Source organism: Phyllostomus discolor, chromosome 1 (genome assembly GCF_004126475.2).
Source record: "Phyllostomus discolor isolate MPI-MPIP mPhyDis1 chromosome 1, mPhyDis1.pri.v3, whole genome shotgun sequence".
In the NCBI taxonomy this organism is placed as follows: Eukaryota; Metazoa; Chordata; class Mammalia; order Chiroptera; family Phyllostomidae; genus Phyllostomus; species Phyllostomus discolor.
In genome coordinates this window covers 158,336,272-158,408,360 of record NC_040903.2, presented here as the reverse complement: position 1 = coordinate 158,408,360, position 72,089 = coordinate 158,336,272, and the positions used below count along the sequence as shown (strand labels likewise).

Below are 72,089 nucleotides of genomic sequence, written 5' to 3'. Positions count from 1 at the left end.
CCCCCCTCCCGAAGCACCAGACATGAGAGTAAAGGAGCCATCTTAAAGATGGGTCCTCCCAGCCCCCAGCCACCCAGGTGATACTCAGCCGAGTCCTTCCCAAAATTCTGACCCACAAAATTCTGAGCAAAATAAAACGGTTCTTTTAAGTCACTAAGTTTTGGGGTGATTTGCTATATGTCAATAGATAATTCAAATAGAAATGCAAGTTCTTTGTAAAATATATAACTTTATTGGAGCCTCACACCAACTCTTTACAGGTGAGTAGAATCACACTGAACACATTTTTTAGTCATATGCCAAAAGTCAACCTCCCAAAAGTCAGTGGACAAACACCATGTCTGACACTGACTTAGGACTCCTCAATAACTCCTAAATTCTGGGTAGGGTGTTATAAACACCATAGGTCCAGTTCCTTGAGGTATTTTATTCATTCATTCAAAAGATGCGCTGAGCACTATGTGTCCGACACTGTTCCAGGTGTTGCAGATACAGTCTTGAACCTGCCTCTGCTTTCATGCAATAGGTGCAGAGACTTCTCTGTGCTGGTTACTCTTCATCCCACCCACCGGATCCACTACCCTCCCTTCTCTGTACTCTTGAGGCTGACTCCTGGTCTGCATCACCAGGGCTCCTCACCCTCTGGCTTCCTCATTTAATCAGTTACTCTGATTAAAGAGAGAAAAGACAGAGTCCCACCTTGCCTTTGACCCCTACCTCAAACATCTTAGCAAATCTCTGAGACCTGGAGGCCACAGTTTGAACACTAACAGGAAACCTCCTCTTAGGCCCCTTGGGTCTCTACATAATTGCAGCAGCATAATATTTTGATGTTTTAACCAATTCTTTTTACCTCCATATTCCCAGTCACCCTGTGAGCCAGCCCCATTCATACATCCAGACATGAGGTATCTGCTGCCTCAAAGAGGCACTACAGAACCAAGGGGCCAGATACTTTGCTTTTTCTTTCAAAAGGCAAGGTCCAGGTTGAATTATCCTGCCTAACTAATGTTAGGTTATCCTACAGCAAAAATCAAACCGGAAATACTGGACTTGGCATGAGATAACTTATTTGGGTTGGGCCTTTCTCCTCCATCTTTTAGCAACATCATCTGGAGCACATGGCCTGGAAGGTCGGTGCCGCAGAGGAAGAGGGGGAATGGACAGCTCACAGTCAGCTTTAAATTCCTCAGCCTGTGTGTACGTCTTCTCAGGCCACCATCACAAAACACCACAGACAGCATGGCCCAGACAACAGAAATGTATTGCCACGGCTTCAGAATCGAGATGGCAGCAGGTCTGGTTTCTCCTGGGGCCTCTCCTTGGCTTGCACGTAGTTGCCTTCTACGTCCTCCCATGGCCTTTCCTCTGTGCACACATCCCTGGTGTCTCTTCCTCTTCTTATAAGGACGCCAATTATATGAGATTAGGTACCCACACTTTTAACAGCATTAAACTTAATTACCTCCTTAAAGGCCCTTTCTCCAAATACACAGCGGGGGTTAGGGCTACAACATGTGAATTTGGAGGGGCCACAACTGCCTAGAATCAATAAGTGCTGCTTCCATTCACATTTTATTGGCCAGAACAAATCACATGGCCCCACCTACCTGCAAGAGGGGCTGGAAAGTTTTATCATCTTAGGCATGTGCCCAGGAAGGAAAGAACCAGATATGAAGAACATAGAAATCTCTACCTGACAAGAGTAAAACAAAAAGATTTAGAAGATATGTGACTGGACATAGTCTGTCCCACCCCTGGAATAAGTGACTGGTGGGGCGGGGGGGGGGGGGGGGGCGGGGGAGAAGGGGAAAGAAAAGGAAGTGATAAGGGGATTGGAGAGACCACATGGACAGAAGCACAGGCAACATCCAAAGACATACCCTGTACTCTGCCTGCATTCAAGCAACAGTCCCCAGCAACAGGGAGAAAACGGAAGCTGAGTTCCTGCTCACAGATGGCCCAGACCCCAATCCATTCAGGTGGGCACTCTGCACCCCCAGAGCAGAGCAGCCTTGCTAATCATCCTTTCTCTGCCACCTGGGGAGAATCTGTTAGCAAGCACACTGCCCACTGCCGGGGACTTAGAATCTGCTGCTTCATCCTCTGATTGCTCCAGTGGACACTCACACACACACAACCTTGAGGTTCTCAAAGGTCCACATGCAGAGGATGCGGACAGTGATGGGGGCCGGGGTGGCCCTCAGGAGAGTGGGGAGAACCTTCATCCTCCATTCTCCTCACCTGTAGGACTGAATAAAACAGCTCAAGATGCCCCTCCAGCCAGGGCAAACGTGAATCAGCTTCTTACATTAAGCAGCACCAGACTAAGGTGTGTCGAATCAAGGAAGGCCGTAGAGCCATCTACTGGTCACGAGGACAAAGAAAAGTCATCTGAAAACAATAAACAGGAAAAATAATCAAATTCAACTTTAATAATTTCATTATAGAAATGTGACGGGAAGTGTCATCTCATTCCCTTCAATGCAAAAAAATATGTAAGAGACACCTGAAATCAGACATGCCTTCAGTAAATGTATTCAGGGAATTAGAATTGTAATATACTAGAAGGATTCTAGCACACTATTCTAAGATGCTTTTCAATTCTCTCAGTTCTACATGTTCAAACTCTGTAAAAAATAAGACACAGATTCATTTTATGAAACCTAAAACCTCCAAGTTTAATAGAAGAAATTGTGATCCTGCAGCTCAGCAGACAAATAACACACTCAGCACCCTGCTCCTAGCTGCAGAATCACAGAGCCCCCATAAAGTCGTGAGACTGGTTTTCCTGAATGGTCATGAAGATGTTTAACAAAAAGGAGTTCCAAAGACTGGGGTACAGGGTGGGGCAATAAAGGCTTCATTCATATAGGTGCCCAGTTTAAAATGCAACGCTGGGTTTAGAAACTGAGCTATGTCAGCTAAAACACCAAGCAGGTGCTGCTTACAAGGAAGCTGATGAGCTGTGTTCAGCCCAACTCCCCCACCCTCACACTGTTAGAATGTGACTCTAATGTAGCCTCTGCTTCCAAGTACAAAACCCCAAAAAAGACTCCCCAGGCAACGAAGAAATACCTTAGGGTCATCTTCACAGCCTATAGGCATAATTCCAAAGCCCAGCCTGCGACATGATCCAGCCTATGGTGAACTGTCCATTTAAGCACGGAATGGTTGACCTTCCGTTTAGGGTCAGAAATTGGCTAATCTGTTTCCCAGACTTGCTCGACAGAGGCTGAGCAGATAGATCAAGTTTAACTAAAAACATGCCAGACGCCATCTCTTCAAACGCAAATCTTGGACCACCGAGCACCGAGTACACAGCGCCATCTACAGCACCATTGGTGCGATTCATCCTAGCCTTCCTCAAAGGCAGCACTGAAATAGCAGAAACAGTCTGGCAGAGGGCCTCTGGTACCTGCACAGGGCAGGAGGTATCTAACCTAAATTTTAAACTTAGCTGATACTTGTTTATGTGGGTATGGGAAAAACAGAAAAGTTTTATAACAGGAAGGAGGTTGGGATGATTGGTTATAGGCTTATCCACTTGCTTTCTCGCCTGCTTTAAGCTGAGAGCATTAAATTCTGACACAGTGATTTTTTTTCTAAGATCTGTTGCAAGAATTCTCCAGAGAGCAAAATCGATGAGAAATAACCGTCAAGAGCAGTTGACATTGAAATCTGATGTGAAGCCGTCCATCAGTCATCTGCCATCTCTGAAATTTATAAAGTAAAAACCCGAGCAGCAGGGCCTTGAGAGTGCCCAAGCTTGCAGACGCTGGAACCGACTGTGATCACGGCTGAAGGCGACAGAAAGGGCTGCTACAAGCATCTTCCCACTAACTCCTAGAAATCCACCATATTCCCCCTCCAGAGTCCGTCTTCACTGGGTACTTTCATTTGCATTTTAATTCCAACTGATCAAGCATCTACTACGTGGTACAGAGAGACAGAAGACAGAAGAGGAGAAAACAGATATAAAGATGAGATTAGTTCTTAACCTCAAAAACTCCTGCTATTTATACTGCCTAGAATAATTTAATGTGGAATCACTTTAATATAATGTGCTCTGATATACGGATCCATGTCTTCCACTGAGTGTTGTTCGTTCAGAGAAGGAAAGGATCACTGGGTCCAGGGCAAGCAAGGAAGACTTCATGAAGAGCGGGCAAATCTTACTTCTTCAAAATCAAACTCAAATTTCTGTGGAATTCCTGCCGAGAATGCACAGCCTGAGTCTGGTCATGGGAACACATAAGACAGACCCAGGTTGAAGGTCAGCCGTCAAGTCTTTCTAGTCATAGGAGACAGGGAAGTACTGAGAATTACAACTGTTACGGACTGAAGGGGACTGAAGACATATGACAACTACACACAGCGTGATCCTGGGCTGGATCCTAGACCAGAAAGGAAAATGGCATTGTGGGGACAGTTAAACAGAGTCTATGGATTGGATGGAAATGTATCGATGTTGATTTTTTTTTTAATTTGGAAGAATCTTTGCTGGCTCTTTAGGGAAGTGCCCTTTCAGGGGAAAGGCCCATTGGAGTATTATTTAGACATGTAGGGGAATCACCAGCTTGCTGTTCAATAGTTCGGGGGGGGGGGGGGGGAAGAGCAAGAATAATGACTATATGTAATAACAACGTTTTTATTTTTAATTAACATAAGGTGGTACATATAAAGCCACCTGACATCTGGTCCAGCTTCTTTACAAGTTCATTGTCTCCCCCCAAAACAAAGAGAGAAAATGTTTGAAGGCTGTCTCTACACGCTCTGTCCAAAATAAAGACTGGCATCACGTAAATTCTCTCTCGGGCACACTGGAGCGAGGTCCACACGATGACAGCAGTGACAATAAAAATCAGAGCATTCGGCAACATGCTGAAAGGTATAGACCTTTCTGGATTACAAAGCATTTTTGACTTCATTATCTCATTTTATCCTCACAGTACCCCAGGGGACCAGGCAATTATCATTATTGTGGCTGGTTTTTTAATATTATTATTACAGTTATTATTATGAAGAAATGGCTGTTCAGAGACCTGAGAGTATGGCTAAGTTAATAATTAAAATGACATTTTACCTTTTCAGGGGAGAAGCAAGATTGTGCTCATAACTTACACACACACACAACCACAAACCTAATCTTCGCTGACCCTGGAGGCATCTCTCAAGGTCCGAAGGAAAATGCTCTGATTATGTACTCGGCCTCAGTGTGGGGCGGGTCCAGCCTGACCTTAATGTTCCTGAGGACAGGAGCCATGGCCCTTGATACACAGTGCCACCTCTCCCTGGCTCCCACCTCTGCACCTTCGCACGTGCTCTCTCTCCGTGGAGGGCTCTTCTCCCACACAACTCCCTGGCTCAAGGCCTTGGGTCCCTGAGTGGAGGCTGGAAGGATGCATGCACAGTGACCATAAGGGGCACAAATAAAAGAACCAAGACAAGTCAGATACTACATGATCTCATTTGTGGAATCTAAAACAAGCTGAATTTGTAGAAACAGCATGTAGAGTGGTGATTCCCAGAGCCCAGGGATTGGGGAAATGGGGAGAGGTTGGTCCAAGAGGGCAACCTTCCTGTGAGAAGATGAGTAAGTTCTGGGGACCTAGTGCACAGTGTTGTGATTATAGCTAATAATACTATCCTGCATACTTGAAAGTTGCTAAGCGAGTAGATCTAAATGTTCTTACAAAAAAAAAATGGGAGATGGTAATTATATGACATGATGGAGGTGTTAGTGCTATGGTAGTAATCATGTTACAATATATAAGTATAACAAATCAACATGTTCACCTTCACCTTATACAATGCTATATGTCAATTATATCTCAGTGAACATTAAAAAATGTGTCAATGTTACAAAAGACAAAGAAAGACTATGGACATGTTTCTGGGTTTTGTTCAGTTGCTTGCCACCCTGGCAACCCCCCATCCCTTAAGCTTTCACATTGCCCCTGTTCCTAGACATCTTTGTCCCACTGAACATGCCCTCCCAGACCCACACTCCTATTCATCTGGCCTCTGGCCTCCTCCATGGAAACATCAGCATCCAGAGCTGATTCCAGTTGAGGGGTAAAAGGCTCCACAAGCCATGCCAACCTTCTGTCACCTCCTGGAAGATGTCACGTATGGTAGGCCCAGAGGACTCTGCACCCATGTCCCCATTGTCATAGCTCCTTCACTAAAAACGAGGCCTCTGCTCTGAAAAGCTGTTACGCAGGATCTCACATCCATCAGCAGGCACTCTGTGAACCCTGGGATGATACTAGCAGACACACAGGAAAGGCAAATAGGTATCTGGTGGGATTGATTCCAAAAAGGATGTCTCCTTATAGGGTGAAAAAGGCCAGACGAAATCAACTTGCCAGCAAATATACAGGGGAACTCCTCGAGAAGTGGTACCATATCAAGGGCTCATTCTTGGTCTCTGCTGCCAAGCCTTTGGGTATGCAGCAGTGACAGTAACTGGACCAGCATTGGACAGAGGGAGCCTCTGTCCCTGCTACTGTAGCTCCTCCAATCATGGGCCTGTTATGTGAGCACCGAGGGCAGAGGCTGACAGCCATCTACCAGATGAGTCGTGTAAGGTAAACAGAGTCAGTCTGGCTTCCTCACCCAGATGTCTGGGCAACTAAGGGAAGCAGTTTCCCATAAGCTTGAGAATGGGCCTGATAAGCTGTGTTCTCATAGCCTTGAGACTGGGTCCGATGAATGGTTCCCATAACATTGAGTGGGCTCGCATGCACAGAATCTTGCTGTATTATACAGTGTAGCCTGGCACCCTGCCAGTTATGTCTGTATTTAGTATATAAGGGGGTTAGGGACTTCCCACTGGGGGATAGGTGACATGCAGGGGGACACACAACTTGCAACATGCGCAGGTCACCCACCCATGAATAAAGGCATGTCAAGCATCCCCAAGGCTCCGTGCATTTTCTTCCATCTGCCTGAATTCTGTGAACCTGCCCAGTCTTGAATGGTCGCAACACAAATCATCATGTCTACATTGCGCTGAGTGACCTCCCCTGCTGGGTACTGATGGTCAGCGCAAAGACCTGCATACTTTGTGCCCACTCCCAAAAGTTCAGTCATAGGTCTCTTCCCCAGACTCCTGGTCTCGAATCCTCCAATCATGCTCCTTCCAGACTCCCCAGATTATTCGCCACTGCCCAGTAAACTGCCTCAGGCCACCTCTCCCTCCTTACAAACGAACAAACAAGAGCACAACTCACAGCCCTGCCCACTGAGAAGACTTCTCATACCGCAGTCTGTAAGGCCACTGCTAAGTGGAGCCGTAGTGTGGCAGCAGCCTACTTTCAACCCCTGACAACACCCCCACCAAAGCTCTTCTCCCAGTGTCATAGGGATCCCCCCACCCCACCCCACGAAGCCATAATATAAGCCGGGGGAGGCATCAGTGCAGCAGAGGTACATGCCATGGGGATGGGCCACCTATGCATGGAACACAGATTGCCAGGCTTAGGCCCAAACTGACCTAGACAGAATCCTCAGACAAAAGCTTTGCTTGTCCCACCAGGTTTGGGAACCACAGATTACAGTGGAATACTACACAACCATAAAACAAAAGGAAATGTTACCTTTTGCAACCACGTGGATGGACCTGGAGACCATTATGCTAAGTGAAGTAAGCCAGTCAGAGAAATACAAATACCATATGATCTTACTTATATGTGGAATCTAATGAACAAAAAAAATACTGGCAAACAAAATAGAAACAGAGGCATAGACACATGGAACAGACTGACAGCTCTCAGGGGGGAGGAGGGATCAGATGCAAGCAGGTGAAGGGATTAGCCAAAGAACACACATGCCTGACCCACAGGCTCAGAACAACAGTGTGGCGATGGCCGCAACCGGAGAGGGGGGTGAGGCAGGACTGGGGAGGGGGATGGGGCAGGGGGTGGGGACCAGCGGGGTCTAGGTGGAGGCAAACAAAGGAGGAGGAAATGGGGACATTTGTAATGGTGCCAATAAAAAATAAAATAAAATAAAATAAAATAAATTGTAAAGACCCACACAGATACATAGTAAAGCTTTAGTGCACAAAGTAGACAGAAACTTGGCCCTCCAGAAGCCTAAAATCTGGTGGGAAGATCAGTGAATATAAGCTTCCTTAATGAAGGTTTTTAAACTATCACTCTAAATCAATTGATAATTAGACAGAGTGGTTACTTACAACCAGAAATGGCCTAGTGAAACGGGGCACCCAGAAGTGGCCTATTGTGATACCCGTATCCCCCTCTGTACGGAATAAGTAGAATTTAGACAGGCAGAACCCTCAACCAGACCAACTATTGGGAACAAGGGGAAACAGGGAGAGAAAAGTAGAGAAAGAGAAGACTGGTACCTTTAGATTATCTTAGGCAGAGGAAAGCAGCTGCTTTAAACCTTAGTGCTAAGTGTTACCAGGCAAGAGAGAACCCAGGACAACCTGAGAGGAAGCTCTAAGGTAAGTGTGCAAGCTTGCATGCACATGCACACCACGTGGCTTACCAGCCATAAATCACGAAGGCCTCTTGCAGTTTTAAAGTTTCGGCCCCTACGGTATTGATGACCAACATCCCAGATTGTACAAGACTCCTAAATTCAAAACCTCTGCTTCGCGTCAGACCAGATGTAGTGTCATTTCCAATGCAGATATGTGCTCATCCTACCTACAAGCCTATATTCCCAATGCTGTCCATCTCCTCAAATACACACACACACACACACACACACACACACACACACGGTGTTTATGAGGGTTTTTACATTTGTGATAATACAATGTGGTTCTTATCCCAGGAAAAGCGGGACCCATAGGGCAATATAGAAAAAGGAAGGAGCGCCCTCTTGTGGCTCTGGCCTGACCTTGTCACTAGCCGGGCAAGTTACTTCTAAGTCTCAGCCCCCTCAAGGAAAACGAATACAGGACTATTGGGTGCAGACAACCGAGTGGGGATTAACTGTGCGGGCGGGGGCGGGGGCTGTGCTGGCAGGAGTGAGCAAACGGGGGAAAGGGTGGGTCAGCTGTAACCGAACAACAATAAAAGCAAGATAAAATAAAATTTAAATGTAAAAAAAGGTAAAATGCTCTCCCATATGGTGATCCTGGAGATTAAATAAGAAACTGGATACAAAGCGCCTAGCAGGGTGTTTGCCTCAAAGTACTCAAAATTGTAGCAATGAATATAATTTCGATTGTGATTACGGCTGAGCTGACTCACCTGAGCAGAAAATGGTACGGTAAGGGCGCGCGGCGCTGCCAGGGTGCGGTGCGGGACCGGCAGGAAGGTGGCGGGAGAGACAGGCACAGGCTTCCCTGACGCGGGGTGTGCACGCCTTTACCCCGCGGGGTTAGCGCGGACCGTGCTGTTGAGTAATACGGCGCAAGGGATACTATACACAGCTTAACCTTACTTCAAATCAAGCGGCTCCTAGGCCGGGTTTGTAAAACAAGGTCAGGAAGAACCCAGCAGGACCGGCGGTTCCCGCGGCACACAGGCGCGCAGGTTTTCCAAAGCGGGCCCCCAACTCCCTGGCCTCCAGCCACCCCCGCCCCCCACAGCTGGCCACCCCTGCTACATAAGTGTTTGTCGAACGAATGAATAAGATTAACTTTGATAATGGAGAAGAAGACAAGATGTGTCCACCTTCTTATCCCTGTAGTTTTCAGATTCTTGACCCCAGCTTCTCATTGGAGAATGACCACCACTACCTTCTCAGTCCATGTGGCCCGCACAGGCCCGACCCAGTCCTCTCCCACGAGACTGACCACATGATTGATTCAAGAAAAGTCACAAATCCAGCTTGGACCATCACATCTCTTCCCCAATTTTTACAATTTTAACAATCAGAAAAGAAGGACTGGGGGCTCTAGGGCCCAGGTAAGTCTGACCCCCACCCCGGGGCCACTTTGTCAATATGTGAAGTGGCATAGCTGAGGGGAAAACTGACAAAAAGAAAGGCAGAGCAAGAGCAAGAGAGAAAGACATTGAGCCTCTGGATCCAGCCATACCTAATCTCCTTCCCAGACTTCTAGATATATAAGCCTATGAATTGCTTTGGAAAATGAGAGAATTTAAACTAATGCATTTCTTCTTTTTCTTTTACTTCTGAGCAGAAACACAACAGCCCTGAACTATGAGAGGTGCTGTAGTGATCCTGATATCAACTATTTTTCCAAGACACTGTTCCAAATCCTAGTTCTGCTTTTCATGGGCCACATGATCTTGCAAATCCTTAGTCATGACAAGGAACACATAGCTCCTAGTCACAAATGACAACCCTTTTCTAGATTTATGCATTGGACTCTAGAAAACTTTCATCTTAACTACAGTCATTCAAATTACTACGTTGTTTTTCTGCAACCCTCCTTCCCGAATGGCACTGTCTCAATTCAAGCCCTCATCCTCTCTTACTGAAGCTAGTGGGTCCTGGCCTTTGTTTTCAACAGTTACTGATGTTTAAGCACCTACAGTACTGTATTTACACATAAAAACCATTAGAGGGCATTCCTCATTCAGAAGACAACCACTAATTAGTCAGATATAAAGTGGATTAGTAGGATCTAAGGATGGATTTACAAGCTGGACTATTATGTATTTGGAGAAAGTAAGGTAATAAAATCAGCTTTGCAGGAGTGAAAAAGCGCACAGTTGAGGCCCTTGATTCTCATTGACTCCATTCCTCAGATAAGAAAGAAGTAGGGTAATGAAGAGCTTTCTGCCGCTATCTTGTTCAGCTTCAGAGCATGCCCCCCCCCGCCGTCACCCCGGTCAACAGTAGGGCACCTACTGTGGGAGGAAGGGCCCCACAGACCACAGGGATGGTGAACAAAGTCGGGGAGAGGCCCAGGGCTGGTCAGTGCTATCAGTGCTGTATCACAGTTGTATCAGTGCTTTCCCCCACATATTCCCACTGCCCTCATTGGGGATTAGGTGGCCTCTCACCTTTTTAATGCAGCCCACCCCCAAGTCCACCCCTTTCTCTCCTCCCCACCGCTGCCTCTCACCACCTCTCCCTCCAGTCTGTTCTTCTCACTTCAATGCCTGGCTTCAGGCCTGTTTGCCATTCACAGGACACGGGCCAGCAGGCCCTGTGGGCCGAAGAGACTGCCAGTGTTTTCCAGTTCCTGCCAAGGTCTACCAAAAGGAAGAGTTACAACTGCTTTGGCCTGAAAGCTGGACATTCCTCATCTGTGGAAAGATCAGTTAATCCCAGACTTGGAATACCAATTTTTATATCAAAATGCCTATGGTTTTACTCCCTGAATATCATTGAAGTGAAGGAGTCAAGAAAACCTTATTTGGGTGATGGCTGTGACTCCACAGAGGGCAGGGATTTGGAGATCCAACCTGCTGACAGCTCCTCTCTTCTGGTCCAGAATCTTCACTTCCATTCCTCTCCCTCTCCATGGGTGGCACTGCCATCCACCACAGTCACCCAAGCCTGGGAGCTGTCCCAGCCTCCATATCCCTCATGCCTGACTAGTCAACCCAACGCCCTGGGCTTATGTATCCTTGTCTCTTCTACACTCGCCTCTGCATCTAGAAGAAAAGCTGGGGAAAGACAAGCAGTAGCATTTATAGTCTGCAGAGGTCCAGGGAGGCACTTGCACCAAAGAGAAGCCCTCTCCCCTTTGGCGACAGTGGGCACATGTGTCTGTGGACCTGAGGCTTGCAGGTGGCTGGTCGCCTGCTTTGATATGGCAGACAGCTGAGATCCCAGGGGCCAGTATTTCCTGCACTGTGTGCAGCCTCCCAACCCCTGAAAACTGCAGTAGTTTTCCATGATGTTTGTTCCCCAGCCATAGATAGAGTTCTGTACGTGCCTATTTCCCAGTATTTCAGGAATCAGAATACTTTTTTCTGTAAAGGGCCAGACAGCAAATATTTTAGGCTTTGAGGGCCACATGCAGTCTCTGTCTCATAGCTCAACTCTGCTATTGCAGCCCTAAACAATACATACAGAAACGGAGGAGCTGTGTCCCAATAAAACTTTATCTGTAAAGGCAGACAGTGGGCTGAATTTGGCTCACAGATCATAGTTTGCAGACCTCCTCAATATTTAATTCCTTTCTACCTGAACTATTTATAGTGGTTTCTGTCATCCTGACTGATACAATAACTTAAATATCCATGTTTTTTTCTCCTCCCCTCCATCCTTAGTGGCACACTCTCAATTCAAGCCCTCATCATCTCCTACTGAAGCTAGTGGGCCCAGGCCTCGGTCATTCCCTCTGGAGTCTTCTCCTCAATCCACACCTCACTCACACTGCCACACCTCCCGTCGTTCCGGTGTAAACCCCTTCAATGGCTCTGCATCCCTTCTAGGTCACCTTGTGCCAGTCACCTCCGGATCCTGTAAGGTGAGCTCATTTACAAAGGCGGCCCGGGTGAGGGGAACTGCAGGCACAGCGTGGTCACCTGGGCTCCGTAGCTGAGCTGTTTGCCCCCTCGGGCCCATCAGGATGGGTGTGGGGAGCAGCCATTAGATCCCAAAAAGAGAGAGTTGTGCAGAGCAGGGCTTCTCGAACCATCCATACTGAAGGACCAGGTTTGGGGGTTTTGTTTTTCTTTTGTTTGAAATTGTTTAATCTAATTTTTTCAACTAGTACTTCTGTAAAATAGAATTCAAAATTAACTATTAGAAAAAAATGAAATGGGAAGACATAAAAGACAAAGCCAATTTTTTTTAGTATTAAAGTCAACAGATAAAATATCTCCCTGTCGAATTGTGATAAAATTTCTAAACTCTTACTCTCAATTTCTGTTCTCACCTCACCATGGGGCCAACAGAGGCTGCAGGGAGGGAATCAGAAGCATTAACCCCCAACCTTACTGTCTTCCCTCTCTTCTACCTCTGCCAACAAACCCCACCCGAAACCAGGCAGCAGGAGAGGCCATTCCCGTGGCCCCTGCAGTCAGCCTCCCAGGGCAGAGAACAGGATGAGAAAGTGGAGGAACAAAAAGCAGCACAAGAGATCCCCACCTGGGATCTTCCACAAGCCCCTTTCCTGCTCTGTCTCCATGTGGTCCCATATTTTATCCACCACCTCCATTCCTTTACACATATTGTGCCCTGTGCCCGGGAAGCATCCACTCTCTGCTGCTGGTTGAATCTTTCTCCTGTTTCAGGACCACAGAAACCATAATGGTTTGGGGGTGCTCAGCACATTTTTCTACCAACATCCTTTTGATAGCAAACCCTACTTCCCTAGTTATGGAGTGGGCACATGGCCGAAATTTAGCTGATGGGTTCAGTTATTTCACAAATATTTATTGAGAACTTTCTGTGTGCTGTTCTAGATCATACTGTTGTTCTAGGCACAACTAATATAGCACTGAACAAAAGACAAATCCCTGCACTCACTCCAACAGGGAAAACACATGTATTTATTAGGTGATCATCATAATGCTCCCCAGAGCTGATCTGTGGACATTTAGAAAGCAAAGTTCCTTTTTTCTTCCAGGGAGCCCGAGCCAGGAGGTCATGCATGCAGCCCTCTTCCCTGGCCACACTGAGAAAGTCTGTCTGCCATAGAAGACTGACTCGGAGGGAAAAAGACTTGAGAAGCTGGAATGAAAAGAGAGCACTTGCTTGTATTACTTGACTCCTACATCTAGCCAAGCGGATGTCAGCCCTGAATTTCCCTGTAACGTGAGCCAAGAAATTCCTCTTTTTTGTTTAGGCTTATTTGGGTTGGATTTCTGTCACCTGGAACCAAAGGACTCTTGACTTATACAGGGACTTGGCTCAAAATTTATCTTCTTCTGGATATTTTTCAAATGCCTGGTATAAGTAAATGGCATATTCTGCAGGCTCTGAGCACATGCAGACAGGACATCCATGTTGGCACTGCACATAAGTAATCAAAAGGAGCCACTGAGGATAAGCACTCTCGTCTCCTAACCCCCAGGGCCTTGTGTAGATTAGATGCCCCAAAATGTCTGAGAAGTAATCGCTAATTCTTGGAGTCGCTGAACCCCTCTAACCAATAGGGGTAGTGCATCCAATAATATATGTCTATCATATGTATTTATATATCCTGGAGAGAGGGATTGTTTGAGATCAAGAGAGATTGAAGAAAAAGGGTTTATAGCATCTAAACTAACTGAATTCACCCAAAAAGCCCCTCCAGGAAAGGAGCCCAGCTGTTTCTCCAGGATACCTCATGACAAGTCACAAGGAAGCAGCCATTTGACTTGGAAGTAGAACTTTGACTGACTGACTTCTGGCAATTAATAGCAGCTTATACCCAACAGTGCCCATGATATGGTAAGCACATAAGAATCCCCACTGTAACCCAGGAAGGTAAATGCTGTTGTGTTCCCCATTTTTTAGATAAGCGGGCTGGAACCAGGAGAGCTGTAGTGACTTCCCCTAGGTCACACAGCCAGTGAGACGCAAATCTGGGACTCAGACCCAGGCAGGCTGGATCCAGATCTATGCTCTCAGCCACGACCCACGCTGATTAATCCGTAACACTGGGAATTTCCCAGCTTCGAAAGTCTGTTGAAATGAGGCAGGAAAAGGTGGTGACGTCAGTAACAGGACCCACACGCCTTCCAGTTATTACAAGCACGTCGTTTCTTGGCACTTTGACTACTGGAGTTAACGACAATAGTAGCTTAAGGGCTTAAAATTTATACCTCAGTTTGTTTGATACTTAACATTGACTCTGTGAAGTCAGTACTATTATTCATTTACAGGTGAGGAAGCGGTGATTATAATGCTGGAGCTGAAAGTCAGCAGGGAGCCAGGACCAAAGCCAGGTCTGCGGCTCCAAACCCTGTGTCCCACTGGCCTGTCCCTCAAGAAGATCCGAACCCGGCTTGTGCCATTACAGCAGCGCATCCCCCTGTGGGCCTGGGAGTGGCCCTGAATTGTACCTGCAGGTGCAAGCACAGAGTTTCACTGCCTGCAAATATGGAAAGTTAGGACTGACTTCAGGGTGGTCCACAGCACGCTCTACTCTACCCTGGGAACTTGCTTTTTAAAAATCAGTAGGGGGAGAAAAACGTCCAGTATTTCAGCATCCATCTTTCCCAACTGTCTCCTGTGACCTTTCCACCTATCTGTTGCAAAGTATTAACCTTGACTTTTTCCAGCATTTAGACAAGTGATCTCCTTAGCTCCTTGGCAGTTAACCTAACCAAAAACCTGGTTTTCATTAATCTGTTCAGAAAGCCTCATCTTACCCAAAGCATTTCTCTTGTCCCTTCTCTCCCTGGAATGATCACAATGAGCCCACTCTGAATGAAGCTCCATCTATGGTCTTAGGGCACAAATCAGGTACTTTGTTTTAAAATCAGACTGGAGTTATCCAGTGCACGAAAACAATCAGCACTAAAACAATCTTCATCGTTGGATTACTAAAGCCACCTTCCTCAAAAAGAATAATATTCCATTCCTTTCATAATTCTATTCACTAGATTATTGTAGACTTTTGTGAGAAAATTATCTAGTGCTGATCACATATCATTACCCTGCCAGGCACAGGACATGCATGTGTTACATTCATTAATTAGTGATTTTTTCAGCCAGCTCAAATGATCTGTGCTCCTTGAGTAATTACTCACCAATCCCCTCCTCCTCCCTCTGCAGCCAACCACCAGGTCTTTGATGCACATTAAGTATAAAACACGAAACAGTACTTACAGTGTGATCCTATCTGTGTTCAGGACATTTAAATGAAACATTAGGTCGATAGATAAAAAGATACCAAGAAGTGATTAGTTGTTTCAATAAATGGGTGATGGATTTGGAGTAATTTTTATTCCTTTTATCTCTGTTCTCTAAATTTTCCACAAAAGTTAGATGTAAAAAAAAAATTAAAATGTTTTTAGTACCAGAAAAAGTCTACTAGCCCTGAAACCCTGTGCTCCCCTGCTGACTTAAGCCTTGTTTCCCTCCCTCTATCCTGGTGGTCTCCAAGCTGCCACCCCTGCTGTGATTCTATGACACCCGCAGTTCACTCAGGGCTGATGCCAAGGCAGGAATTTTAATACCTGGGAAGAAGCTCTAGGGACAAAGAGCAGGAGTGAGAAGGAAATTCCGGAGTCAGCAGCCCTAGCAGGTGTCATTTCTGGACTCTGAGGGCATCAGCCACCGAGTTAGAGCCCTCACTCCACCCTGAGCCACCGCCTCCAGAGAGTCCGCCCATCCTTGTCCCTATCCTGATCTCACTCCTTCCTGCTGAGGGACCCTGACGACCAGAGGTGGTGCCGAGGGAAGACCTCTCCCTTGGCCAATCCCACATTCCCGGTCAAAGGGATGAGGTTTTGAAAACCAAGCCTTTTCTGACATTCAGCATGTACAATTATGATCTTTCCCAGCTCAGAGGAAAGAAAGCTGGAGGTCAACTACAGGCCAATAATGGCCACTGCTCCCTCCAGCCTTGGCAATACATTCTGCCCAGCCTAAGGTGAACCCGGAAGCAATTCCCAGGTTTATTCAGAACACATGATCATAAACAGACCCAGGAGGCTCCAGTTCACTCTGCAAGGGATTTCAAGTGACTCCACCCAGAGTCTCAGCCATTCCAGGAATCATATTCCCTGAAAATGCGGAAACTGGCCTTGCCAGAACTTTTGTTCACATCCAGGAAGAGAGTGCTGGCTGGTTATTCCTGGGACCCATCAGAGGCAGATCACTGGAGGTGAGCAGCCCCTGGCATTCCCTGCCTCACATGCCTGCTGGGTGGGCAGCCCGCCAGGAGCCAGGCTGCAGGTCTCAGGCAGGAGCTCAGGAAAGGCACGGGGTTTCTTTGCCAGGATTCAGAGAACTGGGCAGAGTGATCACAGCAAAGAAAACAAGCAACAAGCACCTCATTCATAGCACTGCTCTCCCACTCGGGGCCGGGTGTGGGGTGGGAGGGTGAGTGTGATCACGAGTGGCCAGATAACCCATGGTCCAAATGGGGCATTTTGGAGAATGAAAGGAGGTGCTATTAACAGCTATGCTGGTGTAACAGATGTTAAACAGGAAAATCTCAGACAAAGCAGGATGTGTGGTGACCCCAGAAAACACATTCCACTCCCGAAGCCAGGCTAGGGGTCTGCTATGAGGCTGGTGCCCTGTTCTCTTCCAGAACATGTGCCACCAAGGAAAGTCTACTTTCCAAATCAAGCCAAGGCCTCATTCAGAAGCTCCCTGGCATCCCAGGAAAAGAAGAGAAAACTATCACAGGAACCACAAAGATGTGGCCATAGCCTTTACATGCCTAGTTCACCTCTGCATCTCGTGGCAAGAATAGTGCTTGGCAGGTACTGGGTGCTCAGTAAATATTTGAATGAATGAATGAATGAATGAATGAATGCCTGAGCCAAGTTGCTAAAGTCACAGGAACTCCAAGACAACAGAGAGACTTGGCAATCCTAGGTAACACATAATAAGGTTTGAACTCTAAACTGGTGTAAAAATCCAAGGCATTGCAGAGACGGCTATGCATTTCCCTTTGGTGGAGCTTCAGACGCCCTGTGAACTGCCACTGAAAACTTCTACAAACAAACTCATTGGGAACAAATGGTTCTGAAGTCACTGCTGAACTACACTGGAGCTACTTCTTACAATATTTCCAGTATGAACTCATTCACAATTTTTATGGCCACAACTGGGACCAAATGAAGTAAATGCTTTCCCCACACATCAGCTTTCCTCTAACCCCACCTTCACTGTGGGTAAGATCTCCGAGAAGCAGGTGCCATGACTGAGTTAGATCTGCAAGAGATTTCACGGGAAGCAATGTCTCTGAAGGCTACAGAAGGCAGGGAGGGTCTCAGACCATGACACAGGTGGAGCACTTGGGGAAAGAAGAGGGAGAAGGAGCATCTCAGACCTAATACAGTTAGTTCTAAGAAAGTTTCAGCCACGTTGATGGGGAATCCTGGAGCCAAAGGTGCCCAGTAGAGGAGTCCCACATCCGACAGCAATGGGCCAGCTCTAGTGCCCCACCGCATCCGCCATTGCCTGGGTCAAGGCCTGGCCTCAGCACAAACACAGTGGTGGAGCAGAGAGGGGGGCAGTGGCTGCACACTTGGCCCCCTGTGCTACTGCAGGAAGAGTTCTAAGCAACATGTGCTCAGGGCTATCACACACACTGTTTAAAATAATATTCTCCCTGAAATGACTCTTGTTTTCTGTGAATCCAAACAGACTCTGGTGCCAACTATCAGTTGAATACTCAGAGCAGATAACAGGCCAGCTATTCCTCCACCCCCATCGTTTCCTCCCGAGTGCTATGACTTTTCATTCCACTAGCCCAGATAAAATGTTTTCATAGAATCTCAACGACACACTTTTGGATAAAAATAGAAGTCTATTCTTTAATTTGCATGTTTCCAAAGAATCAAGCTCATCCTGGGCAGCCTGCATGGTGGCTGTCCAGAGGCACTTGAAAGGGAGGCATTTAGTCCCATCGTCCATCATCCAGCAGTAAACTCTTTATGGGGTTAGGGTTGGAGTTCTTCATGCTGCTCTTGGTCAATCATTGACTGTGATTTTGGTCCAGAAGCCGTCCAAAGAGTGCAAGCACTGAGCCATCCTTAACGCATACCAAGGTGAAGCAACTTCCGCAGAAAGGCTGGTCCTCCCCAATAACCCCTGTAATGAAATGATGTAGAGAAGATACTTACATCAGAAAAGACAGGGGTGACCTCAGCCAGCAGGATGTTGGAAGGAAAGCCAGACTGCTCACAGGCCATGCTTATCAGCACAAAAAGCAAGATTTGTGTAAAGAGGTAGAACGATCCTGTGACTAGCAGGGAACAGCCTGCTTCAAGTTCTGGTTTTGGCGTTGACTTGCTGTGGGAGCCTGGACATGCTGATTCAGTTCAGCAAACCTGTGTGAAACCTCTACTATATGCAAACTACAATCCTCTCTACTTTCATTTGCTTGTAAATAAATTATAGTTCCAGGCTTCTCAACCTTGGCCCTACTGACATTTGGACCAGGTAGTTCTTTGCTGTGGGGACTGTCCTGTGTGTTGCAGGATGTTTAGCAGCACCCCGGCCTCTGATCACTAGATGCCAGTAGCATCCCGTCCAGTTGTGACAACTAACTATGTCTCCAGATACTGCCAAATGTCCCCTGCAGGACAAAATCATCCTGGTTGAACACCACTAGTACAGATATCCTGACTTACCTATCTCCTAATGGTTTGGACAAGTCAAATGAGATTATCGTTGTTTGAAACAAAGAAAAGAAATTAATTTTTGTTACTTTATTTATGGAACGCCTACTATGTAGCTGTCTTTTAATGCGTTATCTCATTAATCCCCACCCTCTGAGGTAGGCAATGTTACTTTCATTTGCAGATAAGAAACTGAAACACAGAGAGTTTAAGCAACTGACCCAAAGACACACAGCTAGTAAGTGACAGACATATGACTCAAACACAAGTCTGACTCCAAAGCTTATGCTATTAATCACTGTTTTATTTTTCTTGTAAAACAATAAAACTAAAGTAAGGTAGCAGATGAAAAAGTACTTAATATGTGAAAGTGATTTACCATGAGTATTATTATTATTAGTATTATTATTTATCCAGCAGCAAGAAGAAGCCAGAACATGGAAGACAGAGACTCGGTCACTGCCAAGAATGCCGGGAAGAGGCTGCCTCCCCTGTGGGTGCTGAGTGTGCTGCAGCTCCCTTCCCTCCCCCAGGGCAGCCTCTCTCCCACCAAGTGTGGCTGAGGCTTCCCTTCACAGGCTGCCATCACTAAACCATGAGAAATGGCCCAGCAAGGTGGGTCCCATTTGCCAGACCTGCTCTGGGTCGATTTCTTCTACAGCTGGGAGGCCTTGAAACAGCCACCCTGCACAAGTGTGTGCAATATCCTAGAAGATGCGCCTCTACCCCAGCGACGCACTTACCTCAGCATCACATTCCAGTACAGGAGGGGCATCATTTCGGCCTTCATGAGGTACATGGAGAGTCTCTCTTTGCTCTGATCAAAGGGGAAGGTCTCCAGCGGCTGCGCGTTGTAGTCAAACTCCGCAAGAATCACACGGCTGTAGCCAGTCACCAGTGGACACGACGTGTAGCCATCATACTAAATTGTACATGAGACTGAGTCGGAAAGTGGCTTTTTTCGTGGTGTGTTATAGATCCTTAGATTCTAGAATTTATTCTTTACTCTGAGCAGTTGCAATTTTTTTTGTATATTCTAATTTTTGTACAGTTAAAAAATGAAAATTATATAACAAAAAGCAGTACTAAGGGCAAAAATTGAAATGCCCATATTGGAGAAACTAATTAAGAAAGTGGCAAATTTGTAGGGAAATATTATTTTCATGCAGAATGGAAGGTGATAATTAAGACAGTGACTCTTACAAGGCACACCAACCTTCTTTACTGGGGTTTCATTCTTCATAACCAGAGAAATTGTTCTGTCAAGTATTCCTGACTGGGCAGCTATAAGAGAAATGGAAAAGTCAGAAAAATATAAGCATCTAGGTTTCCCATGAAAAAGGACTTGCCCTGGCTGGCGTAGCTCAGTGGATTGAGTGTGGGCTGGGAACCAAAGTGTCCCAGGTTCGATTCCCAGCCAGGGTACATTCCTGGGTTGCAGGCCATAACCCCCAGCAACCGCAAATTGATGTTTCTCTCTCTCTCTCTCTCTCTCTTTCTCTCTCTCTCTCTCTCTCTCTCTCTCTCTCCCTTTCCTCTCTAAAATAAATAAATAAATAAATCTTTAAAAAAAGAAAAGAAAAAGGACTTGCAAATAACTTTAATGTGAGCCAGTTTAGAAGACTCCATTCCTCATCCTTCTGAATTATAACTAGAACACGACTCTCACTATTTGAAGTTTCCAGGTACCACAAGGAGCTCTTCAGCTCATCAAAGGCCTACACAGGTGCCTCCATAAGTTTAGAGCCGACGAGCCAGCTCTCTCGAAGAGGAGGACTGGCAAGTTCAAACAGAAGAACTGTCAGGGTGGCCATACCCAACCCCACTCCCCCTCTTCCTAGGGTTCAAGGGCTGTCAGCTTGGTCTGTGTGCCCAGTATCCCCAGCCACTGGGGATGTCCCTGTGACTCTGTGTCCCCAGGATGTCCACGTCCCAGCCTAGATTAATAGCTCTAGTTGTATCAAAACAGTGAGCTTTCCTCTGTACTGGACGGCCCTCTCTGAGGTTGACCAGATATAGACAGACAGACAGACAGACAAACAGAGAGATTTGGGGGGTTCTGGGGACAAGAATGGGAGACCCCCTTTTATATTACAAAAATTTCCCAACCCTGTCACCCTTGTTTCACCTGTCCCATCACACATGCCGCCACTTTTCCTCCTGGAGTATTTCTAGAGCAAACCTCTCAACAATTCTCCCATAATCATTTCTGTGTACATCTGATAGTTGAGGAACTTTTTAAACACAAACACAATAACATCTTTACACCCAAAATATTAGCAATAACTCCTTAATGTCATCCAATCCCAGTTTGCATTCAATTTTGAATAATTAAGACTGCCCTTTCAAATTGGTGGTCACCAGATGGGAGGGGGGAGGGGAAGCGGATAAAAAGGCTGAGGGATCGAGGTGTACAGAATGCCAGCACGAAGACAGTCACAGGGATGTGAAGCACAGCATCGGGCACACAGTCGGTAACACTGTGATGACTGTGTGTGGTGCCGGACAGGCACGAGTTACCGGGGCGACCACTTCGCAAGGCACGTAAACGTATAATCACCACGTCGTACACCTGAAACTAAGATAACATTGTATGTCGACTGTAATTTTAAAAAATACATTTAAAAAGAGACTGCCCTTTTAAAAATACAAGCAGTTTATGTCTCTAGAGGTATGAGACTGCATTTACTTTTGAGGAGAGATGGGTTACCTACATATTGTATGTAAAATGCTCTTATTACAGTAATTATTTTGCAATCACCAAAATCAGGAATCAGCAAACTTTTTCTTTAAAGAAAAATTTTAGACCTTGTGGGGCAAGAGGCAAAACTAAAGACATATAGCAAGAAAGAAAACAAAGATTTTTATTAACAAAATGAAAAATATAAAAGTATAATAATTTTTAGATTATTAGTCCATTAATGAAAAGAATGGAATTCTTTTTTTTAAGGATGAGGAAAAAAGTTAGCATTCCCTACCATCAGATCGATTATCAATGTCCGTGTGTAGCACTCATCTCAGCCGGCCGTACAAAAACAGGCAGCAAGCGAGGCTCTGCTGATGCCCAAAAGAGCAATGAGTTTTTTACTAGAATGAGGGGATTCAGAAAAAAATGAATAAATAACTGTGCTTTAAAAATATTAACCAACTATCTTTGTGGTGGGCAAGGTAACATCGCTAAAGATCATATTTCCCTTTTGGAAACTTCTGCTTCTCTTTGCGGGGCAGAAACCATTCAGAATCTGTAGTGAGAAAACCCAAACAGGCCCCTACAGCGAGGCATTGAGGCCAACAGAAGGCGGGAAGGGGGGGGCGGTGTGGCGGAGGATGCCACCTGCAGAGAGACAGGCCCTTAGATCTAGGAAGCAGCCACACTGTTCAGGTTTAAAGTGTGTGTGTGTGTGTGTGTGTGTGTGTGTGTGCATAGGCGTATGGTTGCTGAGGGTTTTTTTCCCCTGTATTATAATCCCCTTCTGTTATGCCCAAGCCTCCAGTTAACTTTTGTTAATTGCCATGCTGAGGTAACTCAGGAAGAATCCGGGGGCAGAGAAAAGCAGTGGAAGAGGCATGAGCCCCAGGAAAGCCAGACTCAGTGAGGTGAGACAGGCTCTTGCTCTCTATGGCCCAACGGTCTCCACTGAGGTGAGACGCCTGGCTGGTGGCAGGTAGAGCCAGGGGCAGGTCTGTGGAACAAGTATAAACTTTGCTAGGGACACTCATAAGACCTGGGGAGGGGATGAAATGCAGACCCACCCAGGGCAAGTTAAGACTATTGCTGTGCAGACACTAAAGAGAAGAACAAGTAGACACAGAAAGAAAAGCACTCACTGCAGCACAGCTTGAAATAAACATGGGCTGGAAACCATGCAAATACAAGTGTGGACTTGTTAAATAAATTCTGAAGTAATCATACAATAGAAGACAGACTGTTGAAAAAAAAGTAAAAACAACAGGGACATTCTCTACGTGTTCAGGAGGAATGTGGGAGATCGGGAGACGGGAGGTAGGGCTGGGCACAAGATTCTGCACTCAGAACTTTTTATTTAATCATATTTAATAATATCTATTTGGAACACTGAATCAGATGTGTGTTTGTTGGAAGAAGGCCAAAAGTTGGGTCATCTGGACCTCACATACAGCACAAGTATTTTCAACACATAAACTCAGCAGGCTTACAGTAAGAGAAGTGCAAATTCAAAGTATCACCCACAGTCTACCTATAAATCACAAAGACAAAAGATACTTTGACAATGAAGAGAACCCAGAGACAAAACCTAGCCTCACCAAGGAGGGGGCCAAATTAACACAATCGGCTCCAGGGGCAACACAGCAAGAGCACATAGTCTTGCTTGTGGAGGCAACTTGAAATTATGACATTCTACAAGACAACCAGCCTGAAATCTTCAAAAATGCCAATGTCATAAAAGTAAAAAAAAAAAAGTTGTTAGAATGTCTGGTCTAGATTCAAAGGAACCAGAGACATGACGACCTGACAACCAATGTGGTGTGTGGTCCTTGACTGGCTTGTGCATTTAAGGGAGGGCTGGGCCCTACAGAACATTTGTGGGAACACTGGAGAAATTCAAACTGGATTGTATATGAGTTGGTTTTATGATACAATGTTCGATTTCTTGGACATGATAATGATCTTGTAGACATAGAAGAGAAAGTCCTTTTTCTTAGGAGATGCAGGTTGAAGTATTTCAGGGTAAAGTATAGTGATGTCAAAACTTACTGTCAAATAACTTAGCAAAGCAATGCCCATAGAGTGAGAAAGCATACATCACAAAATATTAATAATTGGTCAGTGCCTGAAGAATATAAGGGTATTCACTGTACTTTCAAATTTTTCACAGGTTTGAGATTTTCTTTTAAAAATAAAAAGTTGCAGGGAAATTACTATTAACAGTGGGAAAGGCATTCAGTGGGTTTCCTAGAAAGTCTTCGTTAGGCTGAGGAAGTAACGCCACATGAGCTGCAGGTGTATAATTCACACGAAACACTGCCGTCGCCATCGGCAGGGAGGCCTGTGTTTTACCGCATCTAGAGAAGACAGTTCCTGTCTGCAGAGGACAGAATCTACAAGGCAATTCTCCCCATCACTGCTAGTGCAGAACACTGAGGTGAAGAATTTAGTTTTCCAGGCTGAGGTCTTAATGGTGTACCAGTCAGGGCACGCTCCACAGTATTTGTCTTAACAGAACAATTTTCTGGTCTGTAGGCATTCATTGACTTGCCTGTGTTTTCTGGGAAACAAATGCTTCCCTAGCTCTACAGTATTCCGGGCAGAAGAAAAATCACCAACCTGCCTGGCGTCACAGGTGAAGGAGTATAGGAATGAGCCCATGGCAGTATGAGAAGTAACAGAATTCCAGGGCACTGGAAAAGTGGTACCCCGTCTCTAATGCGCCCTCCCCTAAAAACAACCCTCTGACCTAGAAAAGGCCGATGAGGTCATCTATCCTGGTGCAAAGCCCTCAACACATTCTTTCTTCTTTACCCAAATACTAAGCTCATCAACAACTTGATTCTGTGTCAGGAAAGTCAAAGTCATTGTTAGCCCTCCAACAATTCTTCATTATTAATGGAATGCAATTTGTGCCAAATTTTTGTTTCTGTTATGATGGTGCCTTGGGGTGACATCATGTTAAGAAGGGAAGGAGCTGGCACTTCATCTTACCTACTGCAGCAGCAGTCTTGGATGTGGGAAGGCTGGTGCAGTCCCCAATCCCAAACACGTTTGGGTATCTCTTGTGCTGCAGAGTTTCCTTATCCACATCCACCCAGCCGGCAGCATCGGCCACAGGACTTGTCTTGAGGACATCTGGTGAGCTCATTGGTGGTGTAACATGAAGCATTTCATACTACAAAAAAGAAGGGCATCCAAATTTGTGGGTTTTCCAATATTTCTACAGCCCTACAAGCTCTCCCCCATCTACCTCACTGCTGTGGCTGCACATTGCACCATACAATCAGTGCTTATACTAATCTACCCCTTCTCCAAGATTGTACAGGCTCCCTGGGGGTCTGGTGATAGAATAACCAGCCATTCTCTTGGTGAGCCTGGGCTCCACACAGAGTCCACGTGATCCCTTTGGCAGCAGGCACGGGGGGCTCCAAGATACTGGAGTGAACCCCACTAACGTTCTGAAAGAATCCACTGATGTTTCTCCTATTACTGAAACTAAAACAAAGGGGGTGGCATATTTCCGTTGCTTTCTCCCTGGCCCTCTCTGCTAACTTGAAAGTCTCAAACTGCAAAGAGGTTCTCAGAGGCCTTGAAACTTGTAAAAGGCTATGTGAGAAGCTGGCAAGTGAGCACCACTCCCAAATATGGGTCAACCCCCAAAAAGAAGCAGTCAAAACACCAATTCAAAATGAAATAAAGGGTGGTAAGAATATTGGCTAGCACTTTGGAAGGAAGAGGGGTCTGATTCAGTACTGGGTTTACAGACAGTATAGAAGGCATTAGATTTTCCCCCCCAAACACCTCATTCTGGTGCACCCTCCCCTAGAAACAGCCCCTCTGACCTAGAAAAGGCAGATGAGGCCATGGCAATAGTGCCCTGACCCATCCGGATTAAGCTTGATGGCTACTTTTTTTTGTTTATGTCTCTTCTACTTTCTGTAGCTCAGCCTTTTTAACTAGACTTAATAAATTTCATCTAGAAATATCAAATTGATTTAGATGTTCACAAAACATTTCATCAAGGTGAAAACTTTAGCATCTTAGACAATTCCAACCTTGTGAGAGTCACGAGCCCCTAGTTTCCATAAGGAGGCTCAGGCGTTCATCATGGCTTGTCAGTCACTGATGGCGCTAGGATGCCTGGCATTTATTCCCACTTTCAAACAATCATAAGCTTAACCAACCTTAAGGAAGAAGGAGTGCCGCAAACCCTCAGTGCTCCTCGGCGGGGTAACCTTGGGTGGCTCCTTAGGGGCAGGGGTGCCTGAGGCTGGGCCTGTTGGTGAGCGTGGAGACTGAACACACGTCTGTGGGATGATGATGGAATGGCCGACAGCCGGCGTCCACCAGCTTATTAAGGCCATGTCTGCATCGCTTCAGTTAACTACAAGCACTTTTTTTTAACTGTGGTCAAAATCTTATGAATTCTAGATATCTTTAAGTTAAACATTTTTCATAAAAATCATAAAGGCATGATGTTTTACTTGAGCTAATATCCTATACAAATGGCATACTGGGCAAAATAATGAAACCACACCACCTTCTTACACCATACTCAAGAATAAACTCAAAATGGATTAAAGACTTAAATATAAGATTCAAAACCATAAAGATACTAAAAGAAAACATAGGCAGTAAAATCTCAGACATTTCTCATAGCAATATTTTTTCTGATATATCTCCTCAAGCAAGGGAAACAAACCAGAACAATGGGACTACATCAAACTAAGAAGTTTTTGCACAACCAAGGAAACCGTCAACAAAATGAAAAGACGACCCACTGAATAGGAGAACATATTCTCCAGTGATACATCTGATAAGGAGTTAATATCAAAAATTTACAAAGAAGTTATACAATTCAACATCAAAGAACAAATAATCCAGGAAAAAAATGGGCAAATGACCTGAATAGACACTTCTCTAAAGAGGACATACAAATGGCCAGTAGACACATGAAAAGATTCTCAACATCTCGAATCATCAGAGAACTAAAACTTACAACCACAATGAGATATCACCTCACACTTGTCAGAATAGCTATCATCAATAAATCCACAAACAGTGCTGACAAAGATGTGGAGAAAGGGAACCCTAGAGCACTGCTGGTGGGAATGCAGACTGGTGCAGCCACTGTGGAAAGCAGTAGGAGTTTTCTCAAAAAATTAAAAATGAAACTGCCTTATGATCCAGCAACTCCATTTCTGGAAATACATACAAAGAAACCTGAAACCCTAACTTCAAAGAATATATGCACCCCTATGTTCATTGCAGTGTTATTTACAATAGCCAAGATTTGGAAGCAGCCTAAGTGCCCACTGATAGATGAGAGGATAAAGAAGATGCAGTACATATATACAATGGAACATTACTCAGCCAGAAAGAAGTGAAATCTTGTCATTTGCAACAACTTGGATGGACCTAGAGGGTATTGTGCTATGTGAAATAAACCAAGGAAAGACAAATGTCATATGATTTCACATATATGTGGAATCTAAAAATTAAAATAAGTGAACAAACAAAAGAGAAACTCATAGGTACAGAGAACTTATGGTTGCCAGATGGGAGGGAGTGGAGAACGGGTGAAAAGATGAAGGGATTAAGAAGTACAAACTTTCAGTTATTAAAAAAAAGCCATGTAGATATAAATTACAGCATAGGGAATATAATCAGTAATATTTTAATAACCATGTATGGTGTCAGGTGGTTATTAGGCTTACCAGTGTGATCACTTTGCAAGTTATGTAAATGTCTAATCACTGTGTCGCATACCTGAAACTAATACAACACTGTTTTTCAACTGTGATTGAAAGAATAAATAAAATAACTAAATAATTTTTTAAAAAAACAAAGAGTGGAATTGAGTCTGGGAAGAAAATCTGACCTGAAATCGATAATTCAAAAGAAATACAGATATCTTCTTTGTCTATAATTCCTATAGCACAATAACCATTTATTTATCCAAGTTCCAATCTGTAAACTCAACTATGCAGAACTCAGCTGAGAAATAAAGCAACAAAGTTCAGGCACTCAAGCTCATCATACACTTTGCCCAAAACGTATGCTTTGGGCCCTCGCTCACAGCCCATTCGCTTTTACTTTGCATAAAATTTAAAGTCTGGCCATCTCATTTTCCATCCAGTAAAATATTGGGAGTGGCAACTAAAAAGAGCTAAAGAGGGTGAGACCTCCAAAGTCACTTACAACTTTTTGACAGCTAGGAAAGAAGAAACTAGGACACACAACCTCAAAGAACACAGCAGTTCACTGACACTAAACCACCCAGTAGGCCCCTAGGAGCGTATCTGCGTAAGAGCTATTCATAATTATGATGCTGAGCCATGGCTCCAGAAAGTAAGACAGTGCTCACAAATATGAAGGGGACACGTCACAAGGAAATAGAAACCACCTAAAAGGGCTCCTCAAATCTGCAACAGTTTGAGTACCAAATAATAAATTATAAATCACTGGCAATCAATGGGAATTTATTAGTTCATACCAATAATTGAATTAAGAGAAGGGAGAGCTTTTGCAGGCAGAATGTCAAGAGCCTATTAGTAAACAGAAAAAAGAGCTGGAAAATCATCATTTTGCAACCACCACAGTACAGATCGGATTAGGCAAAAAAAAAAAAAAAATCGCCAATGGATGCTAAATCCAGGGGAAACGTTAAGGAGGAGTAAGGTGTTTGCATGGTCTTTTAAGCGTCTCCCTGCAGACTTAGCAGCAGCGAAGGAGAAAAAGAACAATGACACGGGGAGAAACTAGGCCAAGTCTGGACTGGTCTAAATGAGCAGCGTCAGGGGTGGGGGCAGGGGGTGGGTGACCACAGTGTGCTTTCGCACGTGTCACCCCAGAAGGACACACATCGCTCATGCAGCATTTCAGTCTGAAAGGCAGAGCCTGAAACTAATCACAAGACACAGACGAACCCAAAATAAAGATTCTATTAGACAATTAAAGTGGTGGAGGGGGGCTGTATTATTTCAAAATGCCAGTGTTGTAGGAAACATTCCAGACTAAAGAGGCCAGCTGAAGGGGCATAATTCAATGAAACACCTGCCTATAGACTGGGTTCTTTCCTGGAGGAGAATAAGGACTATAAATGCTATTGACAACAAAACTGGAATATAAGTGACTGGATGAAGGAAGGTGAAGGGATAGGCCAAAAAAACACATCTAGCTAACACACAGACATGGACAACACTGTGGTGATGGCCAGAGGGAAGGGGGTAGGAGTGGGTGGAGGTGGGCAAAGGTGGGGAAACGGGGATGAAAGAGACTTTGCTTGGGGCAACGGGTGCACAGTGCCGATGATGTTTTACTGACTTGTGCACTTGAAAGTTGTACCCCAATAAATTCAACTTAAAAAAATGGTAGCCCTGGCTGGACGGCTCAGTTGGTTGGAGCATCATCCTGTGTACCTAAAGGTTGTAGGTTCAATCCCCAGTCAGGGAACATGCTTATGTTACAGGTTTGATTGCCGGTTCGGGGCACAGACAGGAGGCAACTGATCGATGTTTCTCTCTAACATCAATGTTTCTTCTCCATTTCTCCCTTCATCTCTAATACCAACTTTTTTAAAAAAATATTCTTCAGTGAGAATTTAAAAATGGCAGATTAAAACATTGTATCTACACTAAATAAATTGAGTTGAGAGCAGTACTATGTTTATGCACGAGAACATTCCTATGTCTTAGGAAATTTACAGTAAAGTATTTAGAGGTAAAGGGCTATGATGTGTGAAACTTATCTTTAAGTGCTTTGGGGAGAGGGAGTGGGAGGAGAAGAGATGAAATGATAATGGAAATGGAATAAAACTTTGTATTATATATATTATATAGTAATAGGTAATAGTAGATCTAGGTAAAGGCCATATACAGTTTTCTATATATTTTATACATTTAGTTTTTTATTTCTTCAACTTTCTCTAAGTTGAGATTATTTTCAAAAAGAAGTTTTATAAATTATGACCTAGAGTCATCAGTGACATTTTAAATGATAGTCCATATACTCCATGTAAAAAAAGATGTGTGTAATATATTCAGAAAGAGCTTGAGCTAGAAAAGCTTATAATGTGATGTTTTGATGCTTAGGAGACCCATCTTTGCTGTACTTCAGAATTCATTTTTATGGAGCCTATCATTCCTCTAAAAATGCTGAATTAATAAAACACGGCTGCATGCTGTTTTCTCATCGCTAACAGCTCTTGCCAGGATGATATAAACAAATGGTTCTTCCACACATGCTTCTCCAAGTGACTTTCCATCCTGTTTTTACTCCTCGCACACTCCTCTTCCCACTCACAGAAGAAACTGAGACACAGAGCAGCCAAGGCCTCATGCAGAGGCTGGCTCTTTCCCAGCAGCGGGCAGCAACGCCAGATCTTTCAGGGAGTTTGAAGTGCACAGGTGACAGATGTCTAAAGACAGCCTCTTCAGAGGCGAAGGACTCCGTCATCTTGAACTACCCACGAGGGTGGGGGGCTGCTTCTCCCATTCCATAAACTCCATCAATCACCAGATCCTGCCTTGAAGGAAGCCCTTCCTGAACTCTAGGCAGTAACTGGAGTTGTGAAATATTTGACTGCTTCACGTGACTCAGCACCAAGAAAAGTTAAGAGATATAAAACAATATAAATACCTCCTTGGGACAGCAGATAAGCCCTCCTCACTTCCCATGGACACAGTCTCCTCCCTCCTTCTCTTCTCCACCCACGTTGGTTCCCCTTCCCCCATCACTGTAAGATGCGCATTGTAACCAGCCTCCCCCAGCACACAGTGACGATGAACAGGGAAGCAGGAGCCACAATGTCACCTGCACATATGACAGTGTTCACCTGGCAACTTAACCTCACCACTCACTGAAATCACTTGGGTCTCTCCGGGTTTGTCCAGGTTCTCAAAAACAGCCTCTTGTTTCTCGGCTCGGACTTCAACGAGGTTTTGCTTGTAGTTAACGGTGAGGTTCCTCTCCTGGATGATGTCTAGCAGGGCATCTGCATACTTCTTAACCCCAAAAATTGCTCCAAGAGAAGTGTTGAAAATGATATTGGCCTTGGATCGCTTGCCTGTCTGAGAAAGAGGAAAGAACAGAAATAACAACCACCAAAGCATTATACTCCTGTCATCTTTTTTTTTTCCAACTGAGACAAGAATTAAAATCTTTAGAGGAGACCTCGCCAGCTTTCTCCATCACACACGCTGGTGGGGTGAGGTGTGGACCAATCCACTGTCTCCGCCTTATCTTCTGTCAGCAATACAGCAACTGAGTGCACATTTGAATCAGGGGGTTAAGGTGGGCACTGGTCAACTGAAGGTCACAGGTGAGATTTATTCCAGGTAGAGATAGAGCTGGGTTGTTTATTCATATATTCACTTGTTCATTCACTCAATGAATATTTAATGAGGTCATAGAGCTGTCCAAGCACTGGTCTAGGTGCTGAGGGGACAGCAGTGACAAGACAAAGTTCCTGTGTCCCCTTGGCTCGTACACTACAGTATTATTCATGTTTCAGAGAGGCTAGTATTCTCCCAAACATCTAAGATTTTATGACGACTGAGAGAGAAAGTTATCTCACAACCACCCAATTGTTGGGAGAAAGAGTTAAGCAAAGAGAATTTCCAGCAGGAAAGAAACAGTGAGTCTCTTGGTCTTTGCCTTTGTTCAGCTCCTTTTAGGACTTGCTCACCTGGGTCTCATTATTTGAAAAAAGTTAGATATGAACCTCAAAGGGCTGTGCCAACCCAGAAAGTTCTTTCTTAGAAGCAGAAATGATGACGGGAACCATTCCTTAATTTCGCACCCCACGGGGCTGGTGCTGGTTCCATGACGGGTGAAGGCCTTCTCGGTGCTGGCTCGCAACCACACATTCGACATCTCTTCAGTCCCACCATCCCCTCCCTTCTCCCCCTGTCCCTTTACAGAACCCCAGGCTGCTCTGAACCCTGCCCCTGCCTGGAGTGGACCACACTTTGGTGCACCTAATGTGACACCCCACAGACGGGCAGGAGGGCAAGAGCAGCTTCCCCGCGGCTCCAAACGGCGTGTTCTCGAGCTGCAAACAACGCAGAGGGTGTTTGAGGGACGCTGCGAATGCGTCCCCGCCAAAATCTCTCTTTCCACTAAGGTTGGAAATTCTATGTGAACATATTTTTTGCCTTTAGAACTAGCATTTTGCCTATTAGACTCCAAAATATATATCAAGAGCCAGAAAATATTCATAACCTTGAACTTGAGTGGGGGCATCTGAGGATATTATTATGTATAAAAATGTACAATGTGCAACTAATTGTCTAACTATAGGGAAATATTTCAGCAGTCTCCAAAAGATCTCCCCAGCAGACTTTTACACACATTAAAAAGTATGTCACAGCCCTGGCCATGTGGCTCAGCGGGTTGGAGCATCGTCCCGTACACCAGAAAGGGTGCGGGTTAGTTCCCTGGTTGGGGAGTATACAGGAGGCAGCCAATAGATGTCGGTTTGTCTCTGTCTCTCTCTCTCCCCGCCCTTCCTCTCTCTCTAAAAATCAATAAAAACATTATCCTCAGGTGAGGATTTTTTTTAAGTATGTTACAAAGACTTTAAAAACCTGTAATCCAGCTGAGTGTGTATGTACAGTATGAGCGTAATCATGTTTTAAAAAACATGCGCAGGGAAAAAATGGAAGGCTGTGTCAAACTGATGACCGCAGCTGTATTAAAGCAACTGGACCATGACTGACTTCTCCCTTTTTTCTATTTTATAAACTTCCGATTGTAAAACTGTGTACCTATGTAACAAAAATTTAGAAATAAAAAAAGTACTCTGACATGGATAAAATGAAATTCTGGCAATCATCAAATTAGCACCGCCTACTCCCCAACCCCCTCCCTTGTCTCCATCCCAGAAAGGATGCATACCTTCCTGAAGTAGGCCTCTGATAGATACATGATCTTCTGTGGGGCTCCAGCACACTTTATCGGAGTATTTGGGAAGGTAAAGATGGCGTTGCCCTCCTTGAAGTCCTGCAGAGCTTTCCATGTCTTCTCTACCGTCCTAACTGAATAGTTGGACCCTATTTTGGGATGGGCAAAACCTTCAGGTAGCCCTTTAATCTGCAACAAAGGACACGAAGAAAAAAAATTTACCACATGATTTCACTTATGTGTGGAACCTAAAGAACAAAAGAAACAAACAACAGTTGAAACAGAGTCACAGACACAGAGAGCCGCTGGCGGCTGCCAGAGAGGAGAGGGCTGGGGGCCTGGGGGAAATACGTGAAGGGATTCAGCAGTACAACTTGGTGGTTACAACAGTCATGGGGACGTAAAATACAGCATAGGGAGTATAGTCAGTAACATTGTGGCAATTATGTGTGGTGCCAGGTGGGTACTGGAAATGTTGAGGGAAACACTATGTAAAGTATATGATTGTCTAACCACTATGCTGTACACCTGAAACCAATACAAAATAAAATTGAAAGTAAACTGTAAAAATAAATGTTTAACAGAACTTTTTAACAGAAGTGCAAAAGGCTTTTTTCTTTGTAATTTGTACAACCTTGCAAATTTCAGTTCAATTATTGGCCCCCAGTCCTCACACACAACACAGCAGGCAGGTGTGAAGGCTCTGCGAAGACCAGAGCTGTAGTACCTGGAGTCACCTGTCAAGGTACAGAGTAGATTCAGCCCAGGGGACCCCTCCACCTCCCTGTCCTTGAGACCATGATTTGTACACATCTCTTCCCACCATGAGAGTGAGGACAAGAATCCAGGCATACTTCCTTGTTGGAGAAGCAGTTGCCTTACTGGGAAGCAGAGGGATAGGCAGAACCAACAGCCACAATGTCGATGATAGCAAACTTAAATTACCCTGCATCAGGTTGTACCAGACCAAACTCTTGGTAAAGGCAGGTAATTAAAAACATTGATTTGGGCACCCCACATGAAAGGGAAACTCAAGAGTTAAAGATTTTAGCTTCAGTCCTAGTCGACAGGCTTAAGTGATTAATGCACATGGAATGCTGTTATTCCAGGAACTGGAATGCACGGTCCGAGCCACTGAGTTCCTGAGAGGGAACGTGGTGACAGCAATTAAAGAACTGTCAAGCGGCAGATAAAGAAGTCCTGGGAAAACCAGTGTCGGACTGCAACTCTTATCTAATTAACCTTTTTTCCAGACCCTTTGCTGACCCTTTCTTCTCCTTACAAAAAGGTCAGCTTGAGCTGACCTTGAAATGTTAAGATGGTTTTCAGGGTACATAACCTGCCGTCTTCTCAGATCTCCGGCATCTGAATAAAGCACCTGTAAGGACTCAGTCCTTGTCTCTACTTACTGGTTCTGGTAGTGACAGGCAGCATGGATGCCAACTTGTCCAGTTCAACACAGACCTGGCCTCGGTCCTAGCTTTTCCATTTATGAGTGTTTTAACCCTTGGTAAACTTACTAACATCTCTAAGCCAGTGGGTCTCAAAGTGTGATCTCCAGACCAGCAGCACAAGCACCACCTGGGAACTTGCTGAAAATGCACATTCTCAGGCCCCACCCCAGACCTACTGAATTCGGAACTTGGGGGCAAGCCCAGAAACCTGTTTTAAAAGGAGATTCAATGGGCACTGAGGCTTGAAAAGCTTATGTTCATCATCTGTAAGAGGACAAAAGTAACAATGCCAGAGGGTTCTTGGCAGGAGTAGAGGAGACCACATGTGCAAGTGCTCAGAAAAATGACACGCACAGGCTAGTCCTCCATAAGTGCTCACATACTCCGGTAGGTAACATAACTGGAGGCTTATCTTAAATGTTAGAAGGTTTACACCTACCACACACGCTTCTTGGCAATGCTTTAAAATTTTTGTACTAGTATTTCTCCAGTATCTTTCATTTGAACACACTTGCAGAGTAACCTCCTCTCTGTTTCATGGTATGGTACGTGTTTGACAGTATGGGTATACCAAAACTGATTCAACAGTCTTTAGTAAGTGACCTTCATTTGCAGTTTTAACTTTTTTTAACTATTAAAATTCTGTGGTGACCAAAAAAAAGCAGGTTCACCAGTTGCAATGAAAATGGCACAAATTGAGATAAGAGACTCAAGCATCAGTTCTTCCAGTAAGGGTTGGAAACACTCAAAAACACGTCATCAAGATGGGCTGGTCCTCCAGAACCTCCCCAGGCTGTTCTCCAGAATGTAGGGCCACCACCTCCAGAGTCACTGACACCTATCAGGTCTCACGAAAGAGTCCTGGGATCTCCTCCATCACACTCAATGTCAAGAGCAACTATTCCTGATTACTGATCATATCTCCTGCTACAGTTTAAGTAGCTGTAATGTTAGCAGTTTCAACAATAATCATTTATTGTCATAACATCACCTTGCATTTTAATGTTGCTGCAGTTTCACATCTACGTTAACATTGGATGTTCACTCTGCTCCTCTGAGGGAGGGAGGGAAACATTATTGGCAGATGAAGAAACTGGAGTAGAGCCAGGTTGAGAGACCCACGTGGAATCTTACAGAACTAGACACCAAGGCCCCTGACCACCGCCTGGGGCCCTGCCCACAAGACTTCCATATGTCCTCGTTCCCAAAGCAAAGTTAGTCAAGAGCTAAACAGCTGCTCTCCTACTGCCTTCATTGTTTTTCTCTAACTGAAGAAGCTGCTGTTAAGGGAAAAGGTGCCATTAGGTAGGAGCCCTGGTCATAAAGGGCAGTTTATTGCCCCCCTCATCCAATCTAAGTGCTTCTCTGGGAACTCTGAAGCAGAGGGAGGCAGGGGGAAGCATGAGGTCTGACCCCTGCTTTGGCTGCACAGGAATGGGCTGCACGCTGGGAGCCGTGGACTACCTTATCCCACGCACCAGGCCAGTGAGCAGGAGAAAGGGACGGAGACTGTGGGCAGCGAGAGGCTGCCTGGGGCCCAACAGACCCCAGATCAGAGACCCAGCCCTCTGAAGACCCAGCTACATTTCTGCCCTAGGGATCCAGACACCTTGGTATCCTCATCAAATAAATCCCCCTTCTGTTTACAATAACCTAAGCCGTTTTCTATTGTCTGCAATCAAAGAGTACCAGGTAAGACAATAGCCTTAGTTTCCTCATCACTTAAGTGGAGATAAAAATACCTGTCTCTCAAGAAGCAGTAAGGAATCAATATTAGATTCCTAGCAGGTATTTGGTACATACTAGAGACTACATTTAAATATGTTGTTTCTTGGTTTGCTGCAAAAGACTGCTAAAGACTCTCAGCACTGGTCCCTTCAAACAGTCCTCCTCAGAAGGCACCGGAACTCTCAGGGAGGCAGTGCCCGGGGGATGCACCGTGTCTGCAAAGTCAGCACGTCTGGGTGTAACGGGCACCTTTCTCCATACAGCCTACTCCACGGCTTGTCGTTATGTGAGGCTGACGGCCGTGCCACCATGACCCAAACTCATCACAGCCTTCACACCAACTCGTGGCTTCTCTGAACGTTCACAGAACACATCCCGGGACGCTGTCACCACCCTCACCCTGGACACGTCATGATTCCAGTTTTGATGCAGAAACACACTCCAAAGGCCCTTACTGAGCAAGCCTGGATGAGGCCTTTCCCTGTGTCACATTCCTGGAGCGTGTGACCTAGCTATCACCGTGCTTTTTGTGCTCCAGCTCCCCAGAGTCCCCAGCAAACTTCTGGAAATGATAATAATTACTGATTTATTCCACGATGCTTTCGAAAACTAAACTTGAATTCCCCAATTGCCAGGCAGCCTCTGGCTCCCTAGCTCATGGAAAAGGAAGACCGAAGGAACTTCCAGGGTAGTAGTCACACTGTCGGCCACTTTGCTCCAAGAAACCCAGCCTCTGCACCACAAAACCCAAAGCTCCCTGAAGCTCCTGATAAACTAACTGCTGGGGTTCTACCCTTAAAGTCTGCTTAAGAATTCATTGTCTAAGTCATACCTTCAAGAGAAATTTTAACCTGTAATACAGCCAACTCAGTCCCACATAGAAAGGTAGTTTTCTTGTACGTGTAGAAAAAGTTGCTCTTTTGTATGAATTCCCATTAGGGCATGGACATGTTGAATTATGATTAAAGCTTAGAGCTAGATCACATTATTGACAGACTCTTAGAGGAGGCTTTTTTTAAAACCATAAAAAGACTTCTGAGAAATAAAATGAGAGGAGGATATCTTAGGACTTTTTCTTGTCGGAATGAATATAAAGCCACTAAAGCCCGTGTTTGATGTCAGCATAAGTAGGGCAGGGAACACAGAAGTAGTTTGAAACGTACCTTCTCATAGTCCAGCTGGATTCCAAGAGCAATAATAAGATATCTGTAGGAGATCTGCAACACAGAACGATGCCATTTTAGACCAGGACCCCAAAGTGGCCGCGCGAGGGCTGACTCGGACCCCAGCCTGGGGGGGCCAACAAGTGTTTCCACTTTTCTTCGTGGATGACTTGGGGCTGCGGGTGGTGGGCAGGGCATGGGGGGGTGCACACCCCAGTCTGTCACCACACCCACCATTCTCACACCTCACTGCTTCACAAATATTGTGCAACCCACTGGCTTTTGAGAACTTGAGACAACAGAGAAGGATGGCAAAGAGGCCACAACGTTTTGTGCAATGCTTGTGTTAACAGTCCTTTGTGTTGAGGAGGGGGAGAATGACTTTCTAATCTTAAAAACTATCAACTTTTTAAAAAATCTATGAGGTAATGTGTGAATCCCAGTCAAATCTGACCTATCACGTGGGTGGATCGATATCATAACTGAGAAACTGCTCTTTTGAGGGTTATTGAAAAGGATGTGATACAATGTATCCAATATGGTTTAATGATCTGTTTGGAATTTGAAAGGCCCCTCTTTAAATATGGGGAATGTGATTATACATGCTGAGGGCAAACATCTCCATACTTATCGTGATGGAAATGTGGGTGGAGGATCAGGAGGAAGACAAGTTGAAACAAGAAAAAGTCAGCAGGGAGGATGTAAAGTAAAAGGACGTGCTGATGAAGGAACTGAAGATGAAGAATGGTTGCAATGAAAGCCGGGAGCCCAGAAAGGACATCAGGTGGGCACCTGCCGCATTCTTGTACTGAACAGAGAAGCGCAGGACGTGAGCTGTGCAGATACAGTTAAAAACGCGGGATTCCAAGACGCAAGAGTGCTTGGCTCATGCTGGAGAGCAAGAGCAGGAAGTCACTGCAGAGGTCCAGCCCGGCACCCAGAAGACCCAGCTCCACGGTCACCTCCACAGCGAGGCCTTCCCATGACTCCGTCTTCTCTCCGCGGGCCCCTCCCAGCAGCTCCCTCAGCACAGTGCATGTGATGCTTTACAGCACGTGTAGAGTTACACAGCAGTAACATCCTTTCCCACCACATCAAACACTCCCAGAGGGTAAATAAAGGTTGTGTCTTATTCCTTATACTCCTAGAATCTAGCATAGTCACCAAATTAAAGTGAGGAACTTGGTAATGTTTGTTGAATGAATGGAAGGATAGATGGTTGATTCCAACTGCTTATGAAAGTATAATTTACCAAAGTGGATAGATAATACATACATTATCATCTATATGATTTGCCTATCCATAGGCAGCAGATACCCTGAAATTCCTTGTTCTGTGGGAAAGTGTACCAGGCACATTAAAAGGCTGACTGAACTGTGTTGAGTCTGCAAGGTATGTGAGGTCAGAGGTGACGTGGGGCCCGGGGGTGATGGTCTACAGGTAAAACAGAGGAACACTGCCAACAAGAAAAGCCTTTGTTTTGTGGATGCCTCGATGATTCTACTGGAGCATAATATTGATTATTTTCTTAGGACTAGTAATAACAAATAATCCGAAAATTATGAGAAATCAGCAAGGGAGAAAAAACCCGAAGGTAGCAAAGAATAAAAAAAAAAGGCCTCAAGCCTTTGAATGAGTTTGAGTCTCCAGGCCAAATGATTTAAACCCTAAGAAACAGCAAAAACTTGTAGACAAGACTCTTGAGCAACTGCAGAGAACAGTGCAGGCCTCCCCAGATGGCTAAATATGGGCAAATATTCTAATTTTGTACAGGAGGTCGGGAAGGTAACTAACAACTTAGTAAACAGGGTGCTCATCCATTTCAAAATTCCAGGCTCATCTACTGAATGGATGATTCTTGGTGATTTGGAAAAAGAAGAGCATCAACACGGATTCAGACTGCAGACTTGCTTTTAGTCAGTCAACAGGTAAGAATTATGTTGGCACATAGTGGATACTCAATATATATATATATATATATATTATTTCCTTTTTTCCTTTATTTTCATTTATTCTTTTAAAAATAATAACAGTAACATTTCTTGAACATACTTCATGCAACTGACAAGATGCTATCTCCCATGAGACGTTATATGCGAATTTCAGATAAGACCACGGGACACTTCTGCTTTAAAGCTCATGGAAGAAAGCCCCACCAGCTGGCACCAACTTCTCCCCTGGCCCTAAAGCAAAACCCTCCAGCTGTCCTCAGGGTCCAAGCCCGAGAAGTCTAAGCAGGGCTCTGAAGTGAGAACACCTACCAGTGCCCCTCATTCTCGAGAGATGAGACAAGTTTAAACAAGCACAAACCCAACCCCAAAGGGCTCTGAGCTGCTCCTGTAACATAAAGGGGTCTGATCAAAGGGGCAGGCACTGCTGTACCAAAGGGATGTCGTGGGTTATAAGACACAAGTCTCCCAGCTCCATTAGCTGGCAGCAGACTGTCCAGGGAAATGAGTTCCAAAGTTCAGTCCCAAGAATTGAGAACAATCTTGTGTTTCATTCAGTCTGCTCTTCTGGAGATGCTGGGTAAAATCAGTTCATCAACAGAAGAAAATAATATATAAAATTTTTAATTTAAAATAAATAAATGTGCATTTTATTAAATAATATGTTAAATATTATTTGTTCTAGGATTGTAACAGGGTGCAGGGCATGTCCCCACAATCCTTGATTGGGGGAGGGGAGAGTGGACAATAGGGTGTTTAAGATACGTAACAACAGCAAGTTAACAACCATGCCCTTCTGAAGGGAAGGGGGATGCCACAACAAACTGTGTACCTGACTGAGAACGTTCAGACACTTGCGACACAGCCGGAATACAGCACCTGTGAGAGAGGCAGGAGGTGGATGCCCACCCTCCATGTCCGTGTGTCATTGGGAACTTTTGGCCTGACTGAAGATGGCAGCCAAAAGGTGGTGGAAAATATTGGGGAATTGGCAAAATTGGCAGACACTAACACATCATAGGAGGGGCTGGACATGAGATCACACAGGAAGTTCTGGGCCCAGCATTTTAAATGGGGGTGGGCTGAGAGAGAAGTGGTCTGCCACAAGGTCTGGCGTGTGAGGGGAAAAGCCACGAGGTCTGGAGTGAAAAAGGAGAGCCACGTGGTCTGGAATATGAGAGAGGAGGTCTGAAAGCCAGAAGTTCAGAGTTGCCAGAGCTGGTGGTGCAGCAGGGACCTGCCCAGCCACCTGGATTTATGAGAGATGTTTGGAGCTGAACCATGACCGGGAATGCTGGGCTGGAGACTTCTGCTTTTCTGAAAGACGCCACCTCTGACTGTTGTATTCTGAAACTGGCCTGGTCTGGCAAAGGGAGGCAGGACTGAGTACTTTTGGGTGTTTTTAAAGGGAGCAAGACTTTATGGAAGAAATCTACTATCATTCTAAATCTATATACCCTTCAAATAAAAAACCCCTTTCCTTTTTCACCAAACTCTTGCACTGGGAGTCACGTTTCTCAGTGGCAGGCAATCAAACCCCACAGCTGTTCCAGAACAGCACTGCTGGGGTTATGTAACAGGATGAGGGAAGCCTGACTTGGCAGTGGATCATGGGAAAAAAAAACATCCAGAGGCTTGAACTGACCACAAGCCCAGCATGAATCAGCATTGTGATAACTGTTGCTAAAAAGGCAAATGCTAACGGTGCCAGGCTATTCTGGGCTGTGCTGTGGAGTTGCTTACTCTTCCAGGCACCTCTTTCATGGAGGCACTAACCAGTACAATGATGTCTAAAGCAGGATAAAGAACATAGTGAGGGAAAAGAAGACCAATGAAATATGAGGAAAAGTTGAGAAAAGTGGGGGTGAGGGGACAAGTCTGCCTGAAGAGAAAGACTGACACAGACTATAATAAGAACCATCTTCAAATAGTGGAAGGGGTTCTCCATGCACACAAGACATTTTCTCCCACACTACAGGAAGCATAAGAAATAAGAAAGATATTAAGTCCAATAACCCACTGCAGGCCCAGGAAAGAATGGGAAAAAGTTACAGGAAGGTGGATTCTGACCCATTAAAGACAAAACTTTCATATAACTTGTCTGTCTAAAAAAATGAAGAGGGCTAACATCAGAAAAGTCCCTGACCCTGGGACATGTAAGCACCAACCCACATTCAATTCAACCCTCTCCCCCCATGCCAGTTACTTGGCTCTATTATTTTTCATTAATGTTCATCACCTTCCAACACCCTATATAATTTACTTCATATGTCTATTGTTGTATGTCAATTACACTAGAATATAAAATCCAGGACAGTAAGGAGTTTTATCTGTTTTTGTTCACTTATATATTCCCTAGAATTTACCTAGCTTATAGTAGATGCTTAATAAATATTGGAAGGAGGGAAAGGAAAGGGAAGGGAAGGGAAGGGAAGGGAAGGGAAGGGAAGGGAAGGGAAGGGAAGGGAAGGGAAGGGAAGGGAAGGGAAGGGAAGGGAGAAGGCAGGCATGTAATCCTGACCTGGGTTCAGGGAAAAGCTACATAGAACCTCTGAACTCCATGAAATTAAGTGCAGAATTTGTTACATAAGTGAATTTCTCTAGAGCAGGCTTTTATCGGGTGCTCAAAAGATCCATGACCCAAGGAAAGGTTAAGAATGCCTGCAGCCAGTGAGTTCCTGCCAAGGGCGTGGACTTGAAAACCTCTCAGTTCCCACCCACTCTCAAATTCTACAGTTCTGTTTAAATGCCAGAGTGCCCAATTTGGACAACGAGCAGAAAGGGTATTAAGGCCAATAACACCCTGGGGCCCCAAGAACCATGGGGGGCTGGAACGGGCAGGGTGCAGCATGACAGCTGCCTGCTGCTGTCCTGGGCTCGGCAGCAGATGAGGGGACCTGACACTGCAGATGGCTTATGAGCCTGTGGGCTCACCATGCTGTTCTCATGCCCCCGGTCAAACGCAGGGGCAGCAGTTTCTGAAGAGCTTTGCTCCCTGGGTGGTGGGGTAGCAGGAGGCTTCCAAATGGTGCTGATCCATCACGAGCCTCAAGCTCCAGCAACCACAATTCTCCTTAGCCCTGGCACAAACCTCAGACGCACTGTTCCCTTATGACTCTGGCAGAGTGCCCCCCAGTGTGACTGGAATGGATATATTCGAACATCCCCCTCCTCTGGGAAGCCAGCTGTCAGGCAGAGAAGCTGGTGGCTTCAAAGGAAAAAGGAGGAAGGTGTCTTTTATTTTAACACGTAGCAGTGTTATTTGTTGAGTAAACATTCCAATGCAAGATACTGTACCACCAATAGGGCAAACAGTGGGTATTCACAAATACTTGTCTTAGTTGTTCATTTGTTAAATTCAACGTCACTCAGTCCTTCCGTCTATCCCATCTTCCATTCACCACACACTCTCCTGTCTTGTGCAGTATTTAACTCTCTCTCACACACACACACACGCACACACGTATAAATACCACCCTCCCACCATGAAGCTGTTCAGTTTGATAATAGCTGTGCATTTCACACAAGCCCTCAGATTAACAAAGCCAAAGGATCCAGTGGTTACCTCCTTGCCATTGTCTGTGCGGATGCAGTTCTTGTCGGGGTTCAGCTCAGCCACTCGAGCTTTGATCCACTCCACACCAGAGGGAATCACACTCGCTGTGGGACGGCCAGATGAGGACAACTGCTTGGCACCAGCACCCACCAGCGTCCAGATTGGCTGGTAGAAATGTCTCTGAAAAGCAAAGTATTTGGAGATTCATTTCAACTTGAGGCTGACAAAGTGTCATAGCTAAAGATGCATGTGCTAGACTCTCCATTACTCCCTCCTGACCCTTGGAGTATCACACCGAAAGTCCCCAGGTGAGTCTTCCCCACCCTATCTGCCATTAGTGTCTCCTAGTATGTTAAACTCTGAAGGGCAGCCACCTACAATAATTCTACCAAGGTCATAAAAAAAATCTATAAACTATCACTAGTGATCATGGTATTATTAATTGCTGACAGTTGATTTGGGGTTTAACATGTACATGTTATCTATCCATGTATATATACCCACACTATGGATACATTTATGTGCACAGATATAAAGAAAAAGTAAGCCCGGTAGCCTAAATATGGCTCTTCAGAAGTTCATGGGGACTCTGGCAAGTCTGAAAAGTTTACAGCCACTCTGGGAATCCTCAAAACTTCATGAACTTCCAACTGTGTGTGCCAAGCCCATGGAAGGCACAGACAGTCCCCATCAGCCCTATTAGCCCTCTTCTCCTTTCCCAGAGGGTTTACACCCAAAGCCTGGAGGGACCAGATGCTACCCCATAATTCAACACATGCCCAAACTCCAACGTTTTCTGAAGTCCCCTTGCTTCAGATGATCCACTCAGGATCTCAGGTAGTTGTGAAGGCTCCGGATGCAGGGGCTAAGGGCAGCTAGTTTAACGGCACTGAGAATCCCAGTTCACGGATGGAGTGCCCTGGGGACCCAGAGTTCTCAGCACTGCCCAAGCCCTCAGCCTGGCTGGGCAGCATTGCCAGCGGAGGAGTGAACTGAGAACAGCTCTGCAATCTCCCCACTGCTACTAATGGATGTGATCCCAGAGGACAAGGCAGAGGTCTCCAGAAGGGAGAGCCAAACGATTTCAAGTCCACCTTGGACAGAAAAAGGAATAAAAACACAAGCTTGGATTTTTTTTTTTTGCACTACAAATGAGCTCCAGCAATCGCTGAACCAGACGCAGGAGGGAAAGTGCCAACCACGTGAGCCACGGGCAGCTCCTTGGAGACAAGGGGCAAACCAGATGGGCTCTGGCATCCGGAACTGAGTCCAGGCCTCTGTCTCACTGCAGAGAGTAGCCTCTGCCCATGGGTTAGCTACAACAGGCCACCGGACAGAGCTCTCAGACCACTATCATTTAAAATGTTGTCCCTGAATTAGTCACTTTAAGAAGGAAAATAACAGAGAGCACCCTCTGGTCTCCTCTCAGACGGCAGCACACCAGCCAGGGCCCATGCAAAGCCGGGCAGCCCCGGGACTGGAGAGAGTTCTGGAAAGCAGCGTGCCTTTCTGGCCCTGCCCTCCCCACCAAGCAGGCACCAGATCCATTTTACTCCTCCCCACACACACACACACACCAAAAGGAAACAGTTCCCATCTGGTGTATGCCTGGTTCCTTAGGAAACATAGACCAACCACCAAAAATCTTGAATATTTATCTGTTGCTTTTGGACAATTTTTAAATGTTTTTCATGAAATAGTGCCTTCCATACAAACACTTCCCAACTTCCCTCCTGGTGTTCGCTGCCTTTTTCTGCCTTATAACATATTTATAATTCCTTGTACTTAAATTCCTAAAAACCACTGATACCTTCCCAGGGGCCTCCCTGTCCCTGCACTCAACACCCTTTCTCCAGACTGGACCAGAGGCAGCAAAGTGCAAGGACCATCGGTTCTCCTCTGGACATGATGTTGAAGGTGGAGGGCCTTGTGGGTTGAGTTATACTGAAGTCCTAAACCCAGTACCTACGAATGTGACCTTGTTTGGAAATAGGGTCTTTACAGATGTAATCATATTAAGACAACTGTGAGAGAATAAGTATCTGTTGTTTTAAGACACTCAGTTTGTGGTAATCTGTTATGCTGGCCTAAGAAACTCACACAGAGAACATAAAAAGCCAAGAGATCTGTCCTCTTTCCCTCCCTCTGCCTTCTCCAATCCTTGTGAACTGATTTTTGTGCCCAGAAGCACTAACCCGGGGACTTGACAGCCCGGTGCCTGACAGCCACCCCACCCCACCCCACCCCACCCCTAGAACACACACGCCTGTGCACACACACGCGCTCAGAGGCTGGAGACGTACCTCACTGGGCTCCACAACGGCCACATTCTCTGCACCCACTCTCCTCTTCATACGGGAGGCCATGGTGATCCCACCGCTGCCCCCTCCCAGCACGAGCACCTCATAGTGGTTCTTGGCTGCGAGGCCGGCCCCCGTGTGCAGCTGAAGCTGGCCGGCCTGCTGAGCACCCAGCCTGAGAAAGCAGGTGAAGAGCCGGGCTTGGGAGCCGGACACCATGGTGACCAGCGGGGTCATCTTTACACTGGATCCAGCTAGAAAGGAACAGACGAGGCTATGAGTGAGGAAGGGACCACTATGTGAACAAAGCACTTTTCTCCAGAGGAAGCAGGCTGGCACCTGGCCCCACAATCTCTCCTCAAGACCTCCTCCCCAGCTGGCTGTGGTCCCAAAGTCTCCCGGCAGCACAGATTGGTAACGAACCATGGGCTAAGCTTCCATTTCTCCCTTTCTTCCTTCTTTTAGGGCACCTAGGACTTTGTCTGAACCCGGTAAGCTGCACCTTTTAGGTTCTAATAGTTTGTATATACTCATCCTTGTCCATCCAAAAGTTCTAGGGCATCCTGTGGTTGCCTCCAGCTGTCACCCATTCTCCTCTTGAGCACACACCTCAACTCTCTCTTTGTCTTTTCAGTCCACCAAAGACGTAGGAGTCCACAGACTGACACTTGTACAAGTCCTCGGCATGGGCCCCTGAGACCTTGCTGAAACCCACCCTCTGCAGCTCAGAGTTCACACCAAGGAAGTCAGGGCCCTGGCCCCACTCAGAGCCTCCTGGCTCTGCTTGCCTGGGGACACGCCATTTCATCACATCATGGGCGACAGACACACAGGCAAAGGCCCTTCACACCGTTGGCAATTTCAACCAGATGATAAAAAAAGCCATAAAAAGAGTCCTGCCTGGTATCATAAAGTTATATTTTATGTAAAGAATCTACACATGCTGCTGACCAGTCTTTTATTATATACAACCAGTAAACAATTTCCCCTTAATAGTTTCTCAGGGACCCACACTTAACCTTTAGAAAAAGGCGTATCTGCTCTGAATATGAAGGCAGTGAGGAAATGAAGGCTCCTCAGACACGGGCCTTGGCTTCCTCCCACCCACAGAACTGGCCTGATGTCTTGGATACCACCTACATGAGGAACTGGAAGGGCCCAGAACCAAAGTGTCTCCCTCCCTGGGCATTACCATGCCCCAAATTCCAACATCAGGTTCACTCCTTCCGGTTCAACAAACTGTCCCAGGAACCCTCTATCAAATGCAAGGACACAGCTGTGGTTAACATTTCTAGCTGCTCGGATCACTAGCTTCTTTTTTTCTTATAATATTATTTATTATTGTATTTTTGTATTACAACTATAAACCTACTTATGCCCACCCATGTATATTTGTTTATTTTTTAATATATTGTATTGATTATGCTATTACAGTTGTCCCATTTCCCCCTTCTCTCCCCTCCACCCTGTATACCCTCTCCCACCCACGTTCCCCCCCTTTAGTTCATGTCCATGTGTCATACTTATGAGTTCTTTAGCTTCTACATTTCCCGTACTATTCTTGCCCTCCCCCTATCTATTTTCAACCTACATTCTATGCTACTTATTCTCTGTACCTTTTCCCCCTCTCTCCCTCTCCCACCCCCCTGCTGCTAATCTTCCATGTGCCCTCCATTTCTATGGTTCTGTTCCCTTCTAGTTGTTTACTTAGTTTCTTTTGGTTTTGCTTTAGGTGTGGATCACTAGCTTCTTAATGGGATCGGTTTAGTTACATCATTTCCCCTCAAAACTGGAGAAGAGGAAGGCCGCATGAGGGGATTAGAGGATGCTGAGAGGGGAAAGGGGCTCTGACAGGAAGAAGGAAAGGCCCTGGAGGAGGGAGAAATGAGAGGAAGTGAGAAGGAGGAGCCGGAGAGCTGACTTTAATTATTAGGATGCGCTTGATGCCAGTGCTCCGGCACCCTGACAGCTTCCTCAGTGTTTCAGGTCTGAGAAGTGAGCCAGCGGTTTGGGGGCCCACAGAAGTGAGGCAGGTTCATACATTGTTGCTGCAAGCTTCAAATCTGTAAGACCCTTTTAGAAACCACACTTATCATCCTTTGACCCTGTATTTCCTTTTCTGGGACTCTGGTCTAAGGAAATAACCTCTAATACTGAAGAAGACAAACCTTTACACAGATGTATCTCACATATTCATTCATAATGCAGGGTCAACCCTCGGTGAACTGGTTTGTAGACTGGATCCAGGTCACAGAAAAAACTCCACACTGGCCAGGGAAAGCTCAGGTCCCAGACTATTTCAACCAAGGTTAATTTATGATTATTTCAATTTAATATGGGGTGCGGGGGGAGGGCAGGGATAGCAGTCTGAATGTCAAAACTTTGAGGAAGGGTTAAGTAAAGTATATTTACACAAGATGATTATAGAAGCATATTATAGAAGACTATATAGGTCCTTCCAAATTATATCTACAAAGAGCATACAAAGTGCTCATGTTGTGATCAGCATGCAAATTGGAATACAATATGAGTAACTGAGCTCAACCATGTAAGAGAAAATGCTCTAAAAAAGACAGCGAAATGTTAATCCCGGGTGAGTGGTTTTCTCTAGGCTTAGAATACTGGATGATTTCGATTCTTCTGCTTTTCTGTATTGTATAAAATTTCTACCATACACATATATTAATGTTGCAATGATAATTTTTTCCTTTCTTTATTAAATTTATTGGAGTGACACTGGTTAATAAGATTATGTAGGTTTCAAGTGTATAATTCTATGGTACATGGTCTGTATATTGCATTGTGTGCCCCCCACACAAAGTCAAACCACCTCCTGTCACCACATATGTGGCCCTCCTTACCCTTCACTAACCCCTCCCCCCAGCCCTCTGGTGACAACCGTACCGTTGCTTGTGTCTATGAGTGTCACTTTTACATCCCACATGTGAGTGAAATGATCTCAACAACAACAAGACAATGATAATGTGACAAGGTTATATCTTTTTAAAGATATATTTTCCATACTTCTCAGAAAAGAGGAAAACCATTTTTCATGGTACTGATACCTGAATATTAGCAATGTGCTAATATAACTGTAATTCATATCTTCTTAGTGCTTTTCTCAAGTTTTCTTTGATGAACTGTATTGTTTTAAATTTTTTAAATCACTCAGTTTGATTTTTATTTTTTTATGGTTGAGGAGGGGAGGAAATCACCAGTTAGGGTGTTGCTGTTTGGCAGGAAAGGAAAAAGATATTTTATGGTGAATAGAAAGTCATCACATCTGCTTTTCTAAAATATCCATAGAATGCCAGAATCACGGCAAAACTCCTGACTTTCCAGAAAAGGGCAACCATTTTTTCACGGTCCTAACACTATATATTAAAACAGTGATCTAGAAGGAGGCCTGGCTAAGTTTCTAATTTCCACCCACTCCACCTGAGATTACTCAACTTCAATTTCCCTTGCAGCCTAACACCCGTGGCTCCTCTCTTGAAAGGGGAAGGATTTACGTAAATATTTCCCGCATTCAGCCAAGCAAGTAACTTCCATTTCAGCAGTTACCCACACTCATCTCTGGAATCGGTATTTATAAACACCAAGTCCTCCTGAACCAGTTTCATCCTCATTAATAACAGCTGTCAAGCAGAATGCCTGGCCTTTGTAGTCAAATTTCATTTGCAAAATAGAAACAATTTCAAAAACACACCAAAAAATGTGTGAGGGAAAATGTTCCCAGTTTCAAAACTCCTGAAAATCTCAGTAACACTCTCATTCTAATGATATAAAGCCACTTAACTTCCAGATCAGAAAAACCAGAGTACTCCTCTAATGTTGTCTGCGGAAAAGGTGGGGCGCAGTACTGTGCCAAAGACTACAAACAACCCAGGGCAGTAATGTATAAGTGGAATTACTTAATATCCCACTTTGGAACTGTGACTATGTATATATGTATATACATGTATACGTGTGTGTGTGTGTGTGTGTGTGTGTGTGTGTCAATGGCTCCAGGCCCTGCAGTCTAACTGGAGAAGTGTAATCCCTGCTGATTGGAAGAGGAGGCAACCTGCTGGGCACCTCCTACTGACATCACTGGCCAATGGCTCCAGGCCCTGGTCTAAACAAAAATCAGAGTATCAGAGTGGACACTGCCTTCGCTCTTTAGTCACTGAAATATTAAGATCTGGGCATATTTCAAGTAATAGCAGGATAACAGAAATACAAGTAAAAGCATCAAAATTATAATGACATCCCTCCAAGTGCATAGCTCTATACTTCTACAACGCACAGAGCCCACATTAGAGGTATGAACACCACTCTACAAGTGGGGAAACTGAGGCTGGAAGAAGAAAGGTGATCTTCCGAAGGTTACACAATGAGTGAGCAGTCTGAATGCCCTTTGGAGCAACAACACAGGCATCAGCAGTAGCTAACGATTCAGAAGCAAAGAAGCTCCCAGTCTGGACCTCCTCCCAGCTCCCTCTGGCCTCTTTGCTGGGCAGGCAGGACCGAAGTGCTACACCAAGTGGCCCCACCCACCATCTCCCAGAGGGGCAGGCCTCCAGGCAGGGGCAGATCCAGGTTTAATGGGCATTGAAGCCTATATGATATAGGGAATCAAAATTATAAATATGAAATTAGATATAATAGTTAATATTAATTTTGAATGGGAAATCACAACAAATGTCTGAATCCTTGGAGAGTTGGGATTCTTTATTCTGAGATCTCTTTTAGGCAATTTACCAGAAATACACACAAGCATAAAAATGCTGGGCTAACCCTCCTCTCCTGGATCACTTCAGAACTCCCTGTCCCCACCAGGGCCTGTGCATGAGGGAGGCCCTGAAGGAAACTCGATTTGCTTCTGAGTAAATCCACCTCTAGTGCCTACAACTCTCCTCTAGGGCACTCTGGCCTCCCCTCTGGGACAAGCTGAACTAGCAGTACCCTCCTTCTACTGGTCCCAAGTTTTGCCAGTCCCCAACCCCTGCCCAAGAAAACATGGCTACTTCGGACAGTCTGAAGCTAGGTTCTGAGTACTACTGTGAAACTGGCTCATCACAGCCCTACAGCAGCTTCCTATGTGCCAGACCCCATGCTAGGTGCTTGAGGCCAGAGTATCATCCCCATTTTACAACTGAAAAAAAAAAAGCTTCAGGAGACTGGCTACATTCTCAAGGCCACACAGCCAATAAAGAACAAAACCAGGATTCAGCTGGAGGGGATGGAAGAGAGGGAGTGAGGGAACCAAAGCAAACATCATCACTTTCCCTGTTACAAGGAGGACACTCCCAGGAACTGACTCACACTATTACAGAGGCTGACAAGTCTCAAGCCAGCAGTCAGCAAGGTGGAGACCCAAGGAGAGCCAACGGTGTAGTTTCAGTCCAAAGGTCAGCAGACTCAAGTCCCAGGAAGACATTGCAGTTCAGGTGAGAAGACAGGAGAAAACCCAGTCAGGCAGAAAGGATTCATGGGAGGGTCAGCCTTTTTGTTTCATTCAGACCTCCAGCTGATTGGAAGAAGCTACCCACAGTGGGCGGCAGGCCGGGGTGGGCAGGATGGCTCAATCTGGGTCATGCAGGCTGCCAACTCCTCCAGCAACACCCTCACAGACACTCCCAGAATACTGAGTGACCAAATGACTGGACACAAAGAATGAACCACCATACCCTCTGACTTCAACTATAAAAGGACAGGCCCAAATCTGGGAAAAGCTCAGGAAAGAAACTGTTTCTGTGATCAATCCATACCACTTTCGGTGACAAGAAAATGCCAAACATTGTGCCACAAATGCAATGGTTCCTGAACATGATCTCATTTGAGTCTGAAGTACATGCAAGCAAAGTAAGCCGTCATGTTTGTGGCACTGGGTTAGACAATAGTTTTTTAGTTTTTTAATTTTCTATATTTTGTGACTGACATTCTGGGGCTTTGTTAGTCCTAACAAAACTGCCCCTCTCATGCAAAGCAAAACTGCAATGAGATACCACCTCACACCTGTTACAACGGCTGTTACCAACAGGACAAGTAATAACAAGTCTTGGAGAGGTCGTAGAGAAAGAGGAACGCTCCTTCACTGCTGGTGCGAATGTTACCTGGCACAGCCACTACGGAAAACAGTATGGTGTTCCTCAAAAAATTAAGAACAGAGTTACCATGTGCTCATAACATGAATAAATTTGCAGCAACCCCTCTTCTGGGTAGCTACCTGAAAAAACTGAAAGCATTTATTCACAAAGATATATGCATCCCTATGCTCACTGCAGGATTGTTCACCATGGTCAAGACATGGAACCAACCCGAGTGTCCTTCCACAGAGGACCGGATAAAGAAGACGTGCTGCATACATGCCATGGGACACCACTCAGCCTTAAGAAAAGATGAAACACTGCCATCTGGGACAACATGGATGCATCTTGAGAATATCAATCTAAGCAAAATAAGTCAGAAAAAGTCAAAAACCATATGATTTCACTCATATGTGGATATAAAACTAAAAGGAACAGATGAACAAGCAAAAACAAAGGAAAATCATAGACACAGATGCCAGCAGGGTGGGTACCAGAGGGAAGCGGGGTTAGAAAGGGTAAAGAGAGTCAAATGTATGGTGATGGAAGATTTGACTGCGGTTGATGAACACACAATGCAGTGTACAGATGATGTATTAATAGAGTTGCACACTTGAAATCTATATAATTTTACTAACCAATGTCACCCCAATAAATTTAATTTAAAAAATGAATTTTTTTAAGTTAGAAAAAAATGCCCCTCCCAGGACTAGCTAGCTCCTAAAGACAGTAAACCACTTGTCTAGGAGCACGTCTCTGAAGACCAACCCAGAGGCCATATGAGACCCACCTGGTCCCCCTGGCCATTCCACTCCAGAAGGGGCTCTCCTCTGCCCTCATCAACCCAGGGCCAGACACCAGACTGTGAGGGCAGCCCCTACACCCCAGAGCACATGAAAGTCCTTCAGACTGGCTCATCCCAAACCTGGTCAGCCTGTTCACCCTGCCTCACAAAAACCGTATCTAGGTTTTTGTCCATGCTTTCCCCTCAAATTCCCTGCCTCCTGACCAACCTGAGTGTTTCCCCATGCAGCCCTATGTGGTGTACCATGCCTCCTGTGCCTAGGTAACTGTCAGGAAAACGACTTCCTTCATGGAGGTCATCTCCCCATGTGTTGGCCTCACCACACCTAATTAAAACAAAGCTCAGGTATATTTTAATAGCCTACCTTAACACACATTGACTGACTGTCCAGATGGAAGATTTTACATGCTTAACACAGTTCTGCCCTGCTCTTCTCCTTACATATCCAGTGATCTGTGAGGTAGCATTTTAAAAGCAACTTAATTACGTATTATTGTAGAATGTTAAAATTATGTGGGTAAGTGGGCTAAATTCTAGTAGCTAAATAACATAGCTACAGTATGATTTTCTAATGAAATAACTACTCTGAAAGAACACAGCACCTGGTCTGCCTTTGCCCCACTCTATCACCTGCTGTCCTGGAACTTCAGGTAGCTTCCCCTCTGAGGAAAGTTTTCACGTCTTTACCCTTTACCTTTGATAAAGGGCAAGTGTCACCAGCCCAAAGCACTCAGAAAGGTGTTTAAGAAGATAATCTTCTACAGGATATAAATATACATGCAAATTCAGGTTTATACCTACACTATACTTGTCTCAATCATAGAGTAGCTAAATTTGCAGAACCAAGAATCAAGAAACATAATCTAAGCTATATTTTTATTTACAGAGTTATTCCCTACATGAATTAAATTACATTTAGGTATGCTAGATGTATACATATATCATTACAGAAAGAACAGAGTTACATGAAACCTGCATGGTTACAATTCTGCTGTATCTAAGAATGTTTCCACAAGTATTCATTGAGTACATACTGCATACAAGGACCCATGCTGATGGACAGAAATTTACCTAGCCCAGTCCTAGTGCCATGCCCAGCCTGTTAGCTTTAGGCGCTAAGGGAAGAATAGCAGAGCTTCTCAGCTATGGATCATGTAGGTCAAGAAGAAGGTGAGCCACCTTGGCTGGTGTGGCTCTGTGGATTGAGCACTGGCCTGCCAACTTAAAGGATGCTGGTTCAATTCCTAGTCAGGGCACATGCCTGGGTTGTAGGCCAGCTCCCCACCTGGAGACATGAAAGAGGCAACCAGTCGGTGTTTCTCTTGCACATCAATGTTTCCCTCCCTCTCTTTCTCCCTTCCTTCCCCTCTCTCTAAAATAAATAAAAATAAATTTAGAAAAAAGAATAAGGTGAGTCAAATTTCAAGAAAAAGTTTTTTTTTTAATGTTAGAAGTTCTAATTTAAATATTAGAATGTTAAAATTCAAAATGGATTAAAGATTTAAATATTAGGCCTGAAACCACAGAAGAAAACACAGGCAGCAAACTCGCAGGCATTATTTGTAGCAATATTTTATCAAATATATCTCCCCAGGCAAGGGAAACAAGAGAAAAAACAAACAAACAAACAAACAAATGGGACTACATCAAACTGAAAAGCTTTTGCACAGCAAAGGAAAACATCAACAAAATAAAAAGACAACCCACAGAAAGGGAGAACATATTCGCCAATATATCCGATAAGGGGTTAATATCCAAAATCTGTAAAGAACTTATAAAACTCAACACCAAAAAATCAAATAGCCCAATTAAAAAATGGGCAAAGGATCTGAATAGACACTTCTCCAAAGAGGACATGCAGGTGGTCCATAAACATAGGAGAAGATCCTCAATGTCACTAATTTGCATCAGAGAAATGCAAATTAAAACCACAATGAGATATCATCTCACACCTGTCAGAGTGGCTATCATCAATAAATCAATAAACAAATGCTGGCGAGGATGTGGAGAAAGAGGAACACTTTTGCACTGTTGGTGCGAATGCAGGCTGGTGCAGCCACTGTGGAAAGCAGTATGGAGATACCTCAAAAAATGAAAAATGGATCTGCTTTTTGACCCAGAGATCCCACTTCTGGGAATATATCTGAAGAAACCCAAAACTCTAATTCAGAAGAACATAAGTACACCTATCCCTATGTTCATTGCAGCATCATTTACAATAGCCAAGATACAGAAGCAGTCCAAGTGGATAAAACAACTATGGAACATTTACACAAGGGAATTCTACTCAGCCATAAAAAAAAGAAGAAAATTTTACCTTTTGTGACAGTATGGGTGGACCTAGAGGATATTATGCTAGTAAAATAAGCCAGTGAGAGAAAGACAAATACCATATGATTTCACTCATATGTGAATCTAATGAAGAAACTGAACTAAGTAACACAGAGACAGACTCACAGATAGAGGGAAGGATGGCAGCTAAGGAGTGGGGATGGGGATCAAGCAGAAAGAAAAAAGGACTCATGACAAGTGTGATGATTGCTGGGGTGGGAGGGGGTATAAGGGGACTAAACGGTAATGAAAATGATACAATAAAAAAGATGATATTGCAGAACAATGCTTTAAAAATTTAACTCAGTAAATACTGGAATGTTACGCATTGTCAGAGGCGTGCATATCTCTTTCTAGCCCGAGTGAAGATGTGTCCTAATGCTCTGTTTTCCTCCACACCCAATACAGTTTTTGAATAAATTAAGTTTTACCTCCATTCATATGTACACATCTGACATGTAAAGGTACTGAATAAACCCATCAATCCATTAGTTCATTCCATGGTCTGAAAGTCTGTGTCTCCCTGAAACTCATATATTGCAATCCTGACCACCAAAGGTGATGGTATTAGTAGGTGGAACTGTTGGGGGTGATTAGGTCATGAGGCTGGAGCCCTTATGAGTAAATGAGTGCCATGTAAAGAGGGTCCAGAGAGACCCTGAGCCCCTCCTACTATGTGAGGACACAGGGGAAAGGCATCAGCTATCAGCTGGGAAGAAGGCTCTCACCAACCATACTGGCACCTTGATCTTGGACTTCCAGCCCCCAGAACTGTGAGAAGTAAAAGTCTGTTTTTATAAGCCACCAAGTCTGTTGTATTTGTTACAGCAGCTGCAACGAACTAAAACTCTTACTGAGATGCTTCATTGGGTCATGTGCTGTGCTAGGTACTGGGGGAAAAAACAAACAGTGAACATGTCACATAAGTCCTTGTGCCGACAGAGCTTCCGATCTAGTGGGATGGAATACACATTCATCCCTCTTCCCACCTCTATTGTGCCCTCTTAAATGCCCTTTCTTGTTTCCTATCTTAGCCACAGCCCTCGGCTCAGCTTCTCTAGGTCCACCAGCCCAGGATGATTCTGTAAGTGTTGTTACTTATCTTGCCCTTCTTGCAACTTTTTTGTTGTCACTCAGTTACTTGTTGGCATTTTGATGCACTTATTTTCCCATAGAGACTGAAACCTCTTGGTGTTTTTGGACACTGGTGCCACACAGACACATGTGAAGTATCTGGGTCCTTCTAGTCACCCCCTGGAGTGATCTAGACGGAAAACCTCTGCCGTCTGCCAAGAGTGTAGCACTGATGTCTCTGGCCACCTCCTCAGGAACAACTGTAAGAAATGGGCTCCCATTATTTTCCAACACCTATTGCATCTCTGGATGAATGGAAGGGGAGTTCGGTTTGGCTTCCAAAAACCTGCATTGATATTCCAGTTTAGATTTAACTAGCAGAAGCAAAGTGCAATGTAATCAATATGAGCTGAATGCCTTAGGTGTTTTGGCAAGAGAAGGAATAATGAAAACTTCATGGAATGGATAGAATCTGAGCGGGAGGTAAAAGACTAGCAGCTTTTGACAGCAGAAATGTAATGGGAAGGTACACCAAGAGGAGGAAATAGCATTAAATAAATGAACCAAGAAACAGTGACTGCCCTCCAGATCTCTCTCCAGCCCTCTCTGAACCCTGAGCACTGACATGTAGGGCAGGTACCAACTGGCCTGCCTTGTCCTCTGGCTTCCACCTGGGTTCAACCAGATTAGAGGCTGGAAAAAGAGCAAGATTGGGATATTTATTCCTTAGACCCCTCCCTGTGAGCCTCTAGAAACCACTCCCTCTACTTGTTTCTTCAGGCCCCAAAGCAATACAATGGCTTCACCACTCTTGGTTTCCCTTACCCTTGCCCACACCTTTGTAAATATGTATTTTGTTAAGCCTTTCTTAATAACACGTTGGAATGTGCCAACTGTTTCTCAGAATTCTTTGCTGATAAGGTGGGAAGGTCTAGTGTATGTTTGGGCAACACAAGTCCAAACCCAATTTGACTGACATTGTGAGGAGCAAACAAGAAAGGAACATCACAGGCCGGTTATAAAGGGTAATGCGGTGGACCTGCAGCTTTCTAATGAAGTATCAAAGTTTTGAGAAGTAATGGAACAGAGTGGCATCTCTGAGAAAATGAACCTCGTGTGAGGGAGCAAATTAAATTGGAAGAGAGACAAAACCAGCTCTGGAAGTCAGGAGACTTGTGCAGTGGTCTAGGTGTGAGTGATGAGGACCTGATTAGGTGCTGGCATTAGGAACACAAATAAAGATCCAAGCAAGACAGAGGTAGGAAAGGGGCAATGACTGCATGAGAGGTAGGAAGGGCCCACGGGAGGAAAGAAAAGTCCAAGCTGACATCCAGGCGGCTGGAGAGAGGGGCATTACATGGGCAGAATCAGCACAGTGAAGGCAAGGGCCTGTCCGGGTTAGGGTGGGCAGGTTTGAGGCTTGGGGAGTAGAATCACCTAGAATGAGCATCGCATAACTGTGGTCCAAGGAGGAAGGCAGCCTAAGGCAGACGTCCACTGGGAAGAGACAGAAACTAGATTGGAAAGGCGCATGTAAGCAAAGTTTGGGTTTGGGGTCTTAATCCTAGACAATCATAACTCCAGCTAGGGGCCAGTCACAAAGTAGCCACCTGCAGGCCAAATGCAGACCAGAGCTGTTTTGTTCGGCTCACAGTTCTCTTAAATTTAAAATTAGTGCCAACATTAAAAATTTTGCCTATCTCGCCAAAAAATTTCCAGGTTTTCGGCCTCTCTGACAACAATGGGCCCACACTGTCACACGTCAACACCCGGCTGAGCAGTCATTGCCCATCTGCATCCTGCATGAGGATCCCGTTCACAGCCAGCCCCACATGGCCTATGTCACTTATTTATGTCACCTGCTGGGCCCTGGCACCCATTTTGAGCCTGTGGTCCCCGCTAATGGCAATGAGAGTCCTTAACAAAAGGTCTTAACAAAATAGATGTCTTCAAAGACCCCTTGGGGAAAGTTGAGAGGACGAATCGGAGCAATCCAGCTGAGCTCAGCCATTTCTGAGTGTGTCCTACGTGCTGCGCATTGTGCTAGGCACTGCAGAGATGGTGATGAATACGAAGGGTCTGTCTATCCTGTAACAGGAAAGACCAGGAATGTGAAGGCCTGTCAGCGGCTGTTGCAGAAATTCTATCACCAGTAAGGGCTTAGATTAGACCATGAGAACATAGAGAAAGGTGTAAATGCAAAACCCATGCTGAAGGAATTTCTATGAAAAATTAGCCATAGAGAACAAAGACAGAAAAATGTGAACTATGACTGTGTTCCGGAGGAGATAAGGAAGAGAGGGTGTAAGCAACAGCAGTAGTGGATTGCTCAAAGTGCAGTAAAAGGTCCAAAGCTGGGTGAGAGGAGGAAATGAAAATCGAATGAGCGGCCTACAAAGGGATTACCCGGCTGCGCCCTTCCTCTTGGCACACCTCCTCTTAAGTAATGGCAGCACCGTCCCCGCCTGTGTGTTCTGGAGCTGGACTGCTTTTTGTTAACAAATAAAGAGTATGAAGCAATCTCCATTTAGTCCCACAGGGCCAATTGGAAACTCTACCTTTGAAGCTGTTTAAATATTATTAAATATTGGCCCTGGCTGCGTAACGCAGCCGGTTAGAGTGTCATCCCGACACACCAAGGTTGTGGGTTCAATTCCCCAGTCAGGGCACATATAAGAAACAAACAATGAATGCCTAAATAAGTGGAACAACAAATTCATGTTTCCTTCTCTCTCACTCTCTCTCTTCCTATCTCTCTCTAAAATCAATAAAATAAAAAAGTAATATTATTAAACAGTTGTTTAAACATTAAGCTGTGAAGTACGGCTTTGGTAGAGGACAAGGAGCAAATCGTCCAGGAAACAAACAATCATATCCAGCTCCCTAATGATTCAGCATTTCGCCACACTGGGCTTCTTTAGTTCCCTATGGGCAAACGGTAGGAATTTTCCTCAAAGAGCCACTGATTAAGAGTTACTAATGAAGATCTGGCAACAAACAGTGGCTCCCTTTGCTGCTGAGAAATTTTCTGCAAGTGTCCCTGTCCTCCACTCATTTCACAGCCAGAAAGCCTTCTAACAGGGAGGCACGGACAATTTAACTAGCTCAACACACTTCTAAGCAGAAAATAGAAATTATACTTACAGAAGGAAAATGCTTACATTGTGGCTTCAGAGCAGAAAAGAAGTCAATTGGATTATTTCAACTGAAAGTTAAAGGTTTTGACTGAATTATATGCCTTGTTTTTCTGCTTGCTTTAGCCAGGGGGAGCTTGAACACTCGTTTTCTAGTGCAATAGAGCATCACAGTGTAATTCCCCTTCATGTTCTTCCTTCACAGTCGGCCTGTAGCTAAGTACATTGAAGGTTTCTTTCAAGAGAGGCCAGATGTGGGATGAATTTACTCCCCCCAGTCACACAGCAGGGATCAGCATGGGCCTTGTCTCCTGAATCTGTTCAGCGGTCACAGTAAAATCACTCATCAGCCTCAGGAGCGCTGGGATTCCCACTCAGAGTCTCACATACAAGGAGACTCAAAGGGTGGGGTTTCATTTTAAACAGGCACTGGCCAATTAGTCAGGCTTATTATTTGCTGAAAATCAGCATGTCAGGTCTTAATGCAATGAGAAAAGACTCTTTAATTACCAGTTATACATCTGTTGTTTGAAAACTAATTGAAGAGATGCCAAACTGAATCCTTTACTGGTTAGTTTAGGAAGATGAGGGGTAGGCTAGGTAACAGGTGTACCAGGTCCCCAAGCTCATGTCTTCCCTCTGTCTAACCAAGTGGCACAGTTCCCCGTCCCGGGGAGGTTTTGTCTTGAGGGTGCAGTGGGAGCCAGGAGACCCAGATTCACACCCCAGGCAGTGCCAGGTGGGGCCGTCCTTTACTGTTCTGGCCATGCTTTCTTCTTCAATGGATAAAGGATTGCACTGGATGGCTTCAAAGGTCCCCTCCTTTTCTAAAACTGTGATCCTCTAAATGAGCAGAAAAGGGAAGTACAGGTTTGCAAGCAGGTACTCAAATAGGAACACTTGTTCTACTCACATCTCAGACTGATCGGAGCTGTGAATTACTGCAGCAAAGAATGACAAGGGTTTATAACCAGGCCTGCCCCAATGTCTCTTCCTCTTCTTATAAAGACACCAGTCGTATTGGGTTAGGACCCCACCCTTATGGTCTCATTTAACATTAATTACCATTTCAGGTCCTGTCTCCCAACACATTCTAAGGTGCTGGGGGTTAGGGCTTCAACATAAGAATTTTGAGGGGATACAATTTAGTCCGTAACACCACTATGTGCGCTTTCCAAAGTTATCGGTATAGATAACCCCAGTGTGCTCTTAAGCTCCTGTTCTTTACAAGTTCACTCGCTCCCCATCTTCCTGCCCCAATGTAGCACTTTTACAGTGTAAATCACAGGGATGGCTAGCAGGACCTGCTTTCCTTTTGCCTATTACCACCCACATTTGTTAGATTACACAGACTTTTAAGGCTGGGAATTCAAAAGCAACTAGCTCACTTCAGGTCTAGTCTCTGCAGCTTGGATCACCTCTCCTATTTACCAAATCTTCAGGGTCGAAAAGGAGTTATGCAGGAGGTGGTAGGGCAGGGAAAGGTGAAAAGAAGGAGGAGAGAGAAATGTACATCTCTGCCCAGAAATGTTTTGTCATGGGTTCCCTATAATGATGGGTACATCATCACTCCTTTCCCTATAAGACATTTCCTGTGTTACAACATCTTGGATTAACAAGCCGAGACAGACAGGAGGTGGAAGAGAAACTGTTGTGCAAAGGAATCCTCCTTTTCGTTTTCTCCGGCAGGACACCAGCCACAGGTTCTTACTCAGACCCATGAGCCCCTGACTGACAATTCATGCACTCCAACTCCAAATGAGTTATTTACATATTTGTTCAGCCAGTTTAAAAGGAAAGGGGAAAAAAAAGCCCATCCTGTCAAGGACATACAAGAAATGAATGCATAAATAAGTGGAACAATAAATCTCTCTCCCTCACCTTCTTCTCTCTCCAAAATCAGTTTTAAAAAGTTTCTTTTAAGCCCAAATTTTAAACAGTTACTTCTCAAACTACCAACTCTCTCCTTGATGAATTTTGGTTTTTAGATATAGCCACAAACAACCCTCTCCAATCCATTTATTCATTCTAAAATTATCTACTGAGTGCATTCCACGTACCAGGATCAGAGGTACAGTGATGGCCATGAGCTTGCAGTACAGTGAGGGAGACAGACAAGCTCTAATAAATGGTGCTTATTTCACCCCTTTGCACCAGGTGCAGTGCCGGGCAACCTTACATATACTGTAAAGCATGATTTTCTCCATGGTACGATGAAGTGAAGGCACAAAGAAATTCAAAGCCAAAAGAGGTACATTGCTCGTCAATGGAAGTGTTGAGACCAGAACCCACGGCCCCTAACTTTCAGTGCCCTTTCCACTATCAGGGAATCTTAACTTGAGGCCATGAACTTGAGTGGGGAACAACTATATCTTTACTTTTCACTCTCTAACTAAAATTTAACACTCTCTTCAATTACATATAGACCAAAAAATAAAAAACCACCCACAGCAATTTAGCAATCACAGGTGTTTTTCTTACATTACAGGTGTTGCTATATCTTGAAATATTGTTAATGCTTCATTACTACTTCAAAATTATGGTAGCTATTAGATCCACTGCTAGATATGGTTTAATGAATTACTTGTAAAGGCATATATTACTACATAATAAATTCTTTTCATATTTAAGTGGCTTTGGAATTGGTTTCCTTTGCAATATTGTGCCTTTTATTTTATACTTTTAAAAGCACTGTACTGAGAAAGGGTTCTTAAGTCTTCCCATAACCACTAAAGGGGTACGTGACGCAAAAATGGGGCAGACCCTACATTTATAGCGATGGGATGGCCACACAAACCCAGAGGCTCTGCTCTGTGTCTTTCAGCAAGAAGCTTCCCTTTTGGGTAAAGGGAAACATAAACAGGAAAGAAAAGAAGCTGCGGAAGACCTTTTCTTTCTCCCCTTTACACCTACTCAGTTCAGCACGGGCCGCAGGCGCAGCTGACTCAGGGAGTGCCCACCTGTCCCGCGCGCTCCGTGGGTGGATAAATGCGTCCGCGCTGTGGCAGGCGGGCTAACGCCAACCTCTGACGACCCGGAGGCTGAGCGCCCACCCCGCTCCGGACGGTGCTGAGTGACACAGCAACAAGTGGAAGGCGCCAGAAATTCCCACACCAAGACGGGATTCTGAGGTTTTTATCTGCCCCTAAGGTTCAACCCCTCGGTGCCCCCAAGGCCGGACACTCCTAGAGGGAAGCAGGAGTCCCAAGACCCAAGTTCCAGACGAGGAAGCCAAGAGCTGCGGGTACTGGGTGGGGAGGAAAAGTGCGAAGCGGGATGGAACGCGCGGCACGAGCCCGCGGAGTCCCAGCCGCGAGAGCAGACCTGGGTCCACAGCCAGGCCCAGGGGTGCTTTCTGTCCCCAGCGGGACCCCCGCCCTGGACCGAGGGCCAGAGATCGGCTGCGGGAAGCCTCTTACCAGCGGCAACCGGAGCCTCCGACCAAAGCGTTGGCGCAGCAAAAGCTGCGGCTCCCCGCCGGGCCTCTGGGCCTTGGCTGGGGCCCCGCCCGCCCCGGGGCGGAGGCTGGAGGCGGGGAGAACGAGGTGCCCCCCAAGAGAAGTCCGGAAAGGTCCCGCCGCTGCCCCACCCGGCGCCGCAGCCTGGCACCAATGCGAAGTGCAGACTACACCCGGGCTTTGTGAGGACACAGAGGGCAGAGCACAGACGCGGGTCCAGCCAGCTTGGAGCGCTGCCCGCGGGGCTGACGCCCTGCTCCCAGCACACCTGGAGAGCGGTCGGGCGCCCTCCGGCACGACAGCGGAGGGCTAGAAGACCACCCGCCGCTTTCCGCTCAGCCCGCCAAGTAGCAACCCCTTTGCGTAACTGGGAGGGGCGAAGTGGAGGCGGGCCGTGGACAGAGGCCCTGCCGGTCTGTGTCGTGTCTTCAAGTGCGTCCTGTACTTCTCACCTGGCTCCCACGGCTGCTGGGGGAAACTGCGGTACCCTCCCGTACTCATTTCATAGATTAGACAACCGAGCCTCTGCAGAGCCGCCACGACTTGCCTTGGTGAGCGCAGGGGTAAGGCCGGGGTCAGTTGGCTCGCAGCCACTGCCCTCCACATCGCAATTCGTCAGACTTTCATGACTGGACTGTTTCAACTAGCTGCTCTTTCCAGGTGGGTGCAAAATGTAAGTGGTTCTCCGCAGTATCGGACCTTACAGTTCCTTTCAATATTATTCTAATATAATAATAAAGGGTGCCCCAAAAGTCTTACTGAAGCTTGGGATGTGTTACAAGGTTTTCCCCCCAAAAAAAACCTTGAAAGTGTAATTATTTATGTCCTTTACATTTATTTTGCTTTGTGCCTTTTGAATAATTATTTTTTTAAGTTTTTTTGGTACAAATTGTTTTCTATCTTCAATCAGAGGGACTCACACTGTATCTATGATAAATCACTATGAACACCATAATTCCAAATGCAGATGGTAGACTTCTATTGGCAACTCAGTTCGACCTGCATCTTTGCTTCTGTTTCATGATTTTCTGAAGGGGAACAACTCTAGTAAAGAAGCTCTGATCAGAAAAGGGAACCCACATCACTGCAGGTGGGAATGTAAACAGTGCAGCTGCTATGGAAAAACAGTATGGAGGTTCCTCAAAAAATTAAGAATAGAGTTACCATATGACCCAGCAACCCCTCTTTTGGGTATTTGGAAATATTTATTTACAAAGACACATGCACCCCTATGTTCATTGCAACGTTATTTACAGTGGCCAAGACAAGGAAACAACCGAGTGCCCTTCAATAAACAACTGCATAAAGATGTGTACACGTATACAGTGAAATACTACTCGGCCATAAGAAAAGATGAAATACTGCCATTTGGGACAACATGGATATGTCCATAGAATATCATGCTAGATGAAATTATGTCAGAAAAAGTCAAGAACCATATCATTTCACTCCTATGTGGGATATAAAAGTGAAAGCACAAATGAACCAAAAAGAAAGAAAGAAAAGCTTGTAGACACAGACAACAGTATGGTAGTCACCGGAGGGCACAGGGGTGAGGGGATGGTAAGGGGAGGGGTGGTCAAACATGTGTGGGACGGAAGGAGACTTGACTTGCAGTGGTGAACACACGACGCAGTACACAAATGTTCTGAAATAGAATTGCACACTTCAAACCTATGTCACCCCAATAAATTTAATTAAAAATTACAAAATAGCAAACTATATGAAAGCTCTGAATAAATATAATCTTCTCTTAGTTTTTTCAATAAATGAATTCCTAGAAATTTCACCTGTGCAAAATTGCATATCTAATTATCTCAACTAGAACCCAATTTATTTATTAAAATTTTTTTCATACTTGAGTGTTGTGGCAAGAGATGGGGACACCAGGAATCATGCAGGATGAGTGACGGTTGTTGTGTGGCACCGTCTGCATGGACAGGATCCTGACTCCCACCCTCTAAATGCCAGTAGATTCTGTTCCAATCACCCTAAACAAATGAAAACGCCCCCACCCCACTTCCTGGCCCCACAACCTCCCCATCCCAGTTAAGAAGCCCTGGTTTACATGGGAAGACTGCAGGCAGGAAAGACTCACAGGAGACATGCCACTTGCTGGATGGTTTGAGGTTAGTGAATGTGGAATCAGAGTCAGGTAAGAAATGCGTCCTGGGCAGATCTCACATGCTGGGGGCTTCTATGTGTATTCATTCTTATTACCTCACCCCTCCTTCTCTGAAAAGCAGGACTGCTGCATCAGATGGCCAGGAGGGGGCTACGAGTTTATTCACTCACTCACGCAATATTCTTTCACTTGATGGATATTCCCTGAGTCCTTGCCTGCTATGTGTCAAGCAAGCCCTGTACCTGCTGCCTAGTCATATACTGCTGACAAAATCAGACTCAGTCCCTACCCATGAGGGGCTGCAAGTGGCAAATGTGTGCTGGGGAATGGAAACTAGGAGAAGTATCATTAAGGACAGAGCGGGGAGAGGATGTGATAGAAGGAGCTGACACTAAGGAACAAACCCCCAATTCGACAACATCCTAGAGAATGAAAAGCAAGCCAGCAGGGCTTTGGGAAGACACACAGGCTGGTGAGCGGGAAGGACTGGCAACAGGAATTGGGCTGGAATAGAAAATGAAACAAGAGAAAGGGACCCTCTGAAAACAGGGAGGGCAGGCCCCGGAGAAGAGCAGGTAAAGAGGTTGTCCCTGCAGGTATACAACTTTAAATAGTACCCGCTGTTTTGCCAAATCAGCAAACCCCATCCTCATCCTTCTTCTGTAGCAAATTCTTGGATGAGTAAGTAGGTAAAGAAGCAGCTGTCACCCCCTGGCCCCAGCAAACCCTCCCTAGCTCAGAGAACAGCACAGCCAAGGGGACACCAGCTTCTGAGCAGCTGCAGTGAGACTTGTGGGGAGCTGGGGATGAGTTCCTTCTATGCCCCTACCACAGGGACCAAGCAGCACAAAGTTCATGCTGCCACACCACTGAGTAGTCGCAGAACCTCGGTGTGGGGTGAGGGAGTGCAGCAGACATAGTATAATGATCATGTATTATGCCAGGTTTTTAAAGGCAATCCCAACAACTCCCAAATGTGCTGTTTTCCTGACAGCCATCCTACATATCAAATAATAACATAAGTTGCTGTCAGGTGCTTTACAAACTACAAAAGCTCTACCTCAATAAGGATTTTTGGTTGCAAGCAATAACCAGTTCTGGATAACTTACATAGAAAGAGAGATTAAAGGCTCTCAGGGGTTCACAGAACCATCAAAATGATGAGGTAATGATGGCAGGAAAAGTGGAAGGAAATCAGGATAGCTCTGCAGAATCAAAAAGCTCTGCAGAATCACAACACCGTCTTTTAGCAGGAAAAGCCTGGCCACCCACGGAACACTCCCACAGCCTTCACAAATGACTCTAGAAGGAGTGACACAGTATAAATGCAGTGAGAATTCAGGTCCTCAGTGGGAGTGCCCACTGACCAAATCTACGCCGAAGGCCAGTGTCACAGCTGTCAGAACAGGGACAGAGCATACTTGGCCCCTCTACTTCCACCAGGAGGCTTATTATGAGTATTCCCCCAAAATGGGAAAACTGGCTGAATACTAGGCAGCCAAAACAAAAGGAAGATGTCTACTTTAGGCTGCATAAATATAGGAACTTCTTATATACATTGTTTTCCACATACGTAAGTGAGGTAGCATAATAGTGAAAACCCTCACCCTGTAGCAACCAAGAGTTCTGCTAAATCCACCCGTAGCAGAGTGCTGGAGAGCACGGGTGTGTGTGGCACAGGCAGATGCAGACTCTCCATCCAGAGGGATCTCCTAGAATGCAGAAAAAAGTACTGAATCTGGACTCGTCTTTTTCAGAAACTTAGTCTCAAACTCGGTTCTGGGCAACTCTTTTTGCCTAAATTTCCTCATCTCTAAATGAGATAAAACCTGTCCCCCTACCTCAAGGATATGCTGGAAAAATAAACACTATATCTTTTGGGCCAGGAGTACCTCAGAGTATGAGAGACTTGTGAAGACCAAAGGTTGTCTGTGTATTGCACACCATCGCTCCCAAAGAGGAAGGATTTTACTGCATCATTGAAATGGGTGTTTTCATAAGTATCTACCTCATAGGATCCTTTGCCAATGAAATGAGTTAATACAAATAAAGTGATTGGTATCAGTACTATACCTGGCATTTATACTCAGTATATGGTAAGTAATAAAGGGTAATTACTAAAGTGGCTAGTACTATACCTGTTGCTGTTATCTGATGTTCAGGCAGCTGTTGGAGTAGATGCCAAAGAAAAGAAGCTCAACACGACTGCCAGGCAAATGGACCAGTATGAACATTGGGCCTGGCATACAAATACTAGATCTAATTTCTCACAGAAGGGAGTTAAGACGTGGAAAAGCTAACTACTCACTGTACAGGCAGATGTACTGCACTGCAAAGTGCCCCTTAGATGTAAAATTGAACCTGAGAGTGGGCGCAATCCTCTCAACAAATGAAGCAAAAAGTGGGAGGGGCCCCAATCTAACCCCCAGGGCAAATAATGCTGCAGGTTTTTCCTTCCGACTCAAAAGCACCACCAGGCTCTCCAGGGAAAAGCTCACTGCCCAGAACCTCAGCTCTGCAACTTCCTGGCTCCCCAAGGTCCCTTCTGGATGGACTTTTCCTGTGTTTCCAAACGTGCACAGAAAAGAGGCAGGTGAAGCAGCAGGAATGCTCCCTGCCCCAGGGGTCAGAAGACCATCACTCCCCACACTCTCCCCAACTCCTGAGTTTTTCATTGAATACTAACCCTCCAGGTGCTTATCAAATGTAAGCTATAAATTTACTGGATTTTTAACAGTCTTCTGAGACAGCCTATTTTACCTTATTTTTGGTGCCTATTTCCTATCTAGGAACCATTCTGCTGAATCCAACACACTTTTATTGGTGAAAAACACAGTGCTTGGGCTTACCCTGGGGACAAAGATGGACAAGACAGTACTGCTCTCAGTGGGTTTATATTGTTCTTGGAGAGACGCAGTTTGTCACATTATACATCACTTTATCAAAGGGACTAATCAGTAACCGTGACATAAAGTACCAAAGGCACTGAGATTGGGAATGACAGGGCTTGCTGCTAGGACTAAGGCAAGTGTAGGAAGCAGCATCTTGAAGGAACCGACGCTGACAAAGAACCAACCGTCGGCTGTAAAGGAGCCCCTCCCACTCACCAGCTCTTGTTCTGGGTGGTGTAGAACAAAACACAGCCAAGGATCCCAAGGTCGTGACCCACTCCCACACCTCCTCACTTGGATGCTCTGTTCTATGGGACTCTATACCTGTGGGTCCAGACAGAAATGCCGGCAGAGGCTCTGTGGGCAGGAAAAACAGACAATTCTCATTTACAGTTTGCCTCAGGGCTGTTAACACTCCCACCTGCTATTATAAAGAGTCTGAGAGAGCTGGACTTCTTAGATATCCAAGAGAATATCACAATGATCCATCACACTGTTGATTAAAGCTGATTGGACAGGATGAGCAAGAGGGGGCTAGTATGCTAAACAGATCAATGAGATGCATGCACTACTGAGGACAGGAAGAGTCAGAAACAGGACATTTCATTTACTACCTAGGCCTTGAAATTTTTTCTGTCTAGTCAGTTGACCCTTCTTTAGCTTTTCCCTGGATTTTCCTTTTGGATTTGATCAAAAGGTTAAGCAGGCAGAAAACACCTGGACTTTAGAATGACCTGGCCCATCTGAGACAGGTGGAATGGCTGATTTTGTGACATGTGAGAGCACAAAAACCACCTTGCCTCTGGGTACCAAAGGCGAGGTCCAGGCCAAAGTGAGTTAGGTGATAAGGAGGTTCAAGAGGAAGTGTCCCAGCCTGCCAGTGCGTCCCCGAGTTCTCTGGGTGATCCGCAGACAGTTCCAGGAAGTGAACAAGTCCAAGAGGACCTTCTGATTAGTTCACAGTCTTCCTCTGTAGGTATAATGTCTTCTGTGTTTCTCATGGTGCTATAATGAAGTCAACTCAAGCATTTAAAATAAATAAAATTTTCTGTCTAGCCCTTTACCTAAACAGTTTGCCGATCCCTGTTATAAGTGCTAAGGAGCATGGTCAACAACTGTCTGCCTAATTCGACACTCAGTGCTAAACTGGCACCATTCCCCATCTCCACAACTTCTCTTTAGTAAAGCTACTGACTGCCCTCCAACCTTGCCTGTTGGGAAGGTAATTATGGCCTCCTGGCTTCTGGCTGTTAAGAGCCACCTCCTGCCCTCTAACATCCCACAGATACTAACAAGCTCAGTTTGTAAACACCTCTCCTTCCATCACCCCTGGCCTTAGTGAACCTGGTGCCCCTCTCACCAAGACACGTGGTTTGGCAATGGTGTGTCCTGTGTGCCCTCTCATGGGACATAGCCCATGGTGGGTTTTGGGGCTTACATAATGGAGCTTCTCCAACATGCCCACTCCCCTCCGCCTCTTTATTCCTCCCTGTACTGTCATCGGAGTGAAGAGAAGGAAGGCTGGGAGAAGCCTCCTAAACTGCAAAGCAGAGCTTCAGCGAAGCCAATGGGGAGTCCTTGAGCCAACTAGCCCATCGGAGAAGTCCCATGTCTCCCAGGAGTGGGCCACTGGCTAGGAGTGGCCTATAGAAAGCATGCCTCAGTGCTAATGCAGGTCGATCTGGGAGCACCACAGCTGAGCCCTTGGTCAGTTACGGTAGTAAGTAGAGGTGTGTGAGACATATTCTCATGGCCACCGTAGGAACCCAGAACAAAGATCAGGATGGGTATGACACGGCCTGCTTTTACTCCCAGTCTGCATCTTCAGTAACAGGTCTGGCCTGTAAGGTAGCACAAGCTGCCACTCAGGATGACACTGCTTGCTCTTGGCTAGAGGAGGGTGAGTCAGAACAAGAGGGCTCCAGGGCTACTGCAGAGGGGCAAGGTGACTCTTGGGTGCCTCACCTCCTCTTTCCTTGCCATTATACTTCCCATCCAGGCAGGAAAGGAGCATCTGCCCTCCTTCAGAAGCAATCTCCTGCTGCTCCCCCATTCTGAGAGAGTAAACTCATCAGAGGCCCAGGTTGTGAGGTAAAGGTCAGAAACATCTCATCTGAGATGAACGCATCTGCTTAGATGTTGTCACTGCTCCAAGCAGATGGGCTTGTGCCATCATAAGTGATAACTACAGCCCACAAGCCAGCGATCTTGGAAAGCCATGGGATAAAATGTGTCTCAGAATGTTAGTTCTGGAAGCATGACTACCCCAGAGGGAAACAACTGCTCAGAGCCCTCCATTGAGAAAATCTGGCTTCTAATCCTACTTTCATTTCCCCCCAAAGCCATAAAGGTGTAAAAGAAACAGAGCTAATGATAAGCTGAAGACCCAGAAATGCAGATGCAGGGAGGTACCAACAAAGAAATCTTTCTCAAGGTGCTGATGGTGGTGGTGAAAAGTCCCAAAACAGCCACAGTGGGAATGTCCTGGCCACTCTGGAGTCGCTCATTTCTCCCAGCAGCTCCGCCTCTCTTCCATCTGCTCCAGCATCAGCATCATCCAAAGGGAAGGCTCCTGAGCCGCATCTTGCTTAGATCCAGCATTGCTGCTGCTTGCTTCTACCGGAGAGGTGTGGAACTCCACAGTCAGTCTAGAAACAAAACTGCCTTGCAGGAAAATCAAAGAGTTCTGGGCATTCTTCCCACTAGGTGCTCTCCTAACCAGGGCACTCATGCCTCCTCCACTTCTGTTCTGCCAATGTTATGACTGGATTAAGAGAATTAGCAAGTGAGGTGGTATATCCATATAATTCCCTATCGTTGCTATAGTTTTATCAAAATATTTAAAGTGAAGCTCCTAAGATCTGTTTCTATATATGTTCCTAGGGTCTCCAGCCTAAGGAAAGTCTCTAGCAAGGTGGTAGCTTTGAGTTTCTTTCCATAATGGAATCCTAACTCCACCACTTGAGTTGTGTGGTCTGAGCAGTTACCCAGACTCGATGTGCCCTCCTCATCTGTAAGTGTCTCTTCTGTAAAATTGTGATGAGAATATGACCTCCCAAGGCTACTGTTACGAGATAACCTGTGTAAAGCACCTGACATGAAACAGGTGCTCAACAGAGCTGGGGCTCTGAATTTTAGGCTTGGGAATGAGCTACTAGTAGTTGTGGGATTAGAAATCCAGGCAGAGATGAGACTACTCTGCTGGGGTGTCCAACTCTGGTCCATGGGCCGCATGCAGCCCAGGATGGCTATGAATGCTGCCCAACACAAAATTGTAAATTTACTTAAAACCTTTTTTTTGCATTTTCATTAGTATTTATGTATTTAATGTGTGGCCCAAGATAACTCTTCTTCTTCCAGTGTGGGCCAGAGATGCCAAAAGGTTAGACACCCTGCTTCAACTGGACAAAACAAAGGAAAAAACCCAGCAAGCAATGGCAACAGGTGCACAGCTGGCAGCAAGACTGCATCTGCGCCCTGGGCATTGTTATCTTCTTCCTTGAATTCCCGGCTTATTATTAAGTTGGATAATGCATAGTAAAACACTTTGAAAAACAGAACACACTAGAGGAACCCAAAAGACAATGATAATGTTACAGTCTTATAGTTGCAATAGAGATCTGTCAAGGTTATCTCATAAATGGGGAAAGTAGGGGATGAAAGGGTGGTATTATGAAATATTTGTGGAAAACAGGAATCTCAGTCCAGTAATTAAGTCCCATAGGAACCCAAGAAAAGCCCACCATCCAAGTCGCACTGAGCTATTTGGAAAACCGCTCAGGATCCAGCGTTTTGAGGGGCCTGATGACCTTAATCCCCTTTCAGAAGCAGAAGGTCATAGATCCTACTCCTGCCCACTAAACACTCAGATGTTCTCTGCTTCTGCATCTTGTCAATTCTTTATTTACTTAAGGGCCGATTCAGAGTGAGTATTCTAGTACATATTCCCAAGGCAGTCACTGACTAAGTCACTGGAATTGTCCCCATAGTCCCCATCTAGGCACAGTTTCTCCTGTCAGGCTGACTTTTCACCAATTAGACCATGGGTGGGCCTCCCTTGGGCCAGGTGCCCAACCCACACCCTACCAGCTAAGACCTAATGTGGAGGGTCGGAAGAATAAAAATGCACAACTCCTAGAGCCTTTGCCCCCAGAAAAATCTTTGGCCTGTAATATTGTTCTTAGAACATGGTTGATGGTGGTAGATTACATGATTGGAGAAGAAAAGTGAACAAATAAAAATTAAAAATCTTAAGCCCAACATCAAACTAAAAGACTGAAAAAGTTAGGAAAATGTAGTTTTAAACATTATCAAATGTTCCACATAAGTCACGTCCAAACATCTCACTGCTTAGACAAAAGTTCAGACAACACAGAAAATCCCGACTTAACTAAAAAAAAAACTGTATACAGTAGTTGAAACCGCATAGGGCAAACTGCATTAAACTAACCGAAACAACACAGAATCTGTGGCCCTGGGGGAGCCAAGTACCACAAGATGGCAGCATTGTCCCATCTACGCTTCGCCAGGCTGCAAGTTCCTCCATTAAGCAGGCTCTAGAAGTACCCTCCTCTTTCTTGAAGCTACTGTATTTTTAAGAGGCCTGGACAGCCCCTCACTGACAGAGGTGTAAATCTAAACAATAAATGTGGCATCCATTTTTCTGCCGTCCAGGATGCTCATTACGTCCGAGTCCATTTGATTCCCAGGACCTTGGGGCTGGCTACCATTTTTCTAGTCTAACTGAATATGTAACTAGGCACGGAAGCAATGGCTTGGACTATCCACAAACCATGTTTGTATTGCAGGAATTTAATCTTTTTATTGTAATATTCCTTACCTAGCATTTATGTAATCTAGTTATTATAACTATTTTTAATATCTATCTCCTCCTAGATTCAGTGTGATCTCAAATGTGATGATTAATTTTGGGTAGTAACTTGACTGTACCACAGTACCTACATATTTGGTCAAATGCCACTCTAAACATCTTTTAGATGAGACCAAGATTTAAATTAGTAGACTCTAGTGGGTCTCAATCAATTGAAAGCCTTAACAGAAAAAGACAGAGATCCCCTGAGGGAGAGGGAATTCTGCCACCAGACTGCCTTTGAACTCAAGCCAGAACATCAACTCTTCCTGGGTCTCCAGCTGCCAGCCGGATGGTTCTGCAACTGTCAGCCCCCATAATCATGTGGGCCAGCTACTCAATCTCTCTCAAACTCACTCTCTCAATCACATACACACATATCCTACTGGTTCTGTTTCTCTGGAGAACCCTAATTAATACACCAACAATAGGCCAGACCCTACT

At 45.2% G+C, this 72,089-nt stretch overlaps 1 protein-coding gene across 3 annotated transcripts; it reads right to left on the bottom strand.

The window, feature by feature from the left end:
- Nucleotides 1-18,043: 18,043 nt before the first annotated feature.
- SQOR (sulfide quinone oxidoreductase) lies at nt 18,044-61,861 on the bottom strand. Of its 3 annotated transcripts, none has more exons than XM_036033032.1 (10): nt 50,194-50,321; nt 44,890-45,140; nt 42,596-42,766; nt 37,082-37,135; nt 32,731-32,925; nt 30,693-30,902; nt 24,823-25,006; nt 20,359-20,426; nt 19,886-20,064; nt 18,044-18,612 (listed from the first exon to the last, which is right to left on the bottom strand). In XM_036033032.1, exons 2-10 carry the CDS (start codon nt 45,121-45,123, stop codon nt 18,555-18,557), a joined length of 1,353 nt encoding a protein of 450 aa, XP_035888925.1. In that variant the 5' UTR covers nt 45,124-45,140; nt 50,194-50,321; the 3' UTR covers nt 18,044-18,554. The 3 variants fall into 3 exon arrangements, with proteins under 3 accessions (XP_035888925.1, XP_028362505.1, XP_035888942.1); XM_028506704.2 differs by lacking the exon at nt 50,194-50,321 and adding an exon at nt 61,721-61,861 and having other exon boundaries at nt 18,314-18,612; XM_036033049.1 differs by lacking the exon at nt 50,194-50,321 and adding an exon at nt 55,793-55,812 and having other exon boundaries at nt 18,314-18,612.
- Between the last annotated feature and the right edge of the window lie 10,228 nt (nt 61,862-72,089).

What these genes read in the sequence shown, in the direction of transcription:
- SQOR (XM_028506704.2), bottom strand. Translation starts at nt 45,123, where the DNA reads ATGACCCCGCTGGTCACCATGGTGTCCGGCTCCCAAGCCCGGCTCTTC. An exon ending in TCCAGCTGGACTATGAGAAG is followed by an intron (nt 32,926 to 37,081) that starts GTACGTTTCAAA and finishes CCTTTGTTGCAG; the next exon opens with ATTAAAGGGCTACCTGAAGG. An exon ending in GAGAGACCCAAGTGATTTCA is followed by an intron (nt 25,007 to 30,692) that starts GTGAGTGGTGAG and finishes TCTTTTTTGTAG; the next exon opens with TATGAAATGCTTCATGTTAC.